This window comes from Peromyscus leucopus, chromosome 1, assembly GCF_004664715.2.
Source record: "Peromyscus leucopus breed LL Stock chromosome 1, UCI_PerLeu_2.1, whole genome shotgun sequence".
Taxonomy (NCBI): Eukaryota; Metazoa; Chordata; class Mammalia; order Rodentia; family Cricetidae; genus Peromyscus; species Peromyscus leucopus.
In genome coordinates, this window is record NC_051063.1 from 28,508,197 (window position 1) to 28,578,852 (window position 70,656).

At 39.6% G+C, this 70,656-nt stretch overlaps 1 protein-coding gene across 2 annotated transcripts; it reads right to left on the reverse strand.

The window, feature by feature from the left end:
* Nucleotides 1-4,819: 4,819 nt before the first annotated feature.
* On the reverse strand, nt 4,820-60,432 carry Ccdc172 (coiled-coil domain containing 172). Of its 2 annotated transcripts, XM_037205764.1 has the most exons (8): nt 60,305-60,432; nt 60,106-60,191; nt 44,614-44,730; nt 43,138-43,303; nt 21,994-22,095; nt 21,302-21,404; nt 7,730-7,817; nt 4,820-7,001 (listed from the first exon to the last, which is right to left on the reverse strand). In XM_037205764.1, exons 1-8 carry the CDS (start codon nt 60,381-60,383, stop codon nt 6,969-6,971), a joined length of 774 nt encoding a protein of 257 aa, XP_037061659.1. In that variant the 5' UTR covers nt 60,384-60,432; the 3' UTR covers nt 4,820-6,968. The 2 variants fall into 2 exon arrangements, with proteins under 2 accessions (XP_037061659.1, XP_037061660.1); XM_037205765.1 differs by lacking the exon at nt 44,614-44,730.
* Nucleotides 60,433-70,656: the final 10,224 nt, after the last annotated feature.

Sequence of the window (70,656 nt, forward strand, 5' to 3'; positions counted from 1 at the left end):
AGTGTGAGAAAGTTATTAATTAGGTTATTTTCAGGTTAGCAAAAGTGGAAATAGTATACAGTAATAATAAAAAATAGTATCAGACATTAAAAATTATGTAATTTGAGAAATTATAAATTATGTAGAGATACAAAATTATATTGGGAAAATGGTAGAGAGAAGGAAAGAAGGAAGAAAAGAAGGGTTTTTGTTCCTTTGCTTGCGTTTTTTATTATGAAGCCCTGGATGACCTTGACCTCCTACTCTTCTAGCCACCACCCCCAGAAAGCCAGGATTACCAGCACAAGTCATCATGCCCTCCTGGACTACTCTTTTACAAGGGTTCATCTTGCCCAAACTTGAACACCAAAACCAATTCTATAGATTTTGTTGAATCATCTTGCTTAATGTGTTACTAGAGAAATCCAGCAGATGGCACTCATATATTTTTCTAAATATGGTGCTAACTAAGAATTGCTTAAACTGTATTTCAGATCAGAAACACTGAACCAACCCACAGAAGCAAACACATTTTGAAATTTCCTATTATCACAGAGAAACAATGCTTTTAAGGGACTCAAGTGCACATTCATAGCTTGCAAGCAGCTTACAATGTTCACTTTCTATTCTAACAGCTGGTGGGAAGCAGGCATTCATAACCATTATCTGTCAATCAACAGCTTGATAATGGAAAGCTGTAAGTGACCATTGAGAGGCTTACAAACTTTTTCTATGATGAGAGTGGGGTCATTAATTTCTTCTAGTTTATTTTATAGACTGTTCTACACAGATAGGTTCTAGAATTAGCAAGGATTATCACTACCATTTTTTTAATGAAGTAAACAGTCCATAAATAGTGAGAAATAAGAAGATAGGATAATTTGACCAAGAAAACCAGCAATGAATGAATTCAGCATAACTAGAGAATCTATTTATATTTAACTCATTAATATATATGGATTGAATAAAAAACTAATTCAAATCATATTTCAACACACATTTAATTGAATACTCCCTATATGCCAGACAGACACTGCTCTGTGTCCTGAGAAAGAAGTGGTGTGCAAGATAATGGCCCTCATAAAACTCAGGGTTTAGTGATAATTATAAAAAAGAAAAATGAGAAAGACATTAAGACTGGACACAAGGTATGAAAGTTAAATGAAGGTGTTAACACTCCTGAGAAACTACTGAAGGGGACCTTTATTCTAGCACATGGTTTCTGGGGTTCATGACTGGCTCCATTACTTTGGTCAAGTCTAAGGTAAGGCTGAACATCAAGGCAAAAGCACCAGGGTTCTCCCAGCAAGGCCTCATGACCTACAGTCCACCATCTTCCAAGCACTAAACACAAGAGCCTATGGGGGCATTTTATGACCAACCATAGCAAACATACAACAATCTAAGACTGTCTACAGGAAGGCATCTGCAACACAAATTGCCAAACGGTCTTAGGAATAAAAAACCTGTAGCCAGATTTGGGGTGAAAGCTGAAAGATCAGAGAAACAGAACAAGCCATCCATATTCTTACCTCTACGAAATCCTCAGCCTTAAGAGAGTGAGTTCCTGTTTCCTCACACTTTATATACCTTTCTCTGCCCAGATATCACTTCCTGGTTTTAAAGGCATGTGTGTTTCCCAATAATGGGGTTAAAGGTGTGTGCTACCACTGCCTGGCTCTTTTTTCCAGTGTGGCCTTGAACTCACAGAATCCAGACAGGATCTCTGCCTCCCGAGTGATAGGATTAAAGGTGTGTGTGTCACTATCTGGCCTCTATGTCTAATCTAGTGGCTGGCTCTGTTCTCTGATCCCCAGGCAAGTTTATTAGGGTACACAATATCTTACCACAGGCATTTCTGAGGAGTGATAGTTCATCTGACATTGACTGACAGAAGCAGGCGCCAAACAGGGATCAGAGTGGGAGAAGCACTCCATACCCAGAACTGCCTATGAGATGCTCCTAAGGCAGAACAGGCTGGCCCAGTTTGGAGAACACAGAGCAAGCCCGTGTAGCTGAAGAGGAGTATGCAAGGAGGGGAGGGATGTGGGAGCCCACAAAGGTCTTCTAGTTAGATCTGAGCTTGCTTTACACAGTAGGGCTGCATTAGGGGGATGGCTGGACCATGTGCAAGGTCACCAGGCGCTTGGGATGGTCTGCACTTGCTGTGCTGGGGAGGTCTTCAGCCTCACCTCTTGGAATTCCTTTAAAAAGCCCTTTAGTAGAAACAGAAGGGGCTGGTGGCTTGAGACCCAGGCCCTCCTGAAGGTATCCAGTGTTTTCTGTCTCTCTCCTCTATACTTCTATCTACAAATTCCTCATTTCTCCCTGCTCAAGAGTACCCAGGGGGAGTAAGAGGGAACTGGTCTCCCACGGAGGGACAGGATGGGAGCCAGGAAAGGTAGCAGATGTAAGAACAGAAAGGAGGAAGAGCATAAGTGGAGAGGATGGAAATGAGCAGGAATGCTAACTGTAAGCCAGCTGATTCTAGCTAGTACCTTGTATATCAATGACCATAGGACAATACTATACTACACATGTCTATAAAGTCTAGCAAAGAAAGATGGACAGGTATTGTTTTCCAGAGATTCCCAGAGGGTCAGTTTCCAGTAAGGATTCAAACCTGTTGTATTCTGAGGGCCCTTTCTCATCAAGGACTCTAAGAAGACATTCTGAGTTAACTGAAACTCCCATTTACTGATTGTGACTAATTCCGTGATTTCTGGTATTCAGAGGCTGATTTAAATAATTTTCAAATTTCTCTGATAATAGCTGTTGTGTATATTTTTAACTTCAAGCAAATTTCCAAAACCAATATTTCTAAAGTATGTTGTCACTGAGTCAGAACAATTAAAGTATAAATAAAGAGCCAACCACAGCTCTTCATGACCTTACACAAATCAGACCACCAATCAAAACCTCAACTCTGCCTGCAAGCCTGCCATACGTGCTTGTATCCACTATGGCTCTCGACAGTGAAGAAGCTCTGACTCCACTGGGTAAAGATGTTCTGGTGAACAAATTCTCAGTGTTCTACAAACTGTGGTTGGCACTGGATTTAGAACTTCTATGACCCTGACCCTGTGTGAATGGCCCCCCCACTCCCAACCCATGTCATTCATGCTACAGGGGCTTCTTATCCAACACCCACAAAAACTGTTCCAACAATGACAATGTAATGGTGGCTTCAGTAATCACAAAGCTGGGTCCAGAAATGGAGATTAAGAGGGTTTTATTTTAACAAGATTTTATTTACCAACTAATTGGGATAGCACTTTATTACAAGTATCAAAATAACGAACTTAGAACTATTAGAGGCGTGGAGCTCTTCTGGTTGTGAGGAGAAAAACAAAAACATCTCTTCTTGCTCCACAGGCTCAGAAAAGATCCCTGTGTCAGTCATTTGTTATTAATTTCACATTTCACTTGCTCTTTATTTTCCTAGACATCTGAATTCCAGTGCTGCTGATTTTATAAAGGCTTTTTAAAGATAAATTTGCTATGTATCAGAAGCAGTTGTTTAAATAAGCATTCAATTCCGACACTTTGCTCCTTGTACTTTGTAGGGCAGCAGCTGGGAGAGCCCTCCACTTCCAGGCAGCCTTTCTTTGTGATGCTTTTCTTCTTCCTCCTATCCAAGTGAGCATGCTCTTGTAACACACTATCTGCACAATTCTTCCTCATGGTTAATGAATGTGAGCCTCCACCAAGGAACAATAGTAAACCCTGCTTCTCCTGTACTGGGGGGTTCTTAATAAGTTTCCTTCACCAATTACCAGTCAGTGTCATGACAGTACTATTTATTTCACATCTTAGTGAATTAAGTAAGAAAATAAAGCTTAATTCCTAGTATGATTATTTGACTCTTAGATGAAGAAAAAACAAAACAAAAAAAACGAAACCATTTAACTCTAAAATAGTGTTCACAGAGAATAGTCACCTGACTATGCATTCCTACCTCAAGCATTTTCAAAGATAACTCTGCTACCATCTTGCATTAAAAAAAAAAAAAAGTAAAATAAAATCTGTTGTCTTGAGATAAAAGGGCCACAAACCTCCAAGACTTAATCCCTGCTTCAGGCTAATGACATAAAAATAGTTTTCATTTTTAGTTCACATTCTAAAAAATATTCTCATGACAGAAAATGTTCTAAACTAGATTTTGAGAGGCAAACTTTAGGGTTTTCAAAAGACAGAGGGGAGTGAAGAGAAGTAAATAAAACAAAAACAAACAAAAAGCCATCCAAACTCACCTAAGATAGATCAACTCCAAATGCTGAAAGACTCTCTGGTATGCTTAGCAACTCCACATTTCAAATGCATACTATAATAAACATTTGAATAAAGAGCACCTTAGCCTGGTGTCCTAATGACTAAAACTGTCTCCTTTCTTTCTAGTCATGTCACTTGACTGCTACTGGGTTCTGGACTACAAATAAACAATTTATTCATCACAATATGATAGTTACTTATGATTGGTTGGTGCAGAATAGAAAGAGACTTTGTCCTCAGCCAAAGCTGGCAACAGAGCTGGTCAGGTGTGCTGTCTGTCTATCTGCAGCCATCCAGTATGTCCATCTGGGAAGAGTCAACAGACTGCTCACAGCAGAGTTCCCACTGCACAACTGACTGTTGCCTAGGTTCTGACTCGTTACAATACGACTTCAACCTTCTTCTAGGCTTTTCAAAGCTCATCATGGTTTTACAAGTTCAAGAAAAGACAGAGAGGCAGGCAAATGCTCTTTAATCTTTGTTTCTTTTACAAAACAAACATGTTATGGACAAAACAATGATAAGGCAGCCATGCCTGGCTGTACAGCCCTTACAGCTTTCCCTTTTCTTTGTCTCTCCCTCCCTCCCTCTCTACAATAAGGTCTAAAAACAGAGAAAGGAATCTTCACCAGGACCATGTCCATATCCTATAATTTTATTGCTATTTTCTCTCTAGCCAAATGGCTCCATCAATCAACAGGGGAATATGTAGCAAATATACATTCAAATACAGTCCCCAGCGGAGAATTAAGAATAAGAAATTGCTTCTTGAAAGACGTAGGGTAGCATTAAGGACCCATGGTGGCGTGCCAGGCCGCACATGCAGTGTGGTGATTGCTTGGGTTAGTGGCACCTTGCTCAAAACTAAATGCACAATCTAATGAATTTACTTAATGAATACACATTCATGTACAAACTACCTTCCTCTATCACCACTGTCTTACTTCCAGAGTAATTAAATTCAATCTGAGACATGTATGTATGTATGTATGTATGTATATATATATATATATACACCCAGACAATTTCAGTTAATTTTCCTTCCACGAGGTTTATGACTTACAAATATGTAAAAAGGAGAAGAGAACAACTAAAGAACTCAGCCACCAGGAGCAGTTCAACTTTAATAGTGTGTCTGCAGCTGCTGTTTCCTTTACTTCACAGAACCTGCTACTTGAACACAGTCCCAGCCAGGTCACATGGCTAGTGTTTTGCATTGTTCTCCCACACAATGCTCATAATATCATCCCTTTGATTATATGAACGATGACTTAAATCTTGAGTTATGTACCTTATTTCATTTTGAATAGTGGAAATAGCAAACTTAGTCCTCTCAGGTCCAGCTCACATCATGCCTGATCGTGTCACTGAATACTCTACCTACACATTCCATATGACACACACAGATGGACAGTCATATCAGTGGAAGTTTATTCTGTGCATGTGCCACTGAGTGGAAGGGGAAAAATTGGGCATTCCTTAGACCATGTTAGTGTTTCACTCTAAAACCAGCCATGCACAAGAGTGACTGAGGGTGGAAAGGAGTGTCTGCATAAATCCACTCAGAACATTAATGCTATATAATAGTCTCAAGAGCTAAGATTTGGGCACAGACCAGCCATGACTGATCCCAATAACTGGTCCTACTCTGTATCTGTATTATATATAAAATAGATTGCAATTCCCTGGCAGAACAGATGGTATTTGAAGAGGTGACAATCACAGGAGTCAGCTCTCTTCTTCCACCACAGAGGTCTCAGGGATTGAACTCAGGTCACCCGGCTTGACAGGAAACAGTTTTACCTGCTAAGCCATCATATTGGCCCCCAAAGGCAAGTGTTTGAAGTTTGCTACTTATCAAAACCAAGATTGTACAACAATTACAAAAATAGCTGTAGCAAGGTAAGACTTGCTTTGAAACTAAGACCAAACCTCAGCTCTCTACTTTTTCTGAACAGGTCCCATGTGGCACTAAACAAATTCAACAGTAACTATAAAGGAACATGACTCCAACATCAACACTAAACACTTTCAGACACACCCTCCTCTCACCTAGCCTAGCTTAGGCTCTGACTGGGCAGTGTTGATATACTTTCAAGCACTAGTGAAAATACCCTTTCTAGGAATCAGAAATATGATGTTGGCCATTCTATCCTCCCCAAGTGGAGACTTTCCTTTGCTCCCAACTGTCATTAGTAAGATAAGTGGTAGGCAGGAGCCACTGGCGTATGTCTGCAAATGCCCCAGCTCCAAAGCTCTGTAGACACACAGAGGAATGAAAGGCCCCAAATGATCACTGTCAACAGACATTTTATGATCGGAAAAAAAGATTAAAATCAAAGTAAGCACTTTTGCTTGGCAGAAACGCCATGAACAAAACCGAGTCAATAACCTGAACACTTCTTTCACTGTGTGTTGACAGGACCTGAGGTAAGCTACAATAAAGAATGACACGCACCGATCAGAAAGGACAGGTTGGCATTAAGAATCCTGGACTATGGTATCTTTTCCTTTCTCTTCCTTTAGAAAGCACACAGGGACCTCCTAAGTAACAAGATAAAACTTAGTGTGTAGATATACAAAAACCAACTCTAGATGTCAGCATGTGGACTATTCTGAACCTTATGTTTACATGGAGATCTGCCACGCAGATGCCATTCAGGGTTGAGAGAAAGATGCCATGGTCGAATGTGGGACAGCTCATCAACTCTGAGAAGTTACTTGTCCTGACGACCCTTCTGTGTCAGTATCTGAAAAGCAAGCATGCAGTGCATATTCATAAGAGAAAGTGAATTCTGACATTCTAGTTATCAAGCCCAGGGCCTTGCACATGCTAGGTGAGGGTACAATGATCTAGTTGCACACCTAACCCAAACTCATTTCTTAAAGGGATCACATGAAATTTACCTAAATTTAACAAAGCAATAATTCTTGGGATTTCTGACTTAGGTTTTCCAAAGTTCTTATAGAAAATCAAAACACAACTCTAACCATTTGAACAAGCAACAGTTTGCAGAAAATAAAGAGGATGCAAAAGGCAGAGCATCAAACTAAACCTGTACTTAGCACACCCTGCGTGGGTCTGTGCTAATCTCTCACACAGCCTGAAATGTCTAAAGGGCTGAGATCATGAGAGTCTGAGGTATAAAGTGCAGGACTAGATGTAGCAAGCATAGTTTACGCCTGCTAGAAGCAGAGGCAGGTAAGTGCTAGACAGATTCCAGTGTAGCTGTCCTCTAACAGGACTGTTTCCACGAAAGGATGGAACTCCGTGAGAAGCTGTCCTGCTCCCTGATGACAAGCTTATGGAGCTGGCCCTCCAGGAGCTCAGAACACCTCACGGTGTGTACCCCAGCTTTGCCTTCACTCACGTGCTTTCAGGGGTTTGTAGAGCTGCAAAGCCCTAGTTCCAGGGTGCGCATGTTAGCGAAGTCCGGCTATCCTCTAGAGAGGGGAGACGTGAACAGTGGGGGCTTACCGACTCCAGAAAGTCCACTTCTGTTTGGAGCGCTTTGCAGACGCTTTCCATTTCATCTTCTTTATAAAGATCTAACTCCTGTTTAAGTCTGTTTTAAAATCAAATCACTCCATTAGTTTGATATTAAACTCTTACAATAATTTTATTACATACAGAGTGGCAGGTTTGTAGCCTCGAAAATATCAGAATCAGGTTAAAAACCAGAAATATTTAGGAAATTTAACCCTCTCAGATTCTATACAGACTACATAAAATTTTTAGAGGAAAAACTCTTATAAAGAAAGGTAGAAAACAAATCACAGATAAACGTCAGTGATTTAAAAGGTCCTCCTGGGCTGTGTGACAAGCACAGAACCAGCTGTCCACTGCGAAGGTGAACACACAGGGGAGTCACTCGGCTTCTCTGATCCTAACTCAAAACCTACGTTAGAAAACTACTTGTGACAGTTGTTTTTGCTCTAAAATTAAAGTTAACATATAATACTTATATAATTAAAATATATCAAACTAAGAATTAAACATCAGTGTTTACTTTTATCAAATTGTGTATTTAAATTTTGGAATAATTTATTGAGTAAAAAAGGCTATTTTTGTCTGAATTCAGTGTGGAAAGTAGGGAAGAAGTTCTTTCTTCTCCAGTATAATGACTAACAAAGTCCTGAGCTGTGTGAGGGGTAGAACACCAGGGCCTGACCATGGCTGGCTTGTGTGAAGCAGCCCCAAGGGCAGACACCACAAGCCAGGATGTGCTCACAAAGCTAAGCAGCCAGGCGGAAGCTGACACCTTCAAAGGGAAGGAGCTTAGATCAGCTCTGTTCCCTGAGTGCCAACAGTAGCCACAGAAACCCCTCTTTGAGGGCAGGCTTAACATATTTAGACCCACTGGTCTTCCACAGAAGAAGAATAAATAACAAGCTTGCAATAAAAAAAAAAATCACCAAGCACATTAGTAAGAAAATTCAGTATAAGTCAGCAGAGGCCAGAAGCAGATTATACCCACATGTAAAAGAACTACACACTTACAAGGAAAACACACACAAAATGGGCACAAACTAAGCATAAGACATCCAACTCTTAACACACTATTTATAAAAGCGATCCAACGTCTAATGAAGACATGAAATAGTGTCAACTGTGTGAGTACCTAGGGACACACCAAGGAAAACACAAGGCACAGTCAGGAAGGAGGTTACAGACCATGGTAATCAGGAGGCAGAGTCAGGCAGAGCTTTGTGTGCCAGGCCAGCCACAGCTACACAGTAAGTTCCAGCTTGTGGTGGTATGGTGTTCCCAGAAATATTGTGTGCCCTAATAAACTTATCTGGGGTCAGAGAACAGAACAGCCACAATATTAAACATAGAGGATAGGCAGTGGTAGCACACGCCTTTAATCCTATCATTCCAGAGGCAGAAATCCATGTGTTCAAGGATACAGACAAGCATGGTGACTCATGCCTTTAATCCCAGAAAGCGAGGCTTTAATCCCAGGGAGTGGTGGTAGAAAGCAGAAAGGTATATAAGGCGTGAGGACCAGAAACTAGAAGCATTTAGCTGGTTAAGCTTTCAGGCTTTCAAGCAGCAGTTCAGCTGAGATTCATACTGGATGAGGACTCAGAGGTTTCCAGTCTGAGGAAATAGGATCACCTGAGGAACTGGCAACTCAACAAGGAAAAGGAAAGAGAAGAGAAGAGGGGAAAAAGAAATGGGAACTTTAGTGCCCTAGTGCAGGATAGCTCATTCCTTTTTTTTAACTTTTTTTTTTTTTTTTTTTTTTTTTTTTTTTTTTTTTTTTTTGTTTTTCGAGACAGGGTTTCTCTGTGTAGCTTTGTGCCTCTCCTGGAACTCACTTGGCAGTCCAGGCTGGCCTCGAACTCACAGAGATCCGCCTGCCTCTGCCTCCCGAGTGCTGGGATTAAAGGCGTGCGCCACCACCGCCCGGCTCCTTTTTTTTAACTTTTAACCCACCTCTTTATACTTAAGGTTTTTTAGGGTTTGGAGTAGGAAGCATATACATATACTCTTTAATATGAAAATCTCTTATCTTTTAGCTGGCATGTTATAGACATTTAAATTTAATGTCGTAGCTTATATGGTAGGACTCAAAACACAACTTTTTTCTAGTTGTTTTCTGTTTCTCCTATAGGTTACTCATTCCTCCCCCTTCTTTTTAGTCTATAACAGGGTTGCTTATTATCTCCTCTGTAGACTTTTTTTTTCCTTCCAAGACAGGGTTTCTCTGTGTAATAGTCCTAGCTGTCCTGGAACTCACTTTGTAGACCAGGTTGGCCTCGAATTTACAGAGATCTGCCTGCCTCTGCCTCCCAAGTGCTGGGATTAAAGGCATGCACCCAGCTAGACTTTTTTCTTATACCTACTTTAAAATTGTATACAGCTTACAGTTAAGTTTATAACATATACTCACCACTGTCTTACCACATACTACAACACAACTGCACTTACAGGGAAGAATGGTACAGCAATATATTTTCAATTTTCCCTTCAATATTCTATTATCACCATACATTTCCCATATATTATAAATCTAAAATATAGTGCTAATATTTTTCTTTGATATTTATCTTGTAAAGTGACTTAAAAGCACAAAGGAGCTTTTATATTTACCTTTGCTGAACTTGTTTCTGGAACTAACTCCACCTACCTATTTGGAATCACACCCTTCCTCTTAAAAAATGTGCTACAGCCTTCTTTTTCAGTGTGGTTTGTAATGGCAAGGATTCAATCAACTCATGTGTGCCTAAAACTATACTTATACTTTCAGTGTGAAATGTCATTACTTGTCTTCTGGTTACATCATTTCAGATAAAAAGGTCTCATTCCTTTCTTCTTGAGTGGTCTAAATTTCCTCCATTTTACAAACTGGGTCTAAGTTTCAGTTTCTTAAACAAAGGGCTATTAATCAACAACTCCCCTAACAACAAGGATGAGGGAGAGAGATCCTACAGGATCTGAGTCAGCCCCTCAGTATCTCAAAGCAATGACCAAAAAAGGACCGTTCCTGTAACCTCTTGAAATAGACCCGGACTTGCCCAAATATGGAAAAACAAAAATAAAAATGTATAAATGTAACTGCTGTTTGTTTGACTAATCATGTTAGAAATGACTTACCCTAGCTATGCTTAAAAGGCCCTGCATGCCTTTGTCCCCGGTCGCCATTTTGTACAAGTGGTGACCCCCCCACACGTTCCTTGCTTTCACACACTATCTGAGTCTGGGGTCTTCTTCAGCACTTCCTCGGACCCCTACATTCTTTTTCAGCCAATGTGTCTTTTTCCCTCTGCTTTCCTGCATGTTTTAGTCTGTTTTTCAGAGATGCAGGTGTGTACAGAAGTTGAGTTTCTTAAGATGCTGCTTGGTGTTGTCTGAGCTCTTGTATTGTGTTTACATGTATTTTGTTATTTTTAGGAAACGTTCTGCTGTGACCTCTCACATATACAATGCTATAGACGAATCTCAAATGTACTCGGCTTAATTTTAAAAATAGACCCCAGAGGCTACACAGCCTATCATCCTGTTTACACAATGTGTTGGAAAACATGTGTGATGAAGGCAGTACCTCAGCTCCCTGGGGAAGAAGATGCTTTTCAATAAATCATGCTGGGACAACTGGACAACACCCCACAATGGATAACAACTCAATGGATCTCAAAGGCAAAACTGGATCTGTACTTCCTAGCATATCTACTGTAAATGGATCAAATATTTATATGTTAAAAAAGTGAAACCATATGAGACAGGGCATAGGTAAATTGCTGTGTGTGACAGGAGTGGGTAGAACTTCAACTATGGTTCAGATACAAATGTGATTTAATTTAGAAGAAAAAAATAAATTCAACTCTGTTAAAATTTTCTATAGCAGAAACCACATGTATAAAGACTAACAGGAGATGATAGTCTAGAAGAGAAATATCTAGTGTATATATCACAAATAAAGGCTCTCTAAAGATAAAGACATTTTCCAAACTAGGTAAGACCACCACTCAATAGGAAGTGGGGTGGTTCTAACGAAGCAGTTTGTAGAATGACACACAAGTGGTTCTTGAGATATAAGAATGTTCCACCTGACTCATGACAAACTTTCAAACGTTCTACCCAAAGACGCTGGCTCTCTTCCTTTGGACGGAGCTTCACTCACTTGACTGCAAATACTTTTGGTGAGGCAACAAAGAAATAAATCTGCTTAAAATTAGCTAAATAAGATCCAAAATGGTACAACCTCAAGTGGGGAGAATGAAACACAACTAATTTGCCTATTTCCTATAGCCCTGCCTGTTCACATCTAGTAATATAAAGTACAAGACAACATAAACACAAGTATGGTATGTAAATCAAAGTATTAAAAAACAAGTTTCCTATCCATTGATATGGAATTGGTTAAAGAAACCATAACATATTCATTATAATAGAACATCATACAACTATGAGAATGAAGATTTTTTTCAACAAATGTAAGTTAATTCTAGCATGCACCATTAAATGATAGGCAATAAGATGCAAAAGATCACATAAACTGTGCTAGTGTTTGTTTATCCATTTATTTCTGTAAAAGAAACAGAGAAGGGTAATCCAGAAGCTAATGATGAGTGACAATGGAAGAAAGACAGGAATGAATGAGACCCTGCTATCTGTCTCTTTTCACATTACTTTAACTTTTGAATCATCCTGAAGTTTTAGATATCCATCAGGGTAAAGTTGAACTAACAGAGCTAAGGGGAAGAGCTATTAGTGCTTGATACAAAACAACACTCGAGTCAGAGGCTGGGGATGTGGTTTGGTAGTAGAGCACTTGCCTAGTACAAGCAGGACCTTGGTTTCTATACTAAGCAACCCTGGGTAGAAAAACAAGACCAAAACCAGATTAATAAAGCAAAGAAATCAATTCAAGACATGAGCAGAAATTCAGTAGAGAGAAAGAGTCTGAAGAAAAAATTTGGAGGGAAAAACTTTAATAAATCAGTGGAGGATGGGCGTGGTGGTGCACACCTTCAATCCCAGCACTTGGGGGCAGGGGCAGGTGGATCTCTGTGCATTTGAAGTCAGTTTGCTCTACATATGAGTTCCAGGCCAGCCAGAACTGCATGCTGAGTGCAGTCTGTTCTCAGGGCAGATGGTCCTAGACTGTACAGAAAAGCTAGCTGAGCATGAGCCTGAGCAAGCCAGCAAGCAATGCTCCCCCATGGTTTCTGTTTCAAGTTCCTGCCCTGCCTTCCATCAGTGATCGACTGTGACCCAGAAGTGTAAGTCAGATAACTCCCACTCCTCCTTAAGCCACTTTTGGTCAGTGTTTATCACAGCAGTATTGATGAAAACCCAGTGTGTTTCTCTGTTAATATCCATATTATTTCTTTGAAGCTGGACATCCACTGCCATCAGTCTATGAATTGCTAGGATTATAGGTGTGCGCCACCATGCCCAGCTTTCTATATCCCAGCTCAGCTTCCCACTCTGTGTAGCAAGCAATTACTGACTGAGCTGTCTCCCAGCTCACTGGGCCACCTTTTCTACTTTCTATGCATTTTTATAGTTTGACTTTCTTAATATATTTCTCTGTATTAATTTATATGGACTATCTTAGTGCCATTTTATCTTTAAACACTAAAGAAGGAATTCTTCTTTCATATATGATTTATGAAAGTGAATATGAAAGAGGCATGGTCAGTTGTTCGTGTTTTCCTTAGTCAAGGCCCTGCCCCCACCCGACAGGTACTATCCCCTCAGGAGGAGAAGGAAGTAAGGATAAGGCAGGCTCGGGTGGCTGGCCTCCACATCACCTTTCCCATGTATTTTGAAACAGGGTCTCACTATGTAGCTCTGGCTTCCCTGAAACTCACTATGTAGACCAGGTTGGCCTTGAACTCACAGAGATCCTTTTGCCTCTGTCTCCCGAGCACAGGAATTAAAGGTTTAATAATAATTCTATGAATACAAAAGGGTCATTGCAATGTTACATATTACTTGTAAAGACTATTTTTTTTTATTTCAGGGGTAAATGGGTACATTTATAACAGAATATAACTTTGAAATCAATTGAGTCTAATACCAAACTTCCTCTCTATTTATGTAGAAGCTTCAATAACTACAGCATGTGCCAAGACTTCACAGAAAAAGGGATCTCTCCCAGCTTGACGCTCTATAATCAATGCTGTGGAGACACTTCTGTTAGTGAATAAATAATGAAGTTCTACCAGAAAAGACGCAGAGTTAACAGAAATATTCAGCAAATGTAAAGCTACAAACGATCCTGAAATTAAATGAGAATTTTCATCTACTATAATGTTTTTAAAAGAGAAAGTCAATGTGGATTGGGTTCAGATACAATTATTTGACTAGACTTTTACAGAAACTTCTGAGCAAAGACATTTTTACACTTAGCATTATAAACAAGGAACATATGAATGTATACTATTTTCTAAATGAAGACTGATGTCTTTGTTAGGATTTTAATTGCTATGATGAAACACCATAACCAAAAGCAATTTAGAGAGGAAAGGGTTCCATTTAACATTTCAGTATCAAAAACAGCGAGGGCAGGAACTCAAGCAGGGCAGGAATCTGGAGGCAGGAACTGATGCAGAGGCCATGGAAGGGTGCTGCTTACTTGCTGGCTCTCCATGGCTTGCTCAGCCTGCTTTCTTATAGAACCCAGGAACACCAGCTCAGGGATGACACCACCCACATCAATCATTAATTAAGAAAATGCTCTACAGGCTTGCATACAGCCTGATCTTATGGAGATTATCATTTTCTCAATCAGCATTCTCTCCACTCAGATGGTTCTAGCCTATGTCAAGTTGACATAAAATTTGTCAGCACAGCTAGATAACATTTCCCACTATGCTGCTAGTAATTCTAAATAATGTCAGGAATATTCCTGTAAGTAGTTAAGGATATTTATAAAAATACACAAAGATGCTGGGTGGTGGTGGCACACGCCTTTAATCCCAGAACTCGGGAGGCAGAGCCAGGTGGATCTCTGTGAGTTTGAAGCCAGCCTGGTCTACATAGCGAGATCCAGGAAAGGTGCTAAAACTATACAGAGAAACCCTGCCTCAAAAAAAAAAAAAAATACACATAGCCATGATGGTTTAAAAACAGACAATGTCATTTAAAACATGAAGCTCATTAATTCAAACTAATGTGAAGAATGCCTATAACATCTACCCAAACAATGAAACAAACTTTCAAGCAATAAATGTGATACCATGACCAGACTGTTCTAAATACGCATGAACACACATGTATCAAATACTTACATACATGGACACAGACAGAAAAATGCATAAACTCAAACAGGATACTCACAAAACCTTAAAAAGTTGTTATGCTTCATGCATCAGAGTGGCCTTTTATATTACTACAGTTCTTATATCTTTCTTATATCTTATATCAATCTTATATCTTATATCAATAGAAATATCCTACTCTCATAATTTAAATATGCATATATACTTGGGTAATATATATATGTAAAATGCATATTTATCATATTTACCTGCTAGAGAGGCTGAGAATACTTCAACCTCATAATGTGTTTGTGTATCTTATAAATCTAGGACCATCATTGTGCCCTCTCTGACCAGCTGAACTGGATGACCATGGAAGGGGCTTCTTAATGGCTTTATTGTCACCTAGAAATATGCTCAGAGTCTCTCAGGAGCAGATGCAGATTATTTTTTGTGCATTTTTCAATGCTAAAGCTCTTCACAAACCCACATTATCTTTTAAGTATTCAGAGTGAAAAATCTCATGTTGACTTTGTAGATTTCTTTCTTTTTTTTTTTTTCTTTTTTTTTGGTTTTTCGAGACAGGGTTTCTCTGTGTAGCTTTGCGCCTTTAATTTCTTTCTAACACAAACTTCTTGTTGTACCAAACACTGGTTATACAAGAGATGAAATCATTCAGAAAAGAAGTTTTATTGGTTAAAAAGGAATGCCTGAAACACTTAGAGTGGTCTGTTTTGTGATTTGTACTACTCAGAGTGGAAGAAGAAAAAACAAAACAATGCCACAGTGGTGCACACAAATAATCCTAGCACTTGGGAGGTGGAGGCAGGAGGATAATGAGTTTTGCAGTCAACTTTGGATATATAAGGAAAGAAGGCAAACAATTAAGAACTCTGTACAGTGAGGTCAGCAAGAAGGTGAAGAGGGCGAAGCTCTTGCTATGGAAGCTGACAACCCACATTCAACCCCAGGGACCTATGTGAAGGGGGAAAGAGAGAACTAACTCCTGAAAGTTGGCCTCTGACCTCCACTGTAGCACAGGCATGCCCACATGCACATCATACACATATAAGCAACAGTAGTTACTACCTAAACATAATAGACAGGGAGGTTGAAGGGACCCAAATATTAACTTTTTTCCTCTTCAAAGCTGCCTTTAAGTTAACTGGGTATGGTGCCTTTAAGTTCAGCACTCAGGAGGCAGAATTCTGCAGGCAGATCTCTGAGTTTGAGACCATCCTGGTCTAAAAGTCAAATTCCAGCCAGGCTCTGTCTTAAAAACAAACAAACGAACAAAAACACCATCCTGAGGGTGCAGAGGCACAGTGGGATGCATCTCTGCCACAGTCCAAAATGACTGGGAACAGGGAGGCCCTGAGCTCCTGGTGATGTCCCATACTGCCGAACTCTGGCCAGAGGCCCCTCCTCCACAGAGTCAGACAGCTGGGCAGAGGGGAGATGAGAGGCTAAACTAGCTCCCTTTCTTTCACTGAAGACAACTAGTCAGAAGTGAAAAGAAGTCCCATTTCAAAGGATGTTACTCTAGTAGTTACAACACATGATATCAGTGCACCGACCCTGACAACACATAAGTGTTCTCACACTTTTGCAGTAAAAATTCAATGACATTCAGGCTCTATCACTGGGAAAATGTGTGTCGGGCCCCACATTCCTGGACTGTGCTAGAAAGAAACACAAAGAGTTCCCAGACTGGGATGGCCACATCACTACAGCACATGAATATAACAAAAGTCTACACACTGAGAACTAAAGAGCAGAGGAAAGCTCCCGTAATTCATTAATTCATTCATTTCCCTCTATTTATTGGACACTAGCATCTATCACAGTATTAAACTGTAAGTAACATTGGTACCTAGAGTAAACAAGATCCTTCTTACTTGGCACACAGTTTAAATGGACATTGACAAAATAATATATGTAATTATAAGACAGGATATAGTACAAAGGAAAACTGCAGGATACTACTGGCAAAAATAACTGGTGACATGACTTAGAAACAGGAGGGAGGATTGTCTAAAGAACTATTTCAACTGATACCTAGAAGGGTCACTGCTCACCAAGGGTAGATAGGCAGACAGGTAGAGCAGCAAACTGATCACTTGGGGAGGCAAGGGGAAGAATCGTTACAAAAGTCTTCAGGTGGATGGAAGCTCGGCAGGTTTGAAGTAGCAGAACAAGAAGGGGCCATACTGAGGTTATTTAGGCCACAAGGACTTTAGGTTTCACTACGTTCCCTAGGAAGCCAGTGGACAGCTTTAGTAAAAAGGAATGATGGGATTCAATTTACCACAGACTGGAGGCTACCGAGTGTGGGCAAGACAAGGAGAAAAAGGACTGTGACTGAGATCCAGTGAGAGAGACAGAATGGTGGCTTGAACTTGGGTAAAAGCAATGGAAACAGAAGTGGAAAAATTCAAGAAACATCCCATAGGGAGGGAAAAGTAGCAAAATATGGAGGTGGATTGGGTGAAAGGCCTGACCAATGCCTAGAAAGCATGCTCAAAGGCTGGCTCTTGAAACTGAGCTGGGTGTTAGCTGCTGGAGAGGAAGAGGAAGACAGGGAAGAGTGAAGGCCTGTGCCACATTCTTGAGAATCACAAATCAACAACACTGGCTGGTAAAGACTATGAGGGCTTTAACTTCTGATGAGAGTTTTGTTCTTGTTGATCTGCTTGTTCAGTTGGGGAAATATCCTATCAGATTCATTTCTAGTTTCTAATCAATTTGAAGAATTCAAGATTAAGAAAGATTTGGGGCAAAGATTTGGAAATTATGTTTAGATGATGAAACCAAGACATCCAGGTAGGGCATGAAGCAAATGGAATCCACGTTTAAACTTTGGGAGACTTCTGCTTTTGAGGAACACACAGAAAGAAAAATGAGAGAGAAGCTGGGATACATGCAGCCATCATAAAGTGTGATATAAAAGCAAAACTCTAGTTATCTGATAATTACAGAGCATTTTTATGTGTCAATTTCTATCCTAAGGTGTTCATACATACTGAGACTATTTACTGTGATCTTGTGAGGTGGGTTCTATTGTCAACCTTACTTATAAACATGGAGACTGAGGCATAGGTAGTTAATTTGCCCAAGGTCACTGACCTAGGAAATAGTAGAAATTGTAAATACTATTGCTGTGGAACAATCTCTAAATTCTGTAAATATGTATTATTCTCACTGGTTAATAAAGACCCAAATGGCCTATACCTGAGCTGGAGAGATTGGGCAGGCGAGTCAGACTAGAAGGATTCTGGGAAGAAGAACAGTGGAGTCAGAGGAGTCACCAGGAGACACAGAGGGAGCAAAAGACATGCTGGAGAACAGGTAAAGCTACAAGCCATGTGACAGAATGTAGATGAATAGAAATGGGTAAATTTAAGTTGGAAGAACTAGCTAGTAACAAGCCTGAGCTATTAGCCAAGCATTTGTAATTAGTATAAGCTTCAGCATGTTTAACTGGGAGCTGCTGATGGGACAGAAAATTCTGCTTACATCCTATAAACCTCCAGGTTGAGACATTAGGATTTCATCCCCACTGTCCTCTCCAGACAGTCAGCAACACGACCCTACACGCAGCTTCTGATGAATCATCCCAGCCTCTGGATTTCACGATAAATTTGACTAGGGAAATAAGGGAATGAAGAAGGGGCAGACACACATGCAGATAAACCTACAGGGAAGCCAGGATTGGGTGGCTGGGCTTAGGGCTTCTATTAGGCTCAGCACTGGGGAGTGGGGGAAAACTGGTCTGAGTGGGAGGTCTCTGTAAGGCTGCAGCCTCAGGATGTAGTATCACAGAAGAAGGTGGAAGCTGCAGGTGTCAGTTTTTGCACACACTTGTCAATTACTCATTAAAAAAACAAACAACAACAACAAAAAAAAAACCCACTTGTACATGGACCAGGGGGAGGCTTTGTCATTGCCTCTGAGCCTTACCAGGAGGAAGGTTCTGCCAGTTCCCATGGGTCTGAGGCCCTAATGTCCTTGACATGGCCCTGCCCAGTCAACAACACACATTCATTCAGGACCTAACCCACTCTTCACACATTCACTCAAGGCTTCCTCAGTTCCCTATCTCCACTTCCGCACATTTAGTACATATTAACTCATCCCACCCTATTCAAAACAGAATATTTGAAATAAATAAATAGGGAAATATTACCTATAGAAGGTCTCATTATACCCTTGCTGTTGCAGAAATACTGGGGTTGGCATTTTGCATTAAACAAGACCATCAAACCACCTGGAAAACACGCTAACTTTAAAAAATATAAACCATAATCCTTACAAAAGAATTTTACACACACACACACACACACACACACACACACACACACACACACACACAAAGTCCCTCTGCCTAGGGTTTCAGTTAACTGGAGTCTAATCTTCTCATTCAACCTAATCTGAAAATATTAACTGTAAAATTCCAGAAATAAACAACTCATACAATTTAAATAACTTATTGTAGAATATTACAATTATTCTATTTATTATTAGTTGTTATCACTTATGGTGCCTAATTTATAGATTAAACACTCACAGGAATGTGTGTTTCTAAAATAGTGTATGCCAGGTTTGGGACTGTGGCTCTGGGCAGCCACTGGCATCTTGGAATGTTTTCTCACATTGGGGAGAGGATGACTGTTTATACATAAAGATATTTGTGGAAAATTTCAGGTTACAGTTACCATAGGCACTTGAAACCAAAGAAATTAAAGTAGGTAAGGAGGGGACTACTGAAGAAATAGATAGACAAACATATTAGTATGTTCTAGTAAAGTAAAAGCAGAATGATAATGAGCAATAATTTTGCTATCCTGAAACAGAAGGGACCATTTGTGTGGTCAGAACTAAGGGGTGCTCTGGGCACATAGTAACTACTAAATACCTTAGGATGAATGCATAGAACCAACTCCTAAAACAAGAATAATCTGGCCTAAATTTTAAATAGTGCCAAGTCTTGGAAATCTTTCTGTAAAAATAATATCTACCCTGAAAAATAGATCAAACCTGAAAATTTAAGAAAAATGCAACTAGTAGAAGATTCAATATACTTTTAAACATATATATGTATATAATATATATAGTGTTATTATCCACATTTAAAATATAATCAGCTTAATTTCAACCTTTTTGATGTTCAATAAATCTAATATCATTTCTGATCTTTAGTTTCTTGCTATTCCACTAATGAAATGTTGATCTTTTTTCCAAAAATCCTAATGTTCAACACTTTTATTTTCTTTACAATTAGGGATTTTTAATGAAATGCTCTACTAGATAAAATAATTATACATATAAAAAGATTTAAAATGTCAATTGATAAATATTGGCATCTCATTAGTAAGTACTAAATAAGGAATGGACCAGGCAGACACTGATGTTTCTTCCCAAACTTCCTGTCACCACTGTCTTTACATTCTCTCACCGTTTTGGGTGTTTCACCTTAACTCAGGGGAAATGCTTGTGCCCACATAACAAAGCTGGAGTTCACACTGGACACCTGTCCACAGCCCAGGACATGACACCTGTGGGCTCTACCATTTAACAAGTGTAAGAAGACAATGAGCAGACATCATCACAGAAACTCATCCTCATCCACACATTGCCCAAGAGCATGACATTTTATGCTTATAAACTAACATTTTCTCACAGTCTCTTCCAGTGGTGGCCAGGACAATACACTGTTAATGTGAAGCATTTGCTCAGCCAGCTCTGCTGGACCTAGTTCCTGTGTGAGTTAGGTGGGAGCAATCGCCATTCCCTTCTCTGTAGATTCAGCAATGCAGCTGGCTTTTCTATCCCAGCAATGCTGGCAAATGTGACCATGAAATGTCAATCATCATCCAAACCCAAAAGAAGGACTTAAGGTAATTTCAAACGTCAGTCACTATTACATTATACTAAAAGAGCAAAAGCATGGAAGTACTCCACGTAGACCCAAAGCAGAGTAACACGTTTTAAGGAAGACAGTAGGTTGTGAATTTTATCCTAGACTGTAAAAACTATAATGTTAGGACTGAAAGAAAGGGGAGTAGTATTAACTACTGAAATGAGAGTAACAGTCTATGAACTAGAGAGTAAGACTGAATTCCCCGCTATTCCTTGTGCATAGTGAACTGACATGTAGTATGTTCAGGCCAGGGGAGGGTTTGCCTATCAGCAAGTTTCAGGATACACAAAGATGCAAATGACGCCTTTATCTGGGGCTTTAAAAACATATTCTCAGCTTTATACTGAAATCCGTGTAACTTAAAAAAAAAACTATTAAATTTTATGTATAAACATAATAACAGAGGCTTACCTCAAGCATTCAACATCATATTGAGGCTTTTCTTTGACTTTTATTTTTTCCGCCTCTAGGTATTTGGTGGTATAAATGGCTTCAGTCTCTTCATCTTTAAGAACTAAACAATTAAGAAAATTTCTATAATCATTTAATAATTGAACAAAGAAGTTATCTTTAGTCATTCATGAAAAACTCTTCTTTTTGTGTTGTATATCAAATATACATAAAAATGATATTTATTTTCTAATTTAACATAGCAATTAAAGGCACAAAAGATCTTCACAGAATTTGGACCTAAGAAATATGAGCTCTTGCCAGGTCTGGTGGTGCAGGCCTGTAATCCCAGCTTTTCAATAGGCTAAGGCAGGAGTGTTGCAAGTTCAAGACCAGGATGGGCAACTTAAGTCCTTTCTTGAAACAAAAAATAGTAAAGAGTCAAAGTACAGCTCAATGCAGAAAGCCTGTGTAGCCTGTGTCAGGCCCCAGACTCAATCCCCACAGCTGGGAAAAAAAAAAAAAAAAAAAAAAAAAAAGACAAAAAGCAGCTGTAACAGTAACCAATTCAGTTGTGTGCGCTATCCATTATTTCTGTAAAACAGCAGAAGCACCAACCTCCAGGATAATGTGTCTTTACATACCAGCCCAACACAGTCATATGCAGAACAATGTATTTACTAGCAGGACAAACGGACTCATGAAGCTCACACCTTTAAGCTCTTTCTGGAGAATAAATAGTTCTTTCAACAGTTGACTTTTTTGTTTTTGAAGTTCCTGTAACTGGGCACTGTTACATTCCATTGACTTCATTTCTAGAAACAAATACATTTATCACCAAAAAGTTACCCAGGAATAAATTTAATCAGAGAGGTTAACAATCCGTATACTGGAAACTATTATTGGTGAGAGACAATGAAGACACAACTAAACAGAAAAACCCCATTCATGAAGAATCAATACTTTCAAACTATCCAAATTTCCCAGAGCAGTATACATGTGCAGGGCCATCCCCATAAAATCTCTAACAGCATTATTCACAGAAATAGAAAAGATAAAACTGAAAATATAGAGAAATAAATAGAAGAATGCATTTAGGCTTTGGTGTATTTAAATATGACATCAATTATTAACCCTTTGTCATCCAATAAAAATCTAGGCAGCATATGGTCAACTTAAAGTCCCAATTGGATTCCGTGGATCACTTAAGGAACTGTCTTTAGTAAACTAACCAGCATGCATCAATCACTAGTATGATAGGTTAGTTGGGCTAACAAAAGGGGATGCAGAAATACTCCACTACTACCAAAAGAAAGAAAAACTTCACAACTTCCCAAGATAACAAGGAAGCCACACACTGTAACTCAACCTTACTCAGGATGACCTCCACACAAGCCAGGACATGACTACAGTTTTCCCAATGCCACTCGAGTTTCTCATACCTAAAAGCCTCTACCTACACCTTTAATTTTCCCAAATGACACCAACTGTCCTTAAGACTTGTCTCCTGGTTTTTTAAGTATTTTACTCTTCTGTCATTGATTTTGGGACTCCAATCACATATTCTTCTCTGAGTTTTTTAAAGTCTTAATTCCCCTCTATGTTTCTGCACTCTCTGGTTGGCTGTTAATACCTTCTAGGTAATTATCATCAGATACTGTGCTCTTGAAACCCTAGCGCTCTTTTTGTTTTCATAAACCATCTTTATTGAAACACAACTCGACTATGGTATAATTAACCCCTTAAAGTACACAATTCAGCAGTCTTCAGAATATTAACAGGCCCCACATCTGCCATCATTACTTTGGACCACTCCACTTCTGTTAGCACACATTGCTTCGTTTCCCCAGATCCTCCTCCTCCTAGGCGACTACTGTTGCACTTTCTGTTTGTATGGATTTGCCTATTCTGTCAATGAACCAAAGAAGAATCACAATATGCTCAATTTTGTGTCTGGACTATTTTACACAATGCAATAATTTTAAGGTCTATGTTGTACCATGTAGCTGTGTGTTGCAGAATATTTGTACACTGTGTGAAGATGTGTTGCTGTGAAGCTAAATGGCCAATAGCTAGGCAGGAGGTATATGCAGGACTTCCAGGCAGAGAGAGAGGAAGTCTAAGGGATGAATCTAGGCTCGCAGGAGATACAAGGAGATGCAGAACAAGCATGATGTGCAGAAAGAGAGGTAAAAGCCACCACATGGCAGAACATGGATTAATATAAATGGGTTAAGTTAAAAACAAGCCTAAGCTAAGGCCAAGCTTTCATAATTATAATAAGTTTCCATGTCATTATTTGGGAGGGACAGAGATAGACTCATTATATTTGGCATTCCAAAGTGAGGCACAACCACCTGAACAGAGAAGTTACACAAGCCGGCCCTGCCAATAGCTGCCTGGGCCTCTCCAAGAGCCCAGAGCCGAGTCCAACAACTTCCCAGAGCTGGGGCAGTAAAGCCACCAGCATGAAACTAGGCTCTTGGTGAACCGAGGGGTGGGGGAAGCCAGCCACTAGAGCCACACGGAAAGAGGGCCTAACCATAGCCTTACAATTTAAAATTTCTCTTGTGAAGTTAGAGAATGCTACAGGTGCTTAGTAAAGCCAGGTACACACACACACAGGCACACACACACACACAGGCACACACACACACACACACACACACACGCACGCACGCACGCACGCACGCACGCACGCACGCAAGCACACACACTAAAAAGATAGTATACTTAAAAAGGTGCTTAGGTGCTTAAGAAAGAAATGAAAATGAACTATGAACCAAAGGCTGGATCATAGTTCCAGGGGCCCCCAGCTGGATCAGGCCCTCTGAATAGGTGAGACAGTTGATTGGCTTGATCAGTTTGGGAGGCAACTAGGCAGTGGGACCAAGTCCTGTGCTTATTGCATGAGTTGGCTGTTTGAAACCTGGAGCTTATGCAGGGCCACTTGGCTCAGTCTGGGAGGAAGGGACTGGACCTGCCTGGACTGAGTCTACCAGGTTGATCGCAGTCCTCGGGGGAGGATTTGCCTTGGGGGAGGTGGGAATGGGGGGTGGGCCGGGGATAAGGGGAGGGGGTGGGAGTGGGGAGAATAGGGGAACCCGTGGCTGATATGTAGAACTGAATGGTATTGTAAAATAAAATGAAATAAATTTTAAAAAAAGAAAGAAATGAAAATAGGTATAGACAATCATAGAAAAAATAGTTTGAAAATAATAAAGTCTTTAAAAAAGACTAAAGTAATATAAAAATAAGCCACTGTAAAGATGAAAAATATTGTAACACAGAGTTTGGACCTTATATGGTGCTTCATTAATTTTGAATTTTTTGAGTACTAATGAACAAGAAAAACAGCTGCTGAGAGACATTGGATTATGGAAACTGCTATATTATACCAACCTATATATTTTAAGAATGTCTTAACTTCAAACTGGAAATCAGAAAATATGTTGTGTTATGGGAGAGGTTATGCCTTTGTTTCCATAGGAAACAAAAAGTTATGGTTCATTTCAAAATTAATAAAGATCAGATCTGATCGGGGGAGACCTCTGAGGATCTTAGCTGTAGATATAAGGGGAAAAGCCAAGAAAGACTATAGGACAGGTGCCATATATGCTGATTGCTCTACATGGGAACAGCTCTGAGACGAGATGAGACATGATAAATCTTGTTGGCTACAGAGTCCTCATGACTTACTATTACATGCAATCCTTTCATATGGATGGATAGAGATTAATATTACAGTTTGGTTATGCAGTTCAAACAGACTTATAAAGTTGACAGATGCCTTTTATCTGCTCAAACATAGAGCAGAGAATCATCTTTAACTGACTTGTGCACACCACACATTCCATACTTGTGTTAATGCAGATATATATGTTACCTTTAAAATTTTGTATGTTTTCAGAAAGATAAAAAGACCAAACACCAGTGAAAACAAGTAACCCAGGTGATCCAACCTCTCAGAATGCCTCTGTTGCAGGTTCTTCAAAATTCTGCATCCAGAACAACTTCAAAGTTGCTGGCTGAGATGGTCCAGCTTCACAGACTATCTAACCAAGACCAGACAAGCTCTACACTTTCCCATCACACAGACACTAAACAAAACAATAAAGCTAGCACACCTAGGATTTGACCTTCATCCCAATTTTCTCAGGGTCCCCTAAAGATGTCATCACCCCCAGACAAAAGGAATGCAGTGTAGGGAACACGACACCCACATTCCCAAGAGGTGAGGTGGGTGGTTTTTGGTCATTCAATGGCTTATAGATGTTTATCATCATTGGGAGGTTGGCTGCAAGTTATTGTTGGTCCTGGTCAGGAAAAAAAAATGAACAATGAAGATCAGATTCAGGGATATCTTTCTGAAGAGAAAAGGGGGAGGGGGAATATAGTATAGAAATATTTGGATAAAAAGGTAGATTGTTGAGTCTACTTTTGAACTAAAAAACAACTACTAGTCTCAAATATTTTACATTGGTATGGATTTTTGTATAATGAACAAATTTAAAGTTATTTTTATTAGAAAATACTCAATATATGTTTCTACTCTTGTTTAAGATATTTTCATATATTAATACAAAATTTAAGGTTATTTTTGTTCACACACACACACATTTCTACTCTTGTTGAAGGTATTGTACCTATGCAGCTTATTTAATAATGTAATGTAAATTTCAGTCCTTGAAAGTTATTATTACAAACTACTTAGGATAACTAAGAAACACAGGCTAGTACTTAGTCATGTAACAATGAAATTTGTGGCCATGTTAGGTGTATTTTCAAGGTCAAACAGAGATATATTTTAAATAGACAGATGGTATTCAAACATTTCAGAGATTGACAGAATATGGCATTTAAGATGTTTTAATAACTTAAGGCTTTTCATGACAGTAAGACATGTCTACTCCTGGCAGTACCAATTTACTTCAAAAAAGGATGATAGGCATTGAAGAAACTCCATATGGAGTTTGCTTTCATTGTGGCAAAGCCAGTCATTTGGGAAAGAAACTGCCCTTGCCTCAACTGCTGACAGTATGCTGTCCAAATCAGAAGAGCATGACACAAAAGAAGGCAACTGTCGAACTTTTCCAAGACAAGGTAGGACAGTCCTTCAAAATTACTGCTTCACAAACCAGTCTGTCAGACACTCTAGGCCTGTAGGCCAAATACAGATGCCCAACATTACAGAGGAACCTTGGGTGACCATACAGGCAGCCCTATCTCTTTGTCATTTCTATAGTTTTGGAAGTTTCTTGCTCTGCACTTCCTGTTTACTCAAGTAATATTATAGCCTTCTCAGGTGTTTGATGGGGTTGAAGACTAGATAGTTATAGTTTTCCTTGTTACCAAATTTTAAAAAAACTTACAAAAGAGATATAAAGTTTATAAAGGTTGAGAGACATAAAAGCTTAAGTTGTTTATTTAAGAAAATGTTTTGAGGTCTAAAAAGATAAGTTTAGGTTGGTAGTACAAGTTATGATAAAAAATCATTTAGGTATAAAACTGTGGACTAAGATAGAATAGATAATATAGTACTTTCTCTGAATTTGCCAAATACATATGGACTAAATGTTGTAAATGTAATTCTTACTTGATAATTATTTTTTCCCTTTTATTTAGAGAAAAAGGGAGAAATATTTGCAGAATATCTGTACACTCTGTGAAGATGTGTTGCTGTGATTAGTCTAATAAAAAGCCAGATGGCCAAGCTAGGCAGGAGGTAGAGGTGGGACATCTGGGCAGAGAGAAAGGAAGTCAGAGGGATAAATCTAGGCTTGTAGGAGATGCGAGGAGATGCAGGACAAGTGGGATGTGCAGGAAGAGAGGTTAACAGCCATGAGCCACATGACAGAACGTAGATTAATATAAATGGGTTAAGTTATAAGAGCTAGTGGGACAAGCCTAAGCTAAGGCCAAGCTTTCATAATTAGTAATAAGTCTCTGTATCATTATTTGGGAGATGGCTGGTAGGACACAGAAAGACTCATAACACCTATGTTTTATTCTTTTTTTTTTTTTTTTTTTTTTTTTTTTTTTTTTTTTTTTTTTTTTTTTACATACCATTCAGTTCTACATATCAGCATGGTCCCCTATTCTCCCCCCCCCCCCCCCCCCCCCCCCCCCCACCCCCTCCCCAGCCTCCCCAGACTTGATCAATTGTAGACTCAGTCAGGAGTCAGTCCTTCCTGACTAAGCAGTGTCTGCATAAGTTTGGTTTAACAGCAATTCATGCATGAGCACAGACTTGTACTGCTAGTGCTCCACTGATCAAGCAATAACTGTCTACTATCAGAGGCTATCCAGCTGTGAGCTCACTTTGGTTCATAGTTCTTTTTCTTCATTTGTATTTTTTTTTAATTGAGTAAACTGAATTTATTATATGCACAGTCTTAAGACCTCCATGCTATATATATTAGTTTTTTTTTTTTTGTTTTTTTTTTCTAGAATACAATATGAGTAATACCATAACTGTCTTTCTTTTGTTCCTCATCAGATGATTTTTTTAGTTCATCCTTTGTTTTTTTTTTTTTTTTTTTTTTTTTTTTTTTTTTTTTATCCATTCTTCGTGATGGATCTATTGTTTCAGGTTCTCTATACAATAGTGCTGCTAACTACGACATGTTCTTTATTATGTATCACATTCTTTTATGCAAGATGTATGCTGTTTTTCTTTTAGATATACCTTGTTTCATTCACAGTTGACAGTTGCTTACACTTTTCTATGATTGTTTTTTTTGTACAAGTTTTATGTTCCTTTTATTCTCTTAGAGCCTAGATAGTTGTTACACCATGCTTATGCTATTTTGTTGCAGTTTTGATTAGCACTTCCCTGATGTTGAGTTTGATTTGGCCATTCCTCTATCTTTTGGTGTATGTCTACATAAATACTTTGTCCATTTAAAATTGGGTTATCTTTCCAGTATTTGTAAGAGTTGTCATATTCTGGCTACCACTCTTATCAGATGTATGATTTGTAAATAGTTTCTCCAATTAGTGGGTCTTTTCCCATTGTAGATAACATCCTTTAAAGAAGTCTAAATTATCTATACTTTGTATGCATATCACAATAATGCCTCTACTCAAGGTATTCTGTTTTAAGTGCTCTTTCTCTCTGGTTCTCAAGTTTAGGATTTTGGTCCATCATAAGTGACTTTTTGTACAGTATCAGAGCTGCCCAGTATTAATACTGGCAGAAACTATTCTTTCTCAATGAATTATGTTGACATTATAATCACAAATCAGCTAACCATAAAAGAAATTACTTCTTGAATTTAATTAAATTTAATAGATCTACATGACCATCTCTTACCAATGCCACATTATCTTTATTACTTCTTCAGAAGTTTATAATTGGGAAGTTTGAATCTTTTCTCATCAATATCAGTGTCAGTTTGCTGATTATTTCTCAGGTATCAAGCTAATTTTGATACATTGAATACATTCCTAAGTATTTTAGTTTTTCAACATTATTATAATAGATTTTTCTTTTAAATTTTTAAAAAATTATTTATTGTGTATGTGAGTACTGACATGAATGTGTGTGTGGTGTGTGCCTGCAGAGATCAGAGGAGGCTAGCTGATCCCTGAAACTGGAGTTACAGATGGCTGTGAACCACCTGTGGGTGCTGGGGACAACCTGAATCCTCTACAGGAGCAATAAGTGTCTTAAGCACTGGGCCATCACTCCAGCCCTATAAGTAGCATTGTCTTAAATGCACTCGAAATGACTCAGTCTTGCATGCTGCACTTACACCCTGCAGCTCTGCTGAGCTTGCTGGCTCCAGGAGCTTTCCCTGGCTTCCTTGGGATCCATAGAGAGGATAGATTGCCAGTGGAGGAACTACCTCAGAGAAACAGTCTTGGAGAGGACAGGTTTCTTCTGGCTCTCAGCTTTAGAGGTTTTAGTCCAAAGCCTTCCAGCTCTACTTCTCTTGGGCCCACCATGGAACAGAATATTGAGGTGGGGGGTAACATGGTAGAACTTCCTCATGGAAGCCAGAAAGTAGATAGGAAAAAATACATCCCCACACGGTCTACTTCCTCCAACTAGATCCTAACTCCCACTAGCCCAACCAGCTATGACTTCATGATCTCTTAGTACATCAGAAGCTGGGGACCAGGCCTTCAACACATTTCACACTTGAACCGTAACACAAGCTCTTTCCATTTTTAACTTCTTTCTGTCTCATTTGCACGCCTTCTATCTGCTTTCTTACTTGACTCCCTGGCTAAAATCACCAGTACTGTGTTAAGGGGTCATGACTAGTGTGGCACACTTACTTTGTTCTTAGTGGGAAACGTTTCTTCTCTTACCATTAAGAATAACATCTGCTTTGTGTTTTTCATAAATACCCGTTAGGTTGAGGAAAGTCCCTTTCTAGCTTTAGTTGACTAGATGTTTTATCTGTAAAGGGCACTGGATCTCGCCAATTATTTTTCTACATTTGCTTATTTTTCAATACTGTCCATTTAGCTCCCCATTATACTCATGTCCCTGACTACTCTTACATGTATTGAGACAGTTTTCGTTTTTTTCTTCTAATTGCATCATCTCTGTCATTTCTGTTTACATGTTTGCTGATTCAATGGCCTGCTGTAAGTTATAACCCTCGCTTGATAACATGTCTAGCGGTTTTCATACTGCACATCACACATTTTGTTTGCAATATCATTGAATGCTTGAGTTTTGCTTTTTTTTTTTTTTAAAGATTTATTTATTTATTATGTATACAGTATTCTGCATGTGTCCCTGCAGGCCAGAAGAGGGCACCAGATCTCATTACAAGTGGTTGAGCCACCATGTGGTTGCTGGAAATTGAACTCAGGACCTCTGGAAGAGCAGTTGGTGCTCTTAACCACTGAGCCATCTCTCCAGCCCGAGTTTTGCTTTCTTCTTCTAAGGCTTGCTGATGTTTATATTAATGGAAAGGTAAAGTGCTTTTGGGTCAGAGTCAGGCACTGTTTATAATATTTTTATAGGGTGAGTCTATGAGAACATTTAGTCTTAGTCTATTTTTAGTGTTTCTTTCAAATTTATTTTATATTCATTGTGTAAAAGTCTTTGCATTCGTGTGTATATGTGCACTATACATGTTCCTGGTGCTTCCCATAGTCAAAATAGGGCACTGAATCTTCTGGAACTGGAGTTATAGATGATCATGAGCCACCATGTAGGAATTGGGAACTAAGCTAAGTCCTCTGCAACAACAACAAGGGCTCTTAACCACTGAGCCATCACTCCAGCCCTCACCCTAGGTTAACTCAATCTAACTTTATCAAGTAGGGCTTCCTATTTAATAGAAATTTTCTATTGTGACTCGTGGCATATCAACACCTCCTTATTCCATGTCACTGCTCAAAACTGCTGACTTTACCATTTCCTGGAACAACTTCTGTCCTTCTTGGAAGGTTTCCTCCATGTAAGGACCAGTTAAAAATCCTTCACATGAGTACAGGTTAAAATTTGCTCTCGATTTCAGTGTAAATTTCTTCTCTTCATGGACCTGTCCTGTAAGTTCTAGCCTCATTGGCCTCCTTGAGCGCCAATCTTCACATCTTCAAGCCAACCAACCACTTTGCATTGCATAAGTTCTTCCACCCTGTGCAACTAAAAACTGCATCCTTACTGAAAGCAGAGCAAAAACGAGGCTGTGCTAACATGTTTCTTCTCTCCACTGGATCACAACCCTGAATCATTTCTTGTTCTGAATATCTAAAGTCATGTTTTCACATTTTTTCCAGTCATCCAGTTGTTTGTGGTAGGAGGGAATTCACGAGTGGAAGCCATCCACACAGCCTTCTTATCACCCTCTCACCGATCTCTCTTCTATACCACATTGCAAGCTCCTGAAAACATGATCTGGGTTTTGGCCATCTTTAAACTTCAGTTCTTATTTCTGGCATGGTATATGCAGAGCACATAATAGGTCCACAAGAAAGCATGTGGAACTTAATTTAATGGATCATATAATTGCCTTTAACTATTTGTTTCTAGCCAAGATAGATGGCTCAGAGGTTAAGAACATTTGTTCTTCCAGAGGACCTAGGTTTGGTTCCCAGCATCCACATGGCAGCTCATGACCATCTGCAACTCCAGTTCCAGGGATCTGACTTCTGACTCTTCTGGCTCCTGAGCACATGTGGTGCACAGACACTTAGGCATAAACACACAAAATAAAAGAACTATATTTTTAAAATAATTGTTTCTGTTCATTAAATAAGTAAAATTTCTATGAAAAGAAAATCAACAACCTCACTCTGCTCCTTTCATAAATGGGAGGAAAAAAGAAAGATGCTAATGGTTAAATAATGACTCCAGGACCCACATGACCCTGAAGACAGAGGAAAGATACGGCATCGTACTCAGGATTACCAAACAAAACAGCTTATAACACTTGGCAAGAATCATGGAGAAATTTTGGACTGAAGTATTCCTGAGACAGAGGATGTGTTGTTTTCAGTCCCCAATCTCTAGGCTAAATAATTTAAAGATTTATATATTTATTTTGTTTCCAGCAAAAAATTAGGTGTGAGGAAATATACACAACAAGGCACACAGAAAGAAAGATCTGGTGCAATGCAGGGGCCTTGGGAGACTGAAACCCAGTCTCACCTTGATTGACACAGGTTTTAAGGGTCGTTGCGGGGGGTAGTCAGGGGTCGTCTTCCTCTTCCCTTCATTTAGGATTAGTCAGTTTGAACACAGACAGGTGGCTGATAGGCCCACAGTTTTCGGGTAAGCATGCCCTGGTGTGGCCTCAAACATACTCAACAGGCCCCCAGCGGGGGAGCTCCACTGACAGGGACAAACCTGCTAGGCTTCAGTCTCAGGCCAGAAGGGTGAAGAAAAACGGCCCACCTCCACAGCTCACCTCTTTATATCTAGCCATGGCTCCTCTCTCTTGAAGACTGATTCTTAAAGGACAAAGAAAACAAATGTACTGCCTTCCAACAAAGCTTACAAAACTGAAAGAACTGAACCTGTGTTTTAGGTAAGCTGTCCTCTCCTTTTTCTGCTGCCTCCTTTTTAATTTTACATTTTAATTTACAGATTTACTGGGGTACAACTGATAGAGTAATCACTTTTAGTTTCTTCCACAGCCTCAAAGTCCAAGGCTTCCATCAATAGTTATATTGTTTTTGTTTTGTTGTTGTTGTTGTTGGGTTTTTTTGTGTGTGGGTGTGTGTGTGTGGGGGGGGTGTTGTGGTTAAGATTTTGAAATAGGGTCTCACTATGTAGCATTGGCTAGCCTGAAACTTGCTGTGTAGACCAAGTTGGTTTCAAGCTCACAAAGTTCTGCCTGCCTCTTTCTACTGAGTACTGGAATTAAAAGTGTATACCACCAAGCCAGGCTAATAACTAGGTTTTAAGGCTATAAATATTAAACCAAACTAAGAGAAGCAAAATTCATCCTCATCTTTTAACAAGAGTGCTTTCCCATATACCCATTGCAAATCATTAATAGACTAATTAATAACAGATTAATTATTAGGCAAGGTCAAAATGAAATACATATCTTATTTTCTATCCAGGAAGAGCTAATTCACCAATTGAGAGAAGTGAACACAAGAAATACTTTGAGAAAAATATTATGATAATCATGGAAGTTATTATTCTGAAAGAAAATGATGAACCATCAATCTATAAATTTTCAAATGCTTAAAATAAATATACTTTCATATATATATATGTATGTATATATATATATATATATACACTCAAATATGAATTATTCCACATTCCTAATTACTCAGGCCCCAAATGCTGGCCTCAACACCTCTTTTCTATCACATGGATCAACACTGTTGATACTCTGCTGCTACAATCCGTATCTGACCGCAACATCTCTTGCCTAGATCCCTGCTGCCCTCTCCCGTTCACTCTACATCTCCTTGCTTGGGATTTTACTTCTCTTAAGAATGCTTTCAGCTATCACAATGATTTGTCTGTCAGTCCGTCCGTCCATATGTCTACCTACCTACCTATCTTATGTGTATGTGTGTGCACCATGTGTAGGCATGCATGCCCTCAGAGGCCAAAGGTGTTGGATGCCTGGAACTAGAATTACAGGTGGCTATGGTCTTCCAAGATTTGAGCAGATTCCAGAGAGGTGTTTCTAGGGACCATGCATGTGGCAGTGGAAGTAGAGAAAGGAACTATTCAACTCTGAGCAAAGAAAAGAGACACCAGAGCAGGTTTCACTTCCATTTGTCTTTGGACTTTGTCAGGGTCTGCTCTTCCATTCCTGCTTTTAATTTGTGCCACCACATCTGTTACCCTGACACTTGCCTCTCCCACCTCTTCTAGCTACCCTTGGCCGCCTCTGCTTTTATCTTCCTTTTGTCCTGTGACAGTGATGAGCCAGACAAGTGCAATGAGATTTGAATATTCCCCATCTTTACCCTTCATGGCTGTTATTATATCCTTCTACTCAAGGGTCTCTTTTCTCTGTCAGACATCTTCCTTGTTTTACTACTATTTGTGAGTGTGCATGTACATGTGTGTGTGTGTGGGGGGGTGTCCACATGCGTGCATGTGTGTTGAGGCTAGAGAACAACCAGAGAAAGTATTATTCACAATTTTTTGTAAAATCACTATATTGTTCACAGGCACAAACATACATTAATCTCACTTATAAAGATTCCATTTTTTTTCACTTTCCAGATTTTATTTTCTGTTAATTTGACAAAAGCAGTAAATTTTAATTGTTGAGACTTTACCAGTGGGGTTGAATTCTGAAACACCAGTTTCTTTGCCTTCCCAAGATTCAAAAATTTTAAATAAGACAATGTCAAATAGAATTTATTAACATATTAGAAGACTACAAGATCATAGTAAGATTAATAACAGAACATTTGTTAATAAAATCCATCACTCTAATAAATTCGTCAGGGGCTCTCTACTGGAGGCCACACCGGTACTAGGGACCCCAGGTGAGACACTGCCCACCACCTTCTAATACCCTTACGCCCCACCCAGCAGCCCCCTATAGCACCTCCTTCCCTGGGCTCCATATTCTGGCCCATAACTACCAGCAGAAGACTCTCACTTTACCAGAAGTCATGCTGGTACTAGGAACCCAAGAGCCTGCCCAGCAGTCCCCCCGGCTCCGTATCTGGGCCCACAACCCAGCAGAAGACTCCTGCTCTACTGGAGGCCACAAAGGTATTAGGAACCCCAGAAGACACCCACTCTACTGGAGGCCATGCTGGCATTAGGAACCCCAGTGACCACATAGGTATCCAGAACCCTAGAAGTCAGGCCAGTTCACAGAACCCTAGAACCCCAGAAGCAAAGCAAGCACCCCAAACCCCAGAGGCCAAGCACACTACCAAAACACCAGCAGAGACACACTACTGGACCTGAAGACTGCTGGTCACCAGAACCACAGGCCACCTAGGCCAGAAGACCAGAGAGGAAAAAGAAAGCAAGGGTGACAACATCCAGAAAGCATCCATCCAACAAAAATAAACTCAGAAGTCAGCACCTAAATTGAAAATAACCCCAAACCCAGATCATAAAAACAGCATCAACAACACGCAGGGCAAGATGGCATCATCAGAGCCCAGCTATCCTACTACAGCAAGCCCTGGGTATTCCAACACAGTAGAAGCACAAGAAAATGACCCTAAATTCAATCTTATGAAGATGACAGAGGCCCTTAAAGAGGAAATGAACAAATCCCTTAAAGAAATCCAGGAAACACAAACAAACAGGTGAAGAAAATGAATTCAACTTTTCAAGACCTGAAAATGGAAACAGAAGCAATAAAGAAAGCACAAACTGAGGGAGTCTTGGAGATGGAAAATATAGGTAAGTGAACAGGAACTACATATGCAAGATCACCAACAGAATATAAGAGATGGAAGAGAGAATCTAAGGAATAGAAGATATGATAGAACCAGAAAATCTGGAGCACTATGAAAATACCAAACCTAAGAATGATAGGAATAGAAGAAGGAGAAGAATATAGCTCAAGGGCCCAGAATTTTTTTCCTTTTCTTTTTATTAAGAGATTTTTCTATTCATTTTACATATCAACCACGGATTCCCCTGTCCTCCCTCCTCCCACGCCCAGCCTTCACCCTCCCAACATCCCCCCATTCCCACCTTCACCAAGGCAAGGTCTCCCCTGGGGAGTCAGCAGAGCCTGGTACATTCAGTTGAGGCAGGTCCAGTCCCTTCCTCCCTGCGCTAAGGCTGAGCAAAGTGTCTCAGCCTAGGCACTAGGTTCCAAAAAGCCGGCTCATGCACTGAGGACAGCTGTTTTGCAGAAAATATTTTTAACAAAATCATAGAAGAAAACTTTCCTAGCCTAAAGAAGGAGATGCCAATAAAGGTTCACAAAGTTTACAGAAAAAATAGATTGGAAAAGAAAAGAAAGTCTGTAGCATGAGTCTTAAAGAGTCTTATTAATAAAACAAACCTGAGGCCAGTTATTGGGGTGAAGCTGGAAGATAAGAGAACCAGAATAAGCCACAGCTACCTCACCTCGCCAGATCCTCAGCTGATCCTGTTACTCCAGACTGGAAGTCTGAGTCCTCATCCAGAATGAATCTCAGCTGAAACTGCTGCTCCAAAGCCTGAAAGCTTAACCAGCCAAATGCTTCTAGTTTCTGGTCCTCACGACTTATATACCTTTCTGCTTTCTACCACCACTCCCTGGGATTAAAGGCGTGAGTCACCATGCTTGGCTATATCCTTGAACACATGGATTTCTGCCTCTGGAATGCTAGGATTAAAGGTGTGTGCTACCACTGCCTAACCTAAGTATTTAGTGGCTATTCTGTTCTCTGACTCCAGATAAGTTTATTAAGGTACACAATATTATGGGGAACACAATACCACCACAAATGTCACCCGGCCACATAATAATCAAAACACTAAAAATACAGAACAAAGAAAATATTAAAAGCTGCAAGGGGAAAAGGCCAAAAACATACAATGGCAGACTTATTAGATTACACTGACTTCTCAATCGAGACTCAAAAGGCCAGAAGGGCCTGGTAAGATGTCTTCCAGACTCTAAGAGACCATAGATGCCAGGCCAGAATACTATACCCAGAAAAACTTTCAATCACTATACATGGAGAAAATAAGATGTTCCATGACAAAGTCAAATTATAACAGCATCTAGCCACAATCTAGCCCTACAGAAGGTGCTAGAAGGAAAACTAAGGATATTAGTTAATATCCCAACCTAAGGAGGTTAACTACACCCATGAAAACACAGGAAATAAATAATCTCATACCAGCAAAATCAAAAGAAGGGACACACACACACACACACACACACACACTGCCACCACCACCACCACCACCACCACCACCAAAATAACAGGAATTAACAATCATTGGTTATTAATATTCTCAGTATTAATGGATTAAATTCACCAATAAAAATTAGTGAGCTAACATAATGGATGTGAAAACAGGATCCATCCTTTTGATGCATACAAGAAACACACTTCAACATCAAAAACAGATATTATCTCAGAGTAAAGAGTTAGAAAAAGATATTCCAAGCAAATGGACCCAAGAAGCAAGCTGGTGTAGCAATTCTAGTATCTAACAAAATAGACTTCTAACCAAAACTAATCAAAAGAGATGGGAAAAAAATACTACATACTCATCAAAGGAAAAATCAACCAAAATGGAGTCTCAATTCTGAACATCTATGCCCTAAGCACAAGGCACCCAAGTGCATAAAATAAACATTACTAGAGCTAAAGTCAGACACTGACCCTCACACATTGATAGGAGGCTTCAATATCACACTCTCACCAATGGGCAGATAATCCAGACAAAAACTAACAGATAAATACTGGAACTAACAGATGTTACGAACCAAATGGATCTAGCAGATTTCTACAAAACATTTCACACAAACACAAAAGAATATACTTTCTTCTCAGCCCTGAAAGAACATTTTCTAAAAGTGACCACATACTTGGTCACAAAGTCAGTCTCAACAGATAAAAGAAAACTGAAATTACCCCCTGCATCTTATCAGACCACCATGGGATAAAGCTGAATTTCAACAACAGCAGAAACAGCAGAAAGCCTACAAAGTCATAAAAATTGAATGACTCCCTACTAAATGACTACAGTGACAAGGAATTTAAAAAAAAAAGAAAGATATTAAAGGCTTCCTAGAACTCAATGAGAATGAAAGCACAATGAAACAAAACTTATGGGACACAATGAAAGCAGTGCTACATACAAAGTCCACAGTACTAAGTATCTTCATAAACAATTTAGAGAGATCTTATACTAGCAACAGCACACCCGAAATCTCTAGAGCAAAAAAAAAGCAAATGCACCCTAGAGAAGTAGATGGCGGGACATAATCACACTGAGGGCTGACATCAGTAAAAGAGAACAATGCAAAGAATCAATAAAACAAAGAGTTGGTTCTTTGAGAAAATCAGCAAGATAGACAAACCCTTATCCAAACTAACCAAAAGGCAGAGAGAGAATATCCAAATTAACAAAATCAGAAATGAAAAGGGGGGACATAGTAACAGACACAGAGAATCATTACATCATACTTCAAAAATCTGCACTCCACAAAATCAGAAAATTTTAAAGAAATGGACAAATTTCTTGATAGATACCAGCTACCAAAGTTAAATTAAGATGAAATAAACAATTTAAATAGACCTATAACCATCAAGGAAATAGAAATAGTCATTAAAATACTCCCACCCAAAAAAATCCCAGAGCCAGATGGTTTTAGCACAGAATTCTACCAGACTTTCAAATAAGAGCTAGTACCAATGCTCCTCAAATTATTCCACAAAATATAAACAGAAGGAATATTACCAAATTCATTTATGAGGCCAGAATGACTCTGATACCAAAACCACACTCTAACAAAGAAAGAGAATTATAGACCAGTATTCCTCATGAATATTGATGCAAAAATACTCAAATAAAATACCTGCAAAACAATTCAGGAATGTATCAAAAATATCATCCACCATGATCAAGCAGGATGCCTGAGATACAGAGATGGATCAACATATGATAAATCTGTCAATGTAATCCACCATATAAACAACTGAAAGAAAAAATGCAAAATCATCTCATTAGATGCCAAAAAAGCCTTTGACAAAAGCCAACACCTGTTCATCATAAAAATATTAGAGATATAAGGAAAAAAACAAACATAATGAAGGCAATTTACAGCATGCATACAGCCAACATCAAAGTAAATAGAGAGAAACTCAAAGAAATTCCACTAAAATCAGGAACAAGACAAGGCTATCCACTCTCTCCATATCTATTCAGTATAGGACTTGAATTTCTAGCTAGCAATAAGACAACTCAAGGAGATCAAGGGGATAGAAATTGGAAAGGAAGAAGTCAAAGTATCTTTACTTGCAGATGGTTGATAGAATACATAAGCGACCCCCAAAATTCTACCAGGGAACTCCTACAGCTGATAAACACCATTAGCAAAGTGGCAGGATACAAGATTAACTAAAAAAAAAAAAAAAAAAAACAGTAGCCATCCTATACACAATCAACGAACTGGCTGAGAAAGAAAGCAGGGAAACAACACCCTTCACAATAGCCACAAATAATAAAAAATATCTTGGAGTAACTCTAACCAAGCAAGTGAAAGACCTGTATGACAAGAACTTCAAGTCTTTGAAGAAAGAAATTGGAGAAGATATCAGAAGATGGAAAGATCTCCCATGCTCATGGATAGGTAAGATTAACATAGTAAAAATGGCAATCTTACCAAAAGCTATCTACAGATTCAATGCAATCCCCATCAAAATCCCAACACAATTCTTTACAGACCTTGAAAGAACAATACTCAACTTCATATGGAAAAACAAAAAACCCAGGACAGCCAAAACAATCCTGTACAATAAAGGAACTTCTGGAGGTATCACCATCCCTGATTTCAAGCTCTAATCCAGAACTACAGCAATAAAACCCACATGATATTTGCATAAAAAACTAACAGGCGGCCAGTCGGTGGTGGCACATGCCTTTAATCCCAGGGGGATCTCTGTGAGTTCCAGGCCAGCCTGGGCTACCAAATGAGTTCCAGGAAAGGCACAAAGCTACACAGGGAAACCTTGTCTTGAATAAACAAAAAACAAAACAACAACAACAACAAAAAACTGACAGGTGGATCAATAGATTCAAATTGAAGACCCAGAAATAAATCCACACACCTGTCGACACCTGATCTTCGACAAAGAAACCAAATTAAACCTGAAAAAAAGAAAGCATCTTCAACAACTGGTGCTGTTAAAACTGGATGTCAACATGTAGAAAAATGCAAATAGATCCCTATCTATCATCCTGCTCAATCTTCAAGTCCAAGTGATGAAAGATTCCAACATAAATACAGATACACTGAACCTGATAGAAGAGAAACTAGAAAACAGCCTTGAACACATTGGCACAGGAGACAACTTCCTGAACAGAACCAATAGTACTGACACTAAGATTGACAATTAGTAAATGGGACCTCATGAAACTGAAAAGCTTCTGTAAGGCAAAGGACATTGTCAACAGGACAAAATGACAACCTACAGAATGGGAAAAAAAAATCTTCACCAACCCCACATCTGACAGAAGACTGACTTCCAAAATATATAAAGAACTCAAGAAACTAGACATCACAAAACCAAATAATCCAATTTAAAAATGGGGTACAGATCTAAACAGAGAATTCTCAACAGAAGAATCTCAAATGGCAGAGAAACACTTAAAGAAATGTTCAGCATCCTTAGCCTCCAGGGAAATGCTAATCAAAATGACTCTGAGTTTCCATTTGAATGGCTGTTTGAATGGCTAAGATAAACAACACAAGTGACAGCCTATACTGGTAAGGATGTGGAGTAAGGGAACACTCCTCCATTGCTGGTGGAGTTCAAACTTGTGCAATCAATCTACCTCAAGACCCATCTATAGCACTCTTGGGCACATACACAAAGGATGCTTAATCATACCACAAGGACACCTGCTCAACTATGTTCACAGAAGCTTTATTTGTAACAGCCAGAACCTAGAAACAACCAAGATGTCCCTCAACTTAAGAATGGATAAAGAAATGTGTTACATTTATACAATGTTATTACTCCGCTGCTAAAAACAATGACATCATGAAATTTCTAGGCAAATGGAAGGAAAAAGAAAAAATCATCCTGACTGAGGTAACCCAGACACAGAAAAACAAATGTGTTATGCGCCCACTCATAACTGGACATTAACTATAAAGTAAACGAGGACCATGCTACAACCCACAGACCCAGAAAGGCTAGGTAACAACAAAGGATGCTTGGATCTCCCCGGAAGGGGAAATAGATTTCTTTGGTGGTCTGGGAGAGGTTGGGGATGGGAACATGAGGGATCAGGTGTGGGGAGTGCAGGGTGAGAGTACTGAAAGAGAAAATTAGAAACTGGGGCATTTGGGGGTGAGGTAGAAACCAAGAGCAAGGGAAACTCCTAACCTACAAGTATGTCCCAACTAAGACTCCTAGAAAGATGGTATTTGTAGCCTGAACTGGCCATCAACTGTAACCAGGCAAGACTTCCAGTGGAGGGAGTGGAAAATCAACCCAGCCAAATAACCTACAACCTGTCCTGCCTATGGGATGTGCTGGGGTAAGAGTGGCAGAGATTGTGGGAATGGCCAACCAATGACTGGTCCAGGTTGAGACCCCTGCCATGAGAGTGAGCCCACCCCTGACACTGTCTGGAGCACCAGGACCCAGAGGCTGGATGACCAGAGACCAAACATGACTGGCAGGGGAAAAAAGTCAATGTAATGATGCCTAACAGCATTCTGCTATACTCATAGTATGGTGCCTAGCCCAATTGTCATTAGAGAGGCTCCATCCAGCAACTGATGGAAACAGATGCAGAGCCCCACAGCCAAACATTAGGTGGAGCTTGGAGAACCCTGCAGAAGAGGGGGAGGAATGATTGTAGGAGTCAAAGGGGTCAAGGACACCATAAGAAAACCTCCAAAATCAACTCACATGGGCTCATAGGGACTGAACCAACAACCAGGGAGCCTGCATGGAACTGGCGTAGGCCCTCTGCATGTATGGGACAGTTGTGTAGCTTGGTCTTCTTATGGGACTCCTAACAGTGGGAGCAGGGACTACCTCTAACTCTTCTGCTTGCTTTTGGCACCCTACTCCTCATACTAGGTTACCCTGTCCAGCCTTAATAGGAGGGGAAGTGTTTAGTCTTACTGCAATTTGACATGCCATGTTTTGTTGATAACCATGGGAGGCCTGCTCTTTTCTGAATAGAAAGGGGAGAGGAGTTGATGAGGGAAGCTGCAGAGGGGAGGTGGGAAGAGGAACTGGGAAGAGAGGAGGAAGAGGAAACTATGATCAGGGCAAATGAATGAATGAATGAATGAATGAATGAATGAGAGGAGGAAATACATGATCATTAAAGAAAGGGAAGCTGACTAGAAAGGGGGGCCATGGAAGGAGAGAGAGAGAGAGAGAGAGAGAGAGAGAGAGAGAGAGAGAGAGAGCGCGCGCAAATATCTTCAGTCTGACATGATTAGTAATAAAGCTCTAGAAGAAAGAAGGGACATTATCTAATGTCGTTCCTGGTATTCATTAGCATTCTTAAAAGCATCCACCAATAAAACTACATTTTAAAGATGGAATGGATATTGGAAAACCAAGAGAGTTATCACTAGGTGTAGCATACACAGTTATACACTGGAAACAACAAAATCAAGCTGATGTTAGGAAATCTGAATGTAAAAGAAGGTACTTTACCTGTAGACAGACCATAATCATGAGAAAACTCAATGGGGAAACCCACTTAAAATATAGTGATACTTAGAGAAATAGTAAAAGCAAAGGTCAAGACAATTGAAATACTTTTCATGTTTTTTTCTCTGCGTGTATGTGTGTATGTGCAGGTACATGCACACTGTGCCATGTACATGGTAGTCAAAAGACATCTTGTAAGAGTTGGTTCCATAGGTCCCAGAGATCAGAGTCAGGACCTCAGATTTGGTAACAAGCACCTTAAGCGGCTGAGCCATCTGCTGCCCATGTTTAGTTTTCTGACAGGAAGACTCGAGATTAGGAAGACATCAGTTCTTCCCAAGTTCCTGCTGGACTAGAGCCTCCGGGGCCGGGAACAGGTGTGTTTTGACAGTCCCTGTTTCTCGGTGTGTTCAAGTCCTGTCATTTCCTAAACAGCTCCTTCACTCCCTCTCTTTGGGAATTGCTTTAATTCATTATCTTATCACAGATTCCAATAACATGCATTCAGATATTCCTGAGATGACACCCTCTACCCCTCTCTGCCCTTAAATCCTACTATACAGGGTTGATGAGAAAATGCAGGTCACAGCAGCAGCTCTAACTTATCACATGGCTTATACATTTGTTTCTTACACCTTTAAATTTCATATTCCTGGGACCTAGAACAGTGCCTAACAGTTACATGACATAGGAAACAGCCGTTCATGTCAGATAGATGATCAAGCACTCAGTTCACAATGTATTTCTGAATATTTTGAAATTTATATTCACCATGGCAGCACACATTCACTAAATAAGAGTTAACTGTGTAATAATGGAATTTATCTTAATACAGAAAATACATTCATTCAAAATGACTCACTGTAACTGCGCATGGTGGTGCATGTCTGCAAACCTCCACACTTAGAGAACTGGGACAGAAGGATCACACCAAGACTGAGGCCAGCCTGAAACACACATTAAGTTCCAAGGCAGTTTGTGCTACATAGTGAGACCCTGTCTCAAAAACAAACAAGCGAACAAGCAAACAGCACTGTACATTCATTAACAACAAACAATTGAAGTGCCCGTGTCCGTACCTCCTCTCAAAACATTTGCCTGCTTTTCCAAGTCAGCAGTTTCCATCTTGATATTTTCTTTCATCAGAATATCTCTTTTCTTGGTTATCTCATACTCATCATTGAAGTCTGTAATTTCCTTAATAAATTTTTCCTCTTCCTCTGTTGCTTTTTTCTTTGTGGCCTCCTGAAAAGCAGAAATGAGTGACCAAATACACATACTGGTTACAAATTCTTCACTGACTTAAATGCAACAATTTGGAGTTACCAGCCAAAGTAACCTCAGCTCTGTTCCCTGCATCACCACAAACCTGCTGGGCTGACCACCAAAGTGTGTTTAAAGATGGAGGCAGTCATACAACAATTTCCATGTGGAAGTTTTATCCTTACACATCTGGGAGAATTAGTGAAGTAGAAATTCTGACATTTCCCATTATGGTTGTGTCTGTGAATTTACTTTAGAATCATATGTGCTACTTTGTCAATATAATGTACAATTAGGTGGAGGAGTAATAGTGAATGTGAGAATTACAACCTTTACTCAAAGGAACAATGGCTGCTTTATATGGAAAAACAAACTGATTATCTGAAGGCAAATTATGCAATCATTTCAAAGTTAGTTCTAAATAAGCTTTTATGTTGTGAATCAAATATCCACAGGGCATGAAAATATGAATTCAAACCTTTGGACAGTGCAGAAGTCTAATTTCCTGACAGCACTAGAAACATAATTCTTCTGTATTATTATTTTTTTGGCTGGCATGCCAACTCTGTGGAATCACTTTTAGAAGCTGGTCATGTCATGAGCTGTATTTTTTTATTGTTACTTATATCTCATGTACTTTTTCCGTTTATTTATTTACTCATTGTGTGTGTGTGAGTGTGGGTATGCACACGCCACGGCATACATGTGAAGGTCAGAGGACAACTCGCAGGAGTCAGTTCTCCCCTTCCGCCATGTTGGTTCCGGGGACTGAAAGGTCATCAGACTTGGTGGAAAGCGTCTTCACCCACTCAGCCCTCTTGCTGGCCCAAATGTATTTCTTTGAAATGTCAACTTATGACTTATGACTAGTCACGTCTCCAAACTGGTCTATACTCATAACTACCACTCAGCTTGCTGGCTTTGACTTAAGATAAAAAGACAAACAATACATTTTCACCCATGCCCATAAGTATGCCTAAAAGTATAAGCCTCTCTGTTTTTCAGGAGCATTAGGACTAGGTCTCAACACTACTGTGAATCAAAGCAGTAGCCTTCTTTCTCTTAGGCTCATTAGAACTGCAAATAATTCCTGTGTCATATCCTTGCCAGCACAACTCTTTCAAACTGTATTACTCTCCCGGTCAGATTTAAACAGCCCTTAGTATTTTTTATTTGAACAGTACTGTCAGCTGATATGCGTACAGATAATTTTCTCAAAGTAAAGCTGTGTATATTTAAATGCCTTTGACATGGTTACTGACTTCGATGTTTCTAGGTGGCTAGAGACTTACGAAGGCTTGGAGCAGTGTATCCCTTTGGTTCATAATTTCACTGCACTGTCTCTCTAAGGCATTTTCATGGGTTTTCAAAAGCTCTAAAAGGAATGTTTTTTCAGAAAACTGCTGAACCTTCAAAGGAAAAATACAGAAATCAGAATGAAACAAATGAATACATGTTTTAGGGGCTCAGTTAATTGAACAGATATGTAATTGTATATATAAGACTTTTTCTGTAAAACCTTCAGACACAATATTAAATTTACATTCAATGTCTTCCTGTATGCAGTGTTAAAAGTGACTCACAGCAGTAAGTTTACAGCATCCTTCCCTAGCACAACCACAGGCTCCTCATGGGCACGGTTCATTTATTTTCCTCACCACATTCAGCATAGTTCTTAGCTAAGTACTGAAGCATCTGACCATCCACACTGAAATCCACTTCTGGACAGCTTGCTGTAAGGAACAGGCTTCTTGTCTCACAATTTATAATGAATGAGTCAATCACTGAAAAATAGGATAAAATCTACAGCCTAAACCCAGTCTTGTGACTATAGCTATATGAAATAAGACATAAATTTGGTGAACTATCCCAAGTGTATTTTGAGAACACAGTCTTCTTATTTTATCTATTTATGGGGAGATGGGGTCTCTTAATTTCAGAGACTCAGCAGTTGGATAGCAGTGGTAGCACTGATAAGTTTTGAGGGCCAACAGAGTGAGATCCAGCCCGGCCCCTTTTAGGCACTCAGCCAACAGATTTCTTTCTTTCTTGTGGTGATATTGTGTTTCCCAAAATATTGTGCACCCTAATAAACTTATCTGGGGTCAGAGAACAGAACAGCCACTAGATACAGAGGCCAGAAAGTGGTGGCACACACGCCTTTAATCCTAGCATTCCAGAGGCAGAAATCCCTCTGGATCTCTGTGAGTTCAAGGCCACACTGGAAACAGCCAGGCATGGTAACAAGAACCTTTAATCCCAGGAAGTGATGGCAGGAAGCAGAAAGGTATATAAGGTGTGAAAAACAAGAACTAGAGGCTTTTAAGCTTTTAGGCTTTTGAGCAGCACAGTTCAGCTGAGATTCATTCTGGATGAGGACTCAGAGGCTTCCAGTCTGAGGAAACAGGATCAGCTGAGGAATTGGCAAGGTGAGGTGGCTGGCTGTTCTGCTTCTCTGATCTTTCAGCGTTCACCCCAATACCTGGCTCCAGGTTTGTTTTTATTAATAAGACCTTTCAAGACTCATGTTACCCTCCCTTCCTTCTCCCTTCCCTTCCCTTCCCCTCTCCTCTTCCCCTCCCATCCCCTCTTCTCTCTTTCCCTTCCTTCCTTCCTTCTTTCCTTCCTTCCTTCCTTCCTTCCTTCCTTCCTTCCTTCCTTCCTTCCTTCCTTCCTTCCTTCCTTCCTTCCTTCCTTCTGTCTTTTCTATTGAGAGCTGCTGGTAGCAAAAGACCATGGAAATATACAGCAAGTGACAACTAGAGTTCAGAAGGCCAACCTGTCAGAACTAAGGGTTCTGTTTGAGGAAAACATCACACAAACCATTATGGGATTATTGCCTTTTGAATGAACTGGCTGTCTCTTGTTGTAAACTTCTTGTGCAATAACAGCTGTGATTCTCCCCATTTCCGTGCATTTCCATGAAATGTATACATGTAATCTGATGACTGCATCTCAATCTTATGGGCACACATAATTGTGAATAGTCTATAAGATGTTTTCTTATTTAACTGTACAATTTTTATGAATAGAAACACACTAAATTATGCTTCATACTAGATCTACTGTTCCATGTGGACTGCAGACACTTAGAGACTTTACTCTCCATCCTTAGCCACTGACAGGGTAAATACTGGTCAAAGTGTCCTCATAGAACTTTCACAGAGCGGAATTGCAGGTGCCTGGCCTTGTTAGATCAAAACCCTTCAGAAGAATTATAGTGAACCAGAAATGATAGTGCAGGTGTCTGGCCTGGGTATATCTCAGTCCTTCAAGAGATCAACAGCACCTATGTTGCCCTAAGCTTCCTCCACCAGCACCTCCCCACTATGATTCAAATAACAATTAATGCTTTGTATTTATTTCTACACCAGTTTTTTAAAATGCAAGATTTTAAGCTCAGTAGACTAATCATGTATAGGTCCTGAGATTCAGGTGACTAACAGAAAAAGGCTGTTAACTGACTAACCATGTCTGGATATTATTAATCACACAAAATAGTACACATACTCCTTGCCTTTTCCTTAAATCTCTCACTGGTTTAATTTCTTTCCTTGTAGCCCTTGCAAGAGACAGCCAGAACTTTTCACAACCTGCAGCTGTTGTCAGTCACCAATGAAGCTGACCAAGTCTTTGCTAAGTATGACTCTTATGAGAATACTTGTCTGTGGTGGTATTGTGTTCCCCCAAAGTATTGTGTACCCTAATAAACTTATCTGGGGTCAGAGAACATAAAAGCCACTAGATACTTAGGCTAGAAAATGTTGGCACTCACGCCTTTAATCCTAGCATTCCAGAGGCAGAAATCCATGTGTTTAAGGATACAGCCAAACTTGGTGACTCATGTCTTTAATCCCAGAAAGTGAGCTTTTAATCCCAGGGAGTGGTGGTAGAAAGTAGAGAGGTATATAAGGTGTGAGGACCAGAAACTAGAAGCATTTGGCTGGTTAAGCTTTTAGACTTTGAGCAGCACAGTTCAGCTGAGATTCATCCTGGATGAGGACTCGGAGGCTTCCAGTCTGAGGAAACAAGACCAGCTGAGGAATTAGTGAGGCGAGATGAGGAAGCTGTGGCTTGTTTTGCTTCTCTGACCTTCCAGCATTCACCCCAATACCTGGCTCCAGGTTTGATTATATTAATAAGAACATTTTAAGATTCCTGCTACACTTGTCCCTGAGAGTTTACTTTGTAGTTTCTACTAACAAGTTGTTAATGAATGGATATGTGTGTGTGTGTGTGTGTGTGTGTGTGTGTGTGTGTGTACATATATATACACATACATACACACACACATATATGCTTGGGGGAACAAGAAGAGAGAAAGATGGAAAGAACTAGAAAGATAGGAGAGAACAACAGAAGGGACTGAGAGGAGCTAAGTATGAGAACAGAAAAGCAACTGTGTAGATAGAATGGATTTAGAAGAATAAAGTGAATGGACTAAAGAATTCAGTGTGCTTAGATTCATTCAATGTCCCTCAGATTAGAATCCTCAGCTGGTTGTTAGACTCTTCCATGGACTCTGGGAGAAAACAATACAGGCTGGACCTTTTATTGGTTTTGGTACTTTTCTTTCTTTCTTTTTATTTTTGTTTGTTTGTTTGTTTTTAAAGACAAAGCAAACAGTTTGTTTGTTTGTTTGTTTGTTTTTAAAGACAAAGCTTCTTTGTGTACAGCCCTGGCTGTCCTGGAACTTGTTTGGTACATCAGGTTGGCCTGGAACTCACAGAAATCTGCCTGCCTCTGCCTCCCAAGTGCTGGGATTAAAGGCGTGTGCCACCACTACCTGGTCAACAGATTTCTTACAAACAGGATCAGAGACATTTCCCCCTTCCTCCCCACAGAACTCACTTTTAAATTTTCATACCCCATTTTATTTCAAAGAACAAATGATTTCATAAGCACTGATATTAGGTAGAAATTTTTGTTTCATTTGGACTTTTAAAATGGCACCTTCTGAGACATGAATTTAATATCAGAATGAAAGTCAGTGAAATGGATGCTGGGCTGAAAACAGTTTTTCTACAGTGTTCAGTACTGGCCCTCATGAGAATGTATCACCTCCAGTTTAGGGGCTGTTCTCATCTCTACAGAGAAAAGAAAAATGACATAAATTCAACTGCAATTGCAGAAAGCAAGATTTATATTAGTTATAAGAACTTCCTCAAGGTGAGAGACAGGTTGTGAAATCTCTGTCCCAGAAGATATTGAATAGTAAAGAGCCTGGAACAGTCTATTCCAGAGGCAAAGGGTTGGCTTCAAAGACATTTTGAAATATTATAGCTACTAAGTCCTAGAAATACTGGCATTTAGAAAAAAATAGCTTTAGTAAAATAGAAACATGATCTTCCATTTATATAAGGCCACAGCACAGCTGCCCCAACCCAGTCCTAGTGCAGTTCCCATCCACCACACCATGAGAAAGACACCAACAGAGAAGGATGGAGATGTGCAATTTGCATGACCAAAGGTATGACTGTAACAAATGAGAAGGATCTTGTGTCTGCAATGCAGAACAGAAAGTGTGTTTCCCAGACTTCAGGATCACATGCAAGGCAACAGGGAAGAAAGGGGAAGGATCCCAACTTCTCCTCCACTTGTTTAGTGTAAGAACATGACACTCCAGGGCTGCTTCAGGATTATTATACAGATGACAATAATATAAAGTCTACAAGTTTAAGATTTATTTACAAAGGATGTGTAATTAATTATGAGCAAGTATGGAGCTAAAATCCAGGTCTTCCAACATCCTTCATGCTATATCATGACATAAAATGGAAATGCTAAAGCTATTTCAAGGTAATTCTGGCAATAGGAAGGACTTCAGCACCCCAGAAGTAAAAGTTAGAGTATGGAAGTTCTAGAGACAATTAGAAAAACTACCAAACAAGGTCCTCCTGTGTCCAGAACACAGAACCTCACTGTGGATAGTAGCCAGAGCTGCGCAGAAATGCTTCAGACCCACAGGTGAGGCATGAGTATGTCCAGCCACGTGACACTATAGTATCCCATACAGAGATCGTGTTTAAAAACTGTGGGATTGAGTTACCAAAATAATAAATAAAAATTGCAGATGAATCTCACCGGGTGGTGGTGGCACATGCCTTTAATCCCAGCACTCGGGAGGCAGAGGCAGGCAGATTTCTATGAGTTCGAGGCCAGCCTCGTCTATAGAGCAAGAGCTAGGACAGACGCCAAAACTGCACAGAGAAACCCTGTCTTGAAAAGTACCAAAAAAAAAAAAAAATGCAGATGAATCTCATGTTTTCACTAAGTACTCTAGAGTGGTATGCACGCCTCCTGCAGGCCAGGGGCCGATCAGCTGTCTTAATATACTAAGGCACTTCAAATAGTGTGTCCTCTAGAATCAAATTTTTGACCTCTGTTTGTTTCCATATTGATTCCCAGAACCCACAGGGTAGGAGGAGAAAAACCAACTGCACAAAGCTGTCCTCTGACCTCCACACACCCACACCCACCACACCTCCCACCCACGTGCTCTCTCTCTCTCTCTTTCACACTCACACACACACACTTGCCCACAACCACATGATCTCTCTCTCACACACACACCTCCCCACTCCCATATGCATTCTCTCTCTCTCTCTCTCTCTCTCTCTCTCTCTCTCTCTCTCTCACACACACACACACACACACACACACACACTTTTTAAAAACCTAACAAGTGAGGGAAAAAGCACAACGGAGAATGTGGGAGATGTGGAAAGTCACCCGCCATCAGGAAGGGGAAAGATGGACTTCCAACATGCTACTTCACAGCACTAAGGTCATGAGTGGGTCAAGGTTTCAGGGCGCAGAGGAGACTGAAGATGAGTAACCCGTCTCCACACTTTATGGAACTAAAGGGACAAGCGGTTGTTTCTGCCCGGTTTTGTTTTCAGAGGCAACAGCTCTCATGGCCTCTCCCCAGGAAGCAGGGAATTATTCTTCCTGCTCTCTCCATTAACCCAACTACTTTCTTAAGCTGCTTTCCAAGTCTGTGTGGCTTGAACACCAGGTCACTGATGGGACCATTTTAGTGGCTCTTCTAACACAACCCTGCCTACACTGGGGATCAAAAACAGAGGCCACTCACAGAATCACTGACTACCTGGGAGATTCCTTAGCTCTGCTTTGTTACAAGGTAACAGACAAGAGGGAGCAATGGGAAACCACCTTAAAATGCAAACTATGCTGTAAGAAATACTTACACACAGCAAGTTTGAACTGACATACCAATGTGCCCTAGGCAGCTCCAGCCATTTAATTTAAAGTGAACAGAAACTAAAGAAATGATTGACTCTGTCTCCTCAACTGCCCAGGATCTCAAGACTGAATGCAAAAAAAGAAAGAGCTGAGGAGTTCCCAATGGCAGGAATACAATTTTCTCTTTCTCATCTCTATCTTCTGACTGAAAATGAAAATATCTGCATTAAGCCTTAATGTTTCATTCTAGACTCAAACTGCCAAGTTCTGTCAGAAAATGCTGTTTTGTAGCCTCTCCCTTGTTAGTCCTGCCTCTTCTTCCTTGTCTAGTCCCCTGGGCACCAAGCTGACTTATCTGGTGATGGGGTCTGAGTCCAACAAAGCTGCCATCTGCTGCTCTCCACTGTCACTGCTGCCTGCATGCCTCAGATATTTCCCTACACAACCCAGAAACTGAAAGTGACAAGGGCATTTTAGATGATCATTGGGTCCAAAGTGAGGAGTAGTCACTCTTCCTGCAGATGACACTGTTAAAACCAGCTCAGCACTGAGCAAGCAGCACTGTGCTGGGCAGGTGGTCTTCCAAAAGCAAAAGGCAACTTTACAGAAGAGACACAAGGGGAGACATGCAGATTTCATATTCCTAAAACCACACAAGGACTGAGGGGAAAGCCTAGGGTTATGGAAGCCGGGACAAAACATTGTTCAAATGCCAGGGTGCATCAAACAGCAGACTATACCAGACATTAAGGCTTCAGCTTTTTTCTTTCTTTCTTTCTTTTTTTTTTTCTTTTGAAACAAGGGTTCACTATGTAGCCTTGGCTGGCCAAGATTTCCCTATGTAAACCCGGCTGGCCTCAAGCTTCCAGAGCTCCACCTGCCTCTGCCTCCCTAGTGCTGAGATTAAAGGCATGAGCCACCACACCCACCTTTTTTAGCCTTAGATTTTAAAAGACAGGTACTAGTGTGTTTCTCAATCACAGTTGTCCCATTACGACACAGTAACTCTCCTGTGGCAAAAAAAGGTTCAACACAGGAAACTGCCAGCATGTCTGCGCACCCATCCTTCTCCAGCCTCCCACGATCTCTCCCCTTCTCTGACCCTTTGTTTTTCCTGGCTATTCCTGAAACAAACCAGAATCCCTTCATCTACACCTTTTGCACAGAACTGTCAGACATTCATCTTACTGGATCCTTCACAGTACCAAAACAATATATTGTTTAAAATCCAGTAGAGGATTTTCAGGTTTTCTCAAGACTAAAAAGAGTCCAAAAGCAAATACATAAATAAATATTAAAATTAGTATCAAAGATTCTAACAACATAAAAATTACAAATGCTGATGAGAAAAATATACCATAAGCCAAGATTTAAATGACAAAGGGTAATTGGTATAGCATAAAAAGCTGGAATCTATAAGAAATTAAAAACTCTGTAAGTTAATAACATTTAAATTGAAACTATAAAGGAGGCAATTTCCTTATGTTATAAAAACTTGCTGGGCAGTGGTGGCACACACTTTTAATCCCAGCTCTTGGGAGGCGGAGCTAGGCAGATCTCTCTGAGTTCAAGGCCAGCATGGTCTACGAAGCAAGTCCCAAATGAAGCAAGTCCCAGAACAGCCAGAGCTGTTACACAGAGAAACCCTGCCTCGGAAAAACAAAAACCAAACAAACAAACTTACTAATTTCTAGTATATAAATGATGTTTTGGCAATTTTCACTGGAATAATCCTTCTGGGAGAAAGTCTTAAAAGTATGTTTTGGTTTAAAAAAAATGTCTTTGTTGATACAATTTGAGTTGTGTTATCCTAAAAGCAAGTGGAATATGTGCACAGAGATATATGTGCAGGACTACCATCACAACTGTGTTAATGTCAGTAATTTACAAATATAACAATGAATACTTTCAGTAGAAAAGCAGCTAACTAAAATATGGCACAGTATTTATTGGAATATTATACAGCTACAAAAATTGCTTTAGATTTATATTCATAGGGAAACCTTAAGTTTAACAAAGAGAAAATGCAAATTATTTGAGGAAAATAGGCAGGTATTAAGTAATGTAAAAAATTATAAATACGGGGGGCTGGAGAGATGTTTCAGGAGCTTAAAGTAAATACTATTGCAGTAAACCTGATTTCAGTTCCCAGAACCCACGTTCCTCTTGCCTATTTCCAAGTTTTTGATAATTCTCATGACAAGCATAAGGCTTTCTTTCAAAAATTATAGGAAAAATTAAAACTAATTCTAAGCTGTTTTATGAGAACCTCAGAAATCTTGAGTTTACTGTCAGCATTATATAACTGAAGCTGTTTAATGCCAATTCCCCTATTAAGAAAGGTATCACAGGGCTGGAGAGATGACTCGGCTGGTCAGAGCACCTGCTGCTCTTCCAGAGGGCCACAGTTCAATTCCCAGCACCCAAGTCAGGCTTCTTCTGGTCTCCACAGCACATACACACATATGCACATGTTTACACAGATGCAAACACATGTATAAATAATTAAATATAAGGTACCATGTAATTTATTTACTAATCATAGTGTGACTTAGAGGTTGTACAGTGGATGGTTATTGAATGACTGGAGATGCTTAGGAAAAGTGAGAGTCATAATTAACTGATTTTCTAAGAAATCATAAATCACAAAGTAAATCTAAAAGGGTATTTTTCTTTGCTGTAGCTTATGGGGCTGCAAATTCAAATCCAATCTCACTTTCTGCAAATTGAGGCAAAACTCACTTTTACTTCTAAGTATTTTCCTCTTGGTTCCAAGAGATCATTTTTTTTTTCTGTTCAAAGCATTTCTGATGTTTCACGTTATGCAATTTATTTAGAACACTTCTTTTGAAAATAAGGATGGAAGCAGAATTCTGGATTTTACAATCAGGAACAGCTGAGCGGATTTTCTACTCTGTGGACACAAGCCGTTAAGCATGCCACTTGGATGGTTTACAATCCCCTGCATCAAAAGAGCTAATGTGTGTGTTGTTCTAGTCTAATCTAAACTGTTATTCTAAATATTCTTTGGATTTTCCAATAGTCATGAAGACAGCACTAAGAAAAGGGAGTCCAATAATAAATGTCATATACACTATTTTCTTTAATTTGAGGGTAATCACTTTAGATCTGTGACCATGAAAAAGAAGTATGACTTTGTAGAGGCCAGGCCTCCTCACAGAAGAACCCCTCACATGCATGGTATTTATCAGGAGCCCATGCCAGGAATGAGTGTGCCAAACAGTCAACAAACACCTAGAAGGGTCTTCAGCAGGTGTCAGGAAGTAATTAGAAAGACAATCCAAAATAAGGCACCACTACAGACCCATGAGCACAGCTTTTTAAAAAGCCAGTGAAATAGAAGGTAGCAAGTTTTGGCAAGGACAGACACAGAGAACTCATACACACTGGTGTAAACACAAAAGTGTAAAGTCATTGTGAAAACCATCTCACATTTTCTGAAGAAAAAAAAAATCAAATAGACAACAATCCCAAAGGTCCCAAATCCCAATTTCACTCCTAGATGGAGTACTCAAGAGATTTGAAAATATGTTTACTCAAACACGTGTGCACAAGTATTCATGGCAATGTTATTCAAAACACCTAAACAATCTGAGGGTCACTGATGAACACAAAAATAGTGTATAGATACAAGAAACATTATTCACCCACAAAAGGGAACTGAATACCATTTATCATGCTACATGGATAAGCCTGGAAACACTGTCACAGACAAAGATGAGTCACAAAATGTTACTACTGGGTGCCTCCATCTATAAGTCCAGAGGAAAAAGAAATGGATTGACTAGGATGTGTGGCTGGTGGACCCTGGGGACTTAGGAGGGTATGGGGTGGTTGCTAACAGATGTAGTATTTCTTTTTGGGGACATGAAAATGTTATAAAATCAATGATCACAGTGTAACCTTGTGAAAAGATAATAAATCATTGCTTTCTAACTTTAAAGAACGTATTTTTTTGTAAAGTGACCTAGCAGCTCAGTTTTAAAAAGGGCCTTACATAAGCTTAAGTGCCCTGTACACCCTTCCCTGATTACAGTTATCTGCCACCCCAACAGGGACAATCACTATCTTGATGTGCTATTTATCATCCCATGAATGTCATTATGCTCTGACTATATTTACACACCCTCAGAGGACAGCCTTGTGCTCTGTGTATTTGGTTCTTTCACACTTACATACCTTCTACATGTTGCTTTTTAGCCCCTATGTTTTGAAGATGAATTATTTTCAAGTCATTAAGCATTCTTTTCTTCATACTAACACCTGACACTTGGGATTCTAAAGCCATATTCCTTGTAATAGAAAAACCAAGTTGATCTTTGATCCCTCCTCCCTTTTTATTAGTTCATCTGTGGGCTTTCTCCAGGTATCCCAAACTGCTACTAATATCAATTTAGAAAAAAGTCCACTTTATATCCTGAAATGCTTTTAAAGGTGTTTGCATAGAGAAATTCATCCGTAGCTGAAAGATAATTCGGGGCAAGGGAGAATCTTGCAGAATGTTCTGTCAAATGTGGTGTAAAGAGTGAATGATAGATATTATCCACAATTAATGATAGACATTATCCACTTCAAATGGCAGCAGGGCTTCTATACAGCCATTCTGACTTTACCACTAAACCCTTTTCCACAGACACTGTGGTTGCCTCCCTGACACACATTCTTCATTTCCTTATGAACCAGTTAATGTTTTTCTGAAACATGGGCCATCCTCACTGACTGGTTCAAAGGTCATCACTTATCTACATGATGGAGGGTGGGATATCCCTGCCTGCAAGGTAGCCTATAAACATCCTTCTGTCTCTGAACAGCGAAGTCCATGACCTTAGGAGTTATTAGTACCTATGTGGGGACACAAGGACAGCCACACATCTCACTATTTTACTTGACTAGTACAATTCCAATTGTTTGGTGCCAATAATTCAGGCACTCCCAGGAGGCTGAGACAAGTGGGTTGTCAGGGGCTCAAGGACAGCCTAGGATGGAAGCAGATTTTAAGGCCAGCCTCAGCTATAGATTTAAATCCTGTCTCCAAAACCAAACAACAACAAAATCCTAGATGCACCTGCCAATGTTGAATACTAAATTCTAACACTTGAGTTACAGGTTGAAATTTTTGAGGACTTTCCTCCTAAAACACTTAAACACTGGGCTGCATGGTGGAGAAGCAACTTTTGGTCCTTCTCCCTCCAAGCTTCAGGAACACCGCCTAGGAACAGAACAGTGCTCAGGAAGGATGCACGGTGCAGGGAAGGACGGTGAAAACAAACACAGAACCAGCGACTATGTACCATGAATCTTAACGAGTCTTTATTAATAAAACAAACCCAGAGTCAAGTATTGGGGTGAACACTGGAAGATCAGAGAGACAGAACAAGCCACAGCTAACCTCACCTGGCCAACTTCTCAGCTGGTCTTCTTTCCTCAGACTGAAAGCCTCTGTGTCCTCATATCTGAATGGCTCTCAGCTGAACTGTGCTGCTCAAAACCTAAAAGCTTAACTAGCCAAATGCTTCTTGTTTCTGGTCTTCACACCTTATGTGTCTTTGTGTTTTTGCCATCACTTCTTGGGATTAAAGCATGTGTCACCATGCCTGGCTGTTTCCAATGTGGCCTTGAACTCACAGAGATCCAGAGGGATTTCTGCCTCTGGAATGCTAGGATTAAAGGTGTGATTGCCACCATTTTCTAGCCTCTGTATCTAGTGGTTGTTCTGTCTCTGACCCCAGATAAGTTTATTAGGGTGAACAATATTTTGGGGAACACAATACCACCACACGACTACTTTAGGACTTCCTCAAGCAGCTTTAATAAACGGCCTGGAAATACCCTTTCAGACCTATACTACATGGGAGGGCAAAAAGCAACTGACTACTTACTATTCAGTGAAGCCACCAAGGCAAAGTTTTTGTTATCAGTGGCCCAATGCAAGGACAACTGAATGAGGAAGCCAGCCATGAATCAAATGTTGGGTCTCCAGTTCCGCGAGTTAGTGACATCCCAATGTTCTTTAAGCAGAATTTCTGCTGTGCCCTAAGCTTACAAGAGTCTTCTTTCATTCATGTTTTTAAGTAAATTTAAGTAATGATAAAATTAAGTATAAGCAGGATAGGATACAACATTTTCTTTAATATACAAGTTATAAAAGAAAACAAATCACCTCAACTAAAAACTTCCATTTTAATATTATAAATAATAATAATTTATGGTTTTATTCTTTCCTTGATTTAATAATTCAGTACCAAGAGATGACTTCTCAAGTTCTGAGAGGGTGACTGCCTTTACCAATTAGATGGCAGAATGTCTACATTTATAATTAAAAACATAATTGGAGCCATTTTGTTACTTCATTCCAATATATTTTCTTTAAAATTCATGAAACATTATTTTATTGTTTTTAAGATATTTCTGCATACAAACAAATAACATTATTCAGACCAAGCAGGTTATTTTCATGAATATATATGTACATATACATACAGGCATGCAATATAAAAGTAGGCCATGCTTCTGAAGAAGAGCAGGGAGGTTTATGAGATGGTTTGGATAGAGAAAGAATAAGGGGAAAATGTTGTAATTATATTATAATCACAAAATTACAAAAGTAAAAAAAGATATTTATCCAGCAAGTTTAAAAGGGAAGAATATGTAAAATAAGCTAATGTAGCCTAATCCTTTCCTCCACTTATCCCTCCCACATGAGTATGGCACAGTATTGGATTTTATATAAGATGTTTATAAAAACTATCCAAGCTATAATTACATGCCAATTTTTACATAGAAGAAACTCAATGGGTTGCTTCCAAGAAACTACAATAGTTCTCTAAGCCCTAATTTTAGCTTCTCTGACATCCACACTACAAAACCTTCCATCAACAGCTGGAAGCTTTAGGCACACTCGTAAGCATGAACACAAACCCCAGCACGCTCCTAGCCTTCTGCTTTCACATTACCGAGCTTAACCAGGCACACTGTAGCTGCCCAAGTCACAAAGCACTCATACAATCTGAGGCTTTTTGCAACCATTTATTTTAAAGGTCTCATCCAGCCCTGAAAGGCAAATGCTATCATTCAAGTTCTAATTACATGCTACCTAGGTTCTACAGACTAGGGGAAAAAAGAATACTACACTTCCTAAATATATTTTTGACCACAAGCAATTTCCTTAATAAATGCCCAAATGGTTTTTGAATATATGAATATACAGTAGCTCAAGTACTGCTCTACTGCTCTATTCAAGTTATGTGCTAGCTTCTCTTCATGCTGCTTCTGTTTGATAAATGGGTCAATAAACACCAAGTCAAATAGATTCAAGTAAATAGATTTTCATTGTTATTGGCAGACATATAATTAACTCTGAGAAAAAAGAAACAGAATCAATTTATGATTACTTCTTTAGCTCTTTCCATCACTCATTTACATTACAATCTTAATTCTGCTTTAAAATCTTTATACATACACATCTTGGCTCTAATTATAAATCAAATTACCTCAACTACAAGTTAATGTTTTATGAACTATGACCCTCATATGCTAGTTTTATTAGTAAGATATAATTATATTATTACCCATGTATATGAGCTGATTAAAAAGCAATGGACATTTATGAGCCTATATTAATTAGTAATTTCAATGAATGCTTTTAAACAATATTAGAGATTTGCTGTGTTTTCTCTAGCACAAACAATTAAATAGACATTTTCTGTAAGTATGTGTAGATATCAACACCATATTTCTATTCTCAGGTAAAATAGGTAGCTAACAAAGAAAGTATTACAAAGAATAATAATTTGTCTTAAAAAGGAAACATTACAAAGAAAAAACATTTTATTTAAAATAAAACATTACTATCTGATGTTAGGTCAGTATCTTCATCAATCCCAGAAAAATGCACTTTATACAAAAACTTATTCAAGTGACCTTTAAAAAATATTGCCCAGGCCGGGCAATGGGCGCGCACGCCTTTAATCCCAGCACTCAGGAGGCAGAGGCAGGTGGATCTCTGTGAGTTTGAGGCCAGCCTGGGCTACAAAGTGAGTTCCAGGAAAGGCGCAAAGCTACACAGAGAAACCCTGTCTCGAAAACCAAAAAAAAAAAAGACAGTTTCATCATGACACTGCTCACCTGTTCCCATTCCACCAGCTCTGTATAAATAAACACTGATTGGCCAGTGGCTAGGCAGGAAGTATAGGTGGGACAAGGAGAGAGGAGAATTCTGGGAAGTAGAAGGCTGAGTAAGGGAGTCACTGCAGCCACCGCCATGACAAGCAGCATGTGAAAACGCTGGTAAGCCATGAGCCACGTGGCAAGGTGTAGATTTATAGAACTGGGTTAATTTAAGCTATAAGAACAGTTAGCAAGAAGCCTGCCACGCCATACAGTTTGTAAATAATGTAAGCATCTGTGTGTTTATTTTATAAGTGGGCTGTTGGACTGCCGGGTCTTGGCGGGACCGGAGAGAAAACTCCAGCTACAGGAGGGCTTTATGTTGTATGAGCAAGATGGGGAAAGGAGAATGGATGCTCACTGGGTGATGAAGGCTCCAGAATTATTTTATGCACAGAAAACTGAAAATTCTTCACAACTGTAAGCTAAATGAAGAGTAATAATTTATAAATTTATAATTTATATTTCATTTACATATAAATTTATATTTAATATGTAATAAAATGAAATTTTATAGGCAAAAAATAGAGTAATTAAGTGAACAGATTACCTATTACAGTGTTTGCTTAATTCATCGTTGGGTGCTGAAACACTATTCTCAGACGCCTTCTACCCTGGGGAGGCCTCCCGTGTGGTCTCGCCATCTTCACTCCCGGTCCCCATCTTTGTGACCAAGACAAAGATCCTCCAAAGCACTTTCACTGCCCCTCTCCGGTCAAATCCAGCAACACGTTCCTCTACTGTACACATCAGCCCTCTGCTGGGGTCCAGGGTCCTCCCTCAATGGGCCCGGGGTTTGCTACAAAAGGTTTCTTCTACTACATCTCTTTGCTCCTCCAAAATTCTACCCATAGTTCAAAATCTTTCTTGAAGTTATCAGACTCCCTTGGTTCTATTTTTTAAAAGCCAGAACTTTACACATGCAGCGGAAGAGAGGAATGAGAGAGAGAAAAGCATTCTTTTAGACGAGACAGGCCCAAAAATGAGGTAGTGAACTGAAAAGCACAAAGTCAAGACTCACTGAAAGATACATACAGTCCATTACACCCACATAGCACACTTAAATTATTTAGCACTTAAACGTTCTATGCTGTACTAACTACTTACCGAACAATTATTCTTTCAATGACATTGTGTTCTCTTACACACTGTAACTACCCCACGAAAGGGACGATGAATTCCTTGTTTAAGGCGAGCTCCCTTGGACCCACTTCCTACTAAAAACTAAAGACATCGCCAGATCCAGAACTTGACATATTAGACAAGACAGAACTACAGTGTATGATTCCTGATTTTCCTAGTGGAAGGATAAGCAGTTAACTGTAAAGTTTCCCCCAAAGCAACCCCAGATACCGTCTCAGTAACAATTAGCCCGCCCCGTGCATCAGTACCTTGGATTCCAACTTGACTTTCTCTTCGCTCAGATGCTCTGTTGCTTTCCTAATCTTCCCGCGACACCGGGTAATTTCTGACCTCACTGGAACACAAGTCCTCACTCAGGTCTCCATCCGGGAGGGTTAGAGCGGCTTCCCAAGCCTCCTCCCTCAGGGACCTGCCCTCCGCTCCCCACCCAGGGCAGGACCACCGGACCTTCCCGCAGCTCCCTGCGGCTCTCCTCGGCCTGGTGCTCCGAGAAGAGGATGTGCTGGAACAAGGACTCCAGGCTCATCGCGGCGGCTGCTCCGCTCCCGGTCAGGGGGTCGGGAACTTTCCCTCAGGTACGCCCAGGTGGAGAAGGCCTCCGCTAGTCTCGCGAGAACTTAACTACCGGAGCCCCGTGGGGCCATTCTGCAGCCCTTCTGGGCTCCAAAGTTTGGGCCATTTCTAGAGTTGGGATGATGACCAGTCTCCAAGACACAGTATCGTAAAGTGCAAAGTACCGGTGATTCTAAATATAAACTTTTGCAAAGTCTTATCTTTGGAGGCTAGCAAAGACTCCTACAAACATACGATGCCTGAGATTCTGCCTTAATCATTCCTTCGTAATCAGGGCAGATCTTTTTGTCTCCTCCGAAATTAATCATTCATTGCCTTTTGTAATCAAGCCTTGGTAATAGTAACACTTCAGTATCTGCACAATGTGTGTCAGAGACCAAAGTGGTTGCTAATTAAAGCTTAAATGTGAAAGGCACCTTTGGGGCTTTTGCATGAGTTGTTTTTTTTTTTTAACTAAAAAAAATATTTTCAGTTTTGGTAGGTCAAAATATTGATATTGTAATAAACATTTGACTTTATTCTGAATATAAGATTGACACTGGCCAAACTTTTTAAAAATAACTTCTAGTTTGAATGTGCTTAAAATTAAGTAAATAAGGTAAATGCAAATTTTGTCACATACAATAGGCTTAATTAATAGCCCATAATGCCTTAATATAATCAGTTATAAATTTTAACCTATTCTAAATTTCTACCTTAATTTTCATTAAGTTGTGTCTACATAAAATTTAAACTATCAGAATACACACTGAAAACTATAATGAAGTGAAAAAGAATTACTCAGCTATTCAGAAGCAAATATTGATGGAAATTTTCCCAGTCTTTTGGGTAACCCTTCATGCCAAGCATTTTTTATTTACAACCTTGAAGTTTCATGAATAAGGAGTAACAATGTTATTTTGTTGCTTATGTAATATTCAACTGCATAATAATCATTATATAATTATATAACATAATAATAAATACTATTTATCTGCTAAGCGCTCTATTTCTGAGCATTCTAAGTCTGTTTCAGATGACTTTTGTCATTCCTTTTCTAATATAGTTATGGATACAGACACAAAATATTCCAATAAAAAATTACTCCAGTGAACTATTTAGTTCAGTCACCAACTGAAATCTTGATGTGTATCAATTCTTTTAACCAAGACATGCATCCTGTTTTTGTTAATTAAAGGATTGAGGTAGTGAGACCTAAGTAACTTGTCTACAGTGATGTGTAAGATGAATTGCTCAACGGTCGGTCATATTAATAAAAACCTGGAGCCAGATATTGGGGTGAAAAACTGAGAGATCAGAGGAATAGGACAAGCCACCGACAACCTCACTTCACTGACACCTCAGTCTCCAAAAGAGACCTACTTCCTGTATACCCACGCCTATATGCCTTTTTGTTCTGCCATCTCATTTCCTCTCTCTGCCCAGCTCTGTCACTTCCTGTCTGTCTGTACAGACCTCCAGACCTTTATGGTTAACTAGTGTTGGAATTTAAGGCGTGTGCCACCACACCTGGCTCTGTTCCCAGTGTGACCTTGAACTCACAAAGATTCAAACAGATCACCGCCTCCCAAGTGATAGGATTAAAGGCGTGTGCTAACATTGCCTGACTTCTATGTTTACTATAGTGGCTGGCTTTTTCCTCTGATCCTCAGATAAACTTTATTGGAGGGCACAAAGAAAGTATTACCACAGCCATGTGTGATCGAGATTCAAATCCTATGCCTCATGAAGAGGCGTACTTTGTACATGAAAGTAACTGAAACCAAGAAATTAGGGATTGAGAGCCATGAATTCAGTTTTGGACTCAGCTGTAATTTTCTTATTGCATCATAAGCATAATGAACTTACCACTATTTATAACTCTTCATGAATATGTTTTGTGACTCATGATCCTCTGTTACATGTGTGCATGTGTGTGTGTGTGTGTAGTTTAGATATATGGAAAGGAGCCAAGCTATTCTATTCAAGGGTAGAAGATGACACGGATTACGGTTTGAACCATTTTCTTTGAGCGCCCCATGGAGGCTCCTAACCTGTGCCCGAGTGACCACCAAAGGAAAGGACTTCTGGAGATAAACTACGTTACTGACGGACAGTGCTCCCTCCAGAGTCATTTCTTGTAATCTTGCATAGGCGCCATCCTCACAGAAAGGATGGTTTTCAAAAACACGATGCTTTTAAACATTGCAATCTTATTAGTTAACACTCAAACTCCATCTACTATTAACACACTCTGTGTACTGATATTAGGCAGAGTGAATTCTGGGAAACCTTTGGAAGACCGCCTACCTCTCTCACACATGAGTTCAGAAGAGAACCACCAGAAATTCAAGAGGACAGTGCAGATAAGCGCCACCATCATGATCTGCAGTCATCTTTACACCCCAGAACATTCTAGCACTTCTAAATATTAGTAGAATCTTCTTAGATGTATTACAACTGTAGACACTACCTGGGTTTAAAATTTTAATTTTGTTTATTGAAGCAAGCATAATTATAGCCTGCAATTCAAATTTTGCCATTTTTATGATAATGAATTGAAGTAACATTATTAAGATACTAAAATCTAACTTTATTCATATGTTTTGTATAGTGTTGAGACTATTTTCTCTTATAGCAATGTATGCTGATTACATCCCATAACGTACAGAGCAAGGTTGACATTATTTAAATTTATGCCAAATAAAAATGGTATATGACATGATAAAACTTTGTGGGCATACAGTTTTCTAAAAATGTATCTTCTGAGTCTAAAAATGGGAAATGATTCATTCAACAATTGTTTAATGAGTTTCTGCTTTTCATTCAACATTCATTCGACAAATATTATTGAACATTTCCTATGTGCCATGCTAGAGAAGCAACCACAAGATTTAATAAAAACAGAGCTACATAAAAAAGACATTTTTCTTCCCCTGGATAATTCTAACCTCATTGGAGAATTATTATATTTCTCAGCGTTTTGGCATCAGGATAAACAACTGCTTTCAGATGCTTCAACAGATGTGCTTCAGAAAGAAAGTCAATTATTTGCATTATGCCACCCACGTGTGATTCCCAGACCTAAACTTTCCATCTGTGCACGTCTCACGGAATTGCCTACCTATGGAACACGAGTGAGGATCCTTCATTGTGTCTCACCCTCAGCATCCGCTTGTGATCACTTAGCACCTGGGCTGTGCAGACATCAATAATTGTTTTGCTAGAAGGCCTTATATAAGGCTCTATTGCTCCCGTGATTTAAAATGCATTTCTTCTCTTTTCTGAGATTGATGACTTTCCTAAGTTCTAACCCAGGCTTGCAAACGCCCACTAGCCCAGGGCATATATACTTGCAATGAGAGGAGGGAAAGTAACTCATTTAGTTTATGTTTTTCTTAGGGCATCTACCATAAAGAAAAAGATATTGTGGGTTCAACCAAGTTTAACAACCATTTATTGAGTATCTACTAAGTTTGGAATTCTCTCCTGAGTATTAAGAAGGCTATAAAGTTGGAAAGATACCAGCCCTGCCCTCCTGGAGGTCACAGTCTATGAGGTGGGGCAGAGGTTACACAAATAACTTCAGAATAAGCGCTATATAATATTTTCATATCTGTGAAATCTTTTAAAATTTGGTAGACGTGAGAGAATATGTCCGATATAGACCATCTAGGAAAACTTGCCAGGAGAAGTAAATGAAAATCAGACTTTTAATAGAAAAGAAGGGAAAAGCAGCAGAAAGTCATATGGGGCCAATATTAAGTATTTCACATTTTCATGTATACGATATGGATTCATTTAATGCTTCCAGCAGGTGAGTGGAATATCCACATTGGTCTGCAGAGTAAATTGAATGCACTGGGTTAGAAGCACTAAGAGAACAAGACTGCCAGTTTGCTTGTTGGACACTGAGTAGCATGCTATCTTAGTCCATCTGGGCCACTGTCACAAAGTCCCACAAACTGGGTAGCTTAGAAACACTGCAAATCTGTTTCTGACCATTTTAGAAGCAGTGAAATTCAACATTAAGGTGTCTGTACATTCAGTGTGGGCTTGTTTCCCAGCTCATAGACGCTTACCTTCTTCACTGTCACAGGGTAGGCGGGACTAGTTAGCGCCTCGCAGCCTTCTCCATAGGAACACAAATTTCAGTCATGTGAGCCCTGACCTCACCGTCTAAGTGGTTCATCAAAGCACCACATCTGGCAGCACCAGCTTAGGAGTTAGGGTCAGACAAGTGAAGTGGGGAGAGAGATACAATCATTCACACCACAGGGCGGGCTCCCTGTGTGCCAGCCACCATGGAAATCACTGATGTGAATAAATCATCATAATCCACACCATAGCCCGGTGGGAACAGTTCTTTGTTGTTTGGACCCCAGGCAGAGAGAGCTGAGTAGCTCTTCCACAGACCAGGAGCAGGAAGTGGCAGAGTCAGGATGTGCATCTCCATCATCTTTGAGCTTCTTTGGTCTCTGAAACCTCGAGACAGAAGATGTTTCAAGCATCTGCTTCATTCAAAGGTAGACATCTCCAAAATTGCTTATTATTAATTAATACTTATGAAGACAATTTCAGATATATATCCTACATTTCAATATGAATTAAAATAACATATGACCAAAGGAAATACAGTTGTGAGTTGAAGTTGATGATACATGCCTTTAATCCAGTACTCAGGAAGCAGAGTCATGAGGTCAGCCATGGTTACAGAGTTAAAAAAAAAAAGTTGGTAGCAGGCCTTACCTTTAAAATTTAACCATTGTGTATCTGATGTGTGAAGCTAGAACAGAAATCTCTGTGAAGCACTGCATTAGTTTCTCAGTATTTATATTAGCTTCCTATGCGTTCTGGAACAGCACCACATTAAAGGTTCTGAGCAAGAGAACTGTGTTCTACAGCTCAGGGGCTACACATCAGAACAAGTTGGTGTCATTGTGCTGGGACTCTTGGGACATGGATCTCCCATCTCTTCCTCTGGTGTCATTTGGAATTCCCCAGGTGTGTGCCTTTCTTTTCCCTCTTTTCTCCTTTGAAGGATACCAGTCATCTTAGGTAAGAGGACTACAGTTCACCAATATGACCTCATCTGGGATATTTGCAGGCATGATTAGCTAAGATGAGGTCATATGCCTGCAAATATCCCAGTTTCAAGAACAGTCACATTCTGCAGTACTGGGGGCAATGACTTCAACCCATCTCTTGAGAGGACACTCCACCCAGAACAGACCTGAAAAGTCAAGCTGTAGGGAGCAGCTAGGTTTTTTATGGTTTTGGTTTTGGTTTCAAATGAAAGAGAATTTTCAATATTAATGTCATAGCATGTTAGTGGTATAAAGGGGTTTTAGGAATATATCACACAGGAATTGAGAGAATGCTCAGTGACTAAGAGCATGCACTGCTCTTGCAGTGGACATGAGTTTGGTTCCTAGCACCCACACTGGGCGGCTCAGAACCAGCTATAACTCCAGCTGAAAGGAAATCCAGCACCCTGGTTTCCCAGGGCACCTGCACTTGTGTACATACCCATGCATGCACATACTCACAATTAATTAACAAATAAAGGAAACCTTTAAAAATAACTTTAAAAGTCTTATATAGTCTTTCCTCCTCCCACCATTTTTTGAAGGTATCTCTGTGTAGCCCTGGCTGTCCTGGAACTAACTCACTCTGTAGACAAGGCTGGCCTTGGATCCACTTGCCTCTGTCTCTGGAGTCCTGGGATTAAAAGTGTACTACAGTTATTTTTGAATTTATAGTCACAGGAGCGCTGGACAAGTGCTCTGCCAGTGAGCCATATCTCCAAACAGTCAATTCTGTTTGTTTGTTTGCTTGCTTGTTTGTTTGTTTGAGACAGGGTTTCTCTGTGTAGCTCTGGCTGGCCTGGAAATCACTCTGTAGATCATGCTGGCCTGGAACTCAGAGATCTGCCTGCTTCTGCCTCTGTGCACAGATTAAAGGTGTGCACTACCACTGCCCTGTGCCAAATAGTCCATTCTCAGTCACTGACCAAGTGCTTAATTGACAGAAAACTTTCTTTTTGCCTCTGAAATAGAATGTGTGAAAAATTCCATCAATATTTTAAGAGTCATTAAAAGTCAGTCTTTGGGGGGAAAGAATCTGTGGTGTGACTAAAGAAAGAGAGTTTTATATCATCAGAATCAAGACCTCAACATAGAGACCACAAAAATGGATACCTGTTTGTCATAAGGGCAGCCTGTCAGGCCCAGAAGACAGAAACACAATGACACTTGGAAATCATATTCTCTGCCACATATAGTTCATTTGTTTATTTAATGGATACTTATTGGGTAGGTACTATACATAAGGCAAACAGGAATGTGCTGTGATAAAGATGACTAAGACAAGGAGTTTGCAATAAGTATGTATCAAGTCATAGTTTCCAAGACAACAAAATTTAGTGGTTTGGGACTACATAAATGAATAAAAGAAAAATTAAAGAGTTTTTTCTTGTTACTGATTCCTTGTTTAAATTATTAATACAGGACTGGGGGATGGCTCAGAAGGTAAAGGCATTTGCCTCCGAGCCTGATGATGAGAGTTCCATCCCCAGAACTCACATGATAGAAGGAGAGAACTGACTCTTGCAAGCTGTCCTCTGACCTTCACACTCTGGCTGTGGCCTGATCATGTGGGTGTATGTACACACACACACACACAACACACACACACACACACACACACACACTCACACACAAATAATAGTTTAAAAAATTATTAGCATAGCCTTTGCTTATCTAATACATCCTCACTAAAGAACTAGCTATTTAAGTTTTAGTTTTATTATGTTATTTTTAATTTCCTGGGGGATGGTGTGTCACTGCACACACGTGAATGCCAGGACACCTGTGGGCATTGGTTCTCTCCTTCTAGCATGTGGGTCCCAGGAATGAAACTCAGGTCGTCACTCAGCAGTGCCCTTAACTGCTGAGCCATCTCCCTGGTTCTAAAAATTGAGTCTTAATTACTGAGTGAGTCTAAACTTAAACCACATGTTACACTCTTATCCATGTTGTTATTGCAATTTCTATGAATGATGATTTTTTTTATTAATTTAAGTGAATAGTGACTATTTGGGAAGTTGGGTTAAATTTTAATATTGCTATTATTTTCTCTGACACTGAATCATTTAAAAAATTCAGTGTACATATTTACCTATACATAAATAGATGGGATGAGCTCCAAATTCTATTTACTCTTAAACACTTTGCTAAGTTGCTCATTTATCAGGATAGAATTACATTATGCTTTCAATGCTTAAAATGACCTTATTGGCCTTAGTACAATAGTATTACATTATATAATCCAGACACTGCCATTATTTTCCTTCTACGATGCTGTAGACAGCTCAAAATGTTTTATCATAGTGTACATGGCTCATAAACCTTATCTTTTATTTGACATTGCAGGCTGTTGATAATAGAATATCAAAAACTCTTAGAGAGAGCTAAAGGAAATAATTAGTTCACATTTAAATAAATGAACACACACAACCTATCTAAATCTAAGAATATCACAAGTATCTCACAGTTAATTGAGTGGGATGAAAAAAGTAAGTGAAAGGAACTTAATGTCTGAGACATACATGGAAATATTGCAATGTTAGAATGACGGAGGAGATATAGATCGTCTTCATTTGGCACTTACACATCTGCTTATGAAATGTGTATGGACCTGTGTTTTCAAACCTGTTTGCGAATCTAACCTCTAACTTTACCATTTCAAGGCAGTCTCCAGAGCAGAGCATAAGTCAGCTGAGACCCCACTCAGCTTCATGGTTTAACCCCTAGTGACTACATCCAAGGACTGTTCTTACAGGATCCAAACACTCATAAAAGAGATTCACGGTGATAATCTCAGAAGGAATTAATAAAGCCTGAGAGAACTTGTCAAAAAAATGTCCTCAAGATGATTTTATTTCGGTAATTGTTGTATTTTAAATGCTTTCATTTTCTTTTGTGATGTCTTTTATCTTACTTACAAATGCTATTACTCATAAAATATGATATTCTGTCCATGAGGCTGTAACTGTAAATGAAACAATATTCTCATCTAGGCACTGATAAGGAGATTTAAATCCCCTGCTTCAGTGCAAGCCGATTATCACAGAGGTCACAAAACAGGTTTTCACATCCTTTAAGTACTGCTGTGATATTTTATGTAACTGACCAAACATCTTTTCTTTCTTTTATTCTGTCCCAGAATTTGATTGGCAAACCATTTGGAAGGTTTACAAGGTGGACTAGCCTGTGTATCATAGAAACCCCTTTCTATACCTATTCTGGCTGTAAACCTGTTGAAATATTCACACAGGTATTGTAAATAATCACTGCCTGATCCCTCCAGTGCCAACACCACCACGTATGCTGTCCCACCTCCAGAGTCATACAGATCCACCCACAGCTGACCCTGTGGCCAATCAACAAAACCTACTGGATCCTTCTCCGTGTCAGTTCTAAGGGCCCCGCGCCTACTGCAGGGTGTTGACATTTTATAGCTGCTCTAACAAATCCTCACAAACTTAAATGCACTTTCCAAGACAACTGTGCTGGGTGACACTGCAGTCCCTGAGGTCTGACAGGACGTCTGTCCTAGTGAGCAAAAGTGTTCACCGTACTTCTGGGGACCTTGGGAAACCAGTTTGTAAAATCTGCCACACTCATTGGTTTCTGGTTTCTTCTTTGGGGACAGCAAAGTAATCCTTAAAGTTCTCTACTATCCCACAGCTCATGACGCCTTTGCTTTGCATGTGCCCTATAACTCAGCATAACCTCCTCATCTCAAAAGCCTTAATCACATCCTCAAACTCCCTTTGGCTACGTGAAGTATCATCCCTGATGTTTGGGGATTGAGTTATAGATATCTTTGGGGCCATTACTCACTTTCCATGGTGGTTATATATTTAACCATCAAACTTTAGTATATGCAGTAAGATTCTTAGAATGCTCACAAAAATGTGTCACAACCAAAACAGGAGACATGAAATAAAAAACTACGAGTTACACAGAAAAACCTAAAAGTAGACCCATATCTCAAGAACTTTGTGGAGCACTGAAGACTTTGGATTATCTCCTCCTAGTTAGTAGATACCAATACAAAACAAAATAAGGGAAAAAAAAAAGATAAGAGTTGAGGAAAAATAGGGAAAGGTTGTCTATCTCACTGCCAAGGTCCAAATCTCTTGTGGGCTCAGAAGAGGAGTAGGACAGAGGGGGGCCCTGAGATTAGCAGATCCCCACAAGGAAAAGAAGAGGCTCCACACTGAAGAACAGTGAGGAGGAGATGAGCAGTGGAGGACAAGGACAGTCTGAATTCATACAGCCATTCAATGCCCATTGGAAATGTTAAGATAAGTAAGGGACAGCTAATCTAGTGTACTTTATCTTCTGAGGAGGCGGGGGCCATATCTAATGGATCTTTGTATATCAGACAGTGACTTGTACATAATGAGAGTAAATGTCCAGAAATAAAACCAGAAGATGCAGTCCAGTGCTAGGCTGGATCCATGGGTCTTAGGCACCCCACTGACTGCAGCTTCCAGAAGGGTCAGGCAAGTAGCAGGTGCTCAACGTCAACCATTCGGTGTTGAATGAATAAAAAGAAAAGGATGTATGTACACAGTGGAAGAGACAACAGTTTTTACTGAAAACAACAAATATTTGGATATCTGTTTCAATAACAAAAAAGGCTGGAAACCAATACTCTATTCAGTATATTGGCATCTTGATACACCCTATCAAAGCTTAAGTGATAGAATGATCTTAAAAGCCCATATTCAGATCTATAAATAGAGTTGCAAGATATGTTAAATAAAAATATACCATGTTCCATTAAACTTGAATGTTTGACAAACACCAAATAATTTTTCAGTGTGTATACCAAATATAGCACAGCAATAAATCTTTAAGGTCACATTGCACTTTGGGTAAATTATGACTTTGTAAAGATATCCTATTTTTATAGATGGAATTACTTAAGAAAACAAGGGAAGTACCTCCCCCAGATAAATATGCTCAAAATGGAGCTAGGGAATGGTAGAAATGCTATGGGATGGTCTGTATGTCAAATGTGTTGCTCTGATTGGTTAATAAATAAAACACTGATTGGCCAGTAGCCAGGCAGGAGGAAGTATAGGCGGGACAAGGAGGAGAAGAATTCTGGGAACTGGAAGACTGAGTCAGGGAGACACTGCCAGCCGCCACCATGACAAGCAACACGTGAAG

Excerpts from the sequence above, each read along its gene's own strand:
- Ccdc172 (XM_037205764.1), bottom strand. The coding sequence starts at position 60,383 with ATGAGCCTGGAGTCCTTGTTCCAGCACATCCTCTTCTCGGAGCACCAG. Across the intron at positions 7,818-21,301 it reads TATGATGTTGAATGCTTGAG|ACTTAAACAGGAGTTAGATC; the intron begins GTAAGCCTCTGT and ends ATTTTAAAACAG. Across the intron at positions 7,002-7,729 it reads AAGTGGACTTTCTGGAGTCG|ATACTGACACAGAAGGGTCG; the intron begins GTAAGCCCCCAC and ends CTTGCTTTTCAG.